Source organism: Vombatus ursinus, unplaced genomic scaffold (assembly GCF_900497805.2).
Source record: "Vombatus ursinus unplaced genomic scaffold, bare-nosed wombat genome assembly UNPS02014775.1, whole genome shotgun sequence".
NCBI classification, from domain to species: Eukaryota; Metazoa; Chordata; class Mammalia; order Diprotodontia; family Vombatidae; genus Vombatus; species Vombatus ursinus.
Genome location: NW_020954553.1, coordinates 13,869,256 through 13,939,616, shown reverse-complemented (window position 1 = coordinate 13,939,616; position 70,361 = coordinate 13,869,256). Strand labels below are relative to the sequence as shown.

The 70,361-nt window shown below is 45.2% G+C and overlaps 3 protein-coding genes across 5 annotated transcripts; 2 read left to right on the top strand and 1 right to left on the bottom strand.

Annotated features, from left to right (window-relative positions):
- The first annotated feature begins 16,591 nt into the window (after window positions 1–16,591).
- TEKT2 (tektin 2) lies at window positions 16,592–26,786 on the top strand. 2 transcript variants are annotated; one of them, XM_027864700.1, is made up of 10 exons: window positions 16,592–16,686; window positions 17,481–17,696; window positions 18,000–18,125; window positions 18,325–18,530; window positions 24,205–24,348; window positions 24,595–24,709; window positions 24,959–25,066; window positions 25,229–25,372; window positions 25,634–25,713; window positions 26,513–26,786. In XM_027864700.1, exons 2-10 carry the CDS (start codon window positions 17,541–17,543, stop codon window positions 26,724–26,726), a joined length of 1,293 nt encoding a protein of 430 aa, XP_027720501.1. In that variant the 5' UTR covers window positions 16,592–16,686; window positions 17,481–17,540; the 3' UTR covers window positions 26,727–26,786. The 2 variants fall into 2 exon arrangements, with proteins under 2 accessions (XP_027720501.1, XP_027720500.1); XM_027864699.1 differs by having other exon boundaries at window positions 16,610–16,686; window positions 17,484–17,696.
- A 5,043-nt stretch (window positions 26,787–31,829) lies between these two features.
- On the top strand, window positions 31,830–36,819 carry ADPRHL2 (ADP-ribosylhydrolase like 2). The gene is made up of 6 exons (XM_027864784.1): window positions 31,830–32,040; window positions 34,544–34,640; window positions 34,861–35,068; window positions 35,232–35,416; window positions 35,798–35,898; window positions 36,428–36,819. Exons 1-6 carry the CDS (start codon window positions 31,830–31,832, stop codon window positions 36,718–36,720), a joined length of 1,095 nt encoding a protein of 364 aa, XP_027720585.1. The 3' UTR covers window positions 36,721–36,819.
- Window positions 36,820–39,050: 2,231 nt separating this feature from the next.
- On the bottom strand, window positions 39,051–60,486 carry COL8A2 (collagen type VIII alpha 2 chain). Of its 2 annotated transcripts, none has more exons than XM_027864767.1 (3): window positions 59,974–60,486; window positions 44,953–45,200; window positions 39,051–43,470 (listed from the first exon to the last, which is right to left on the bottom strand). In XM_027864767.1, exons 2-3 carry the CDS (start codon window positions 45,131–45,133, stop codon window positions 41,546–41,548), a joined length of 2,106 nt encoding a protein of 701 aa, XP_027720568.1. In that variant the 5' UTR covers window positions 45,134–45,200; window positions 59,974–60,486; the 3' UTR covers window positions 39,051–41,545. The 2 variants fall into 2 exon arrangements, with proteins under 2 accessions (XP_027720568.1, XP_027720569.1); XM_027864768.1 differs by having other exon boundaries at window positions 44,953–45,197.
- Window positions 60,487–70,361: the final 9,875 nt, after the last annotated feature.

Here is a 70,361-nt window from a genome sequence, read left to right as displayed (position 1 = left end):
ATATTTTATATATGTGTATATATATATATATATATATTTATATAAATATATATGTGAGGGGGTGTATAAGTATCTACACACACACACACACACACACACACACACACACACAGCTCCTTTTAATACAAGCAGTTGGGGTTTTCCAACAGATACTAATCTGAAGTAGGTGGCATTTGTCCTTGTTATATTAGGGTACTTAAGACTTACAGTTCTGAACAGTAAAAGGTAAATTATGCCTGAAGAGGGAGAACAAAATAACTTTACATGATTTCTGTTGATAAAGAGCAATGTCTTTACCGTATAACAAATATTTGTTTAAAGGATTTTCATTGTAACAGAGCTTTAACATATTTCTTTATTCAGTTATGCACCCATAAAAGTATTATTGTGCTGTGTGAGCTTGCTACTAAAAGACTCCTCCAGATCATAGGCTTTGAAAAGCAGCAATTTGTATATGTGTGTGCATATAAATAAAGTACACGTATAATGTAACACTTTGTATCAGAAAAACCTGTAGAAAGAAAATGTGCTCATTGCTTTTTAGAATTAAATTATAAACAAACCACTCCAGTGGACCAAGAGAACATTTATATCATCTGCGCGCACACACACACACACACACTCCATTAGCATTACTGACCCATTCACTGCTACTTTGGGCAAGTAATGGCAAATTCTGCTCACAATGGTAGAAATGTATCCTCTTAAGAGGGCCTTTCTTAGGTGCAAGTATAAAGGTGGACCTTGTAAAAGTGGGATGGGGCAGGAGGGGGAGCTTGCACCAAGGAATAGCAGGTTAGTCTGCAAAGCTTTTTAATGTTACAACCATCTTGACCCTGTGTGCCTATCTATGTTGCTGGTATAAACTAGTATTGGGGGTTTGGGGAAGGGTGTGTGTGTGTGTGTAATCATTATGTTTGAAAACTGAATTACTGTCTGAATCAGTCTCTTTAGTCTCCTTTCTTACACTAACTACATTTGCCAAAAATTTTTATCAATAACCAAATTTCAGCTTTCAGCATGGTAAAATGGTGGGACCCTGAAACAGTCTTCCCCATTATCACTGCTTTCAGTCTTACCACCAGGCCTGTCTTTCTTTCTTGTTTCTTTCTTTTTTGTGTGAGTATGTTGACTCTTCTGAAAAATGATTAAGTGGTCCATGTTAGCTTCACTGTAGTCATTTAGAGACTTCGTGATTTTGAAATGCTTCTCTTAAGTCTTTTTAGTTAATGTATATGTGGAATAAGACCTGGATGTAAACAAATGAGATCTTGGATAACAAACAAACAGAATAGCCAGATTTTTATAAGAGGAATTAGAACTTTTCAAGAATGGTTCATTTACAATTAGAGAGATAACAATGGGGCAGAAACAAGTGTTAAGATGAAATAGTTGAATTCTTGAATTAGCTCTAATGAATGTTTAAAAGCATGGGGTTTATAGATTGCATCTTATAGGGCATTCAATGTCTTTTGTACCAATGTCTTTGAGAACAGTCACTTTCCTTGAGACCACCAGGTGACATGTGATTATCTGTTTTGACCTCCTGAGAATGAATATGAGCACAGAATAAAAAGTGTGTTCAAGGTAATTAAATTTGATGGTCAGTGTTCGTCTTTAAATTATCTTGATGATAAGATGTATTCCAAAGAACCCATAGTTTCAAATGAGAAATCTGAGGAAGGTATTTTAGGTGGGTTTTTAGTTTCTTAATGTCACAAGAAGTACTTGAAAGAACTTGTCATGTTAATTTCTTTCTGAGCCAAAGTGTCACCAAAATTATCTGTGATAGAGCCTTTCTTCCCTCTCTGCATCAGTGCTATATACTGGAAGGATTCTATATTGTGTCTGTTTTTACAATTTTTTTAATCTTTTGGTTTGTGTTGCTTTGCTTCAGTTTGAAGTGTAACTTTCACTACTGCAATAAAAAAAAAAAAAGCTTTTCTCTTTACTCTGTGTCATCATTACAAAAAGACCAAAATTTCATTTGAAAGCATGTAGAGACTTCATGTGGACAACAATTATGAGCATCTAGTGTCACTCCGGTTGCCTGCTGACAGACTTTAAGCATTTTAGAACAAAAAGGCTTATGAAGAGGCGGAAAGCAAAGAATACGGATATGAATTTAGAGGATTTCAGACATAAAGGAGGAAAAATAAACCAGGCCTTGTTCAATTCTTTTTTTTTTTTTTAAGGCAATTGGGGTTAAGTGACTTGCCCAGGGTCACACAGCTAGTAAGTGTCAAGTGTTTGGTCTGAGGCCGGATTTGAACTCGGGTCCTCGTGACTTCAGGGCCAGTGTTCTATCCACTGTGCCACCTAGCTGCCCTGTCCTTGTTCAATTCAACAGACCTTAATTATCTGTCTCTACTATGTGCCCTAACATATATGCACAAAAACAAAAATGAAACAGTCCTTGTCCCCAGACAACTTACATGATGGTCCCAGGTACCCAGATAAGTAATTTGAGGAAGAAAGCACTAAGAGTTGCGGAGAGGAGTGAAGGGAGCAGCACCTGAAAGAAGCTAAAGATTTTAAGAGGTGGGGATGTACATTCCCCGAATAGGAGACAAACTATACAAAGACATGGAGAATCCAGTTCAGGGACAACTAGAGCAGTTTGAAGGGTGCAAAGAGCATTATGAAGTAACTAGAAAGGTTAGTGGGACTTTGATTTAAGTGTCAGGTTGAGGAGATTGTATTTTATACTTGAGGCAGTAATTCCTATTGAAAGAAATCTATACCTGGTACTCAACCCACCAAAATATGAAGACAACTATTGTACAGAACACTACAAAAGTGAAGGAAAATTAATCAGAAAGCCCCTGGCTGGGCTGCATCACCTGAATTTACAGTAGTGGTTCTCAAAGGGTATACCATCAATTATATGGAACTTATGCATTTACAGTACATGGAGGAGTTTCCAACTCTTACACAGTGTGCCTTAATTCCTCAAAGCAAATACTAATATAGTACCATGAACAAAATATTTGAAAACCATTGATTTGGTATCATACCAAACCACTAAGAGGCTATTTTTTAATACTAGACAAAATTCAGCTGGAAGGAAGTGGTTCCTGTAGGAACATAGTATTTGCAGACTTCAAACCACTCTAGAAAGCAGTAATTGAAATTATTTGGTATTGGTTTAAAAAAAACAGAAAATTTGAGCAATGGAAGACTAGAGTAAGCAAGACTCGGAAGCAATTGCATATAGTGTCTGGTAAACCCAAGGACATCAACAGCTGAAATAAGGACTCTGAAAAAATGGATAAAACTGGAACAGAGTTTGGCAGACATGAAGCTTAGACTATCATCCAATCAGTCATTCGGTCATTTATTAAGCTGCTATTGTGTGCCATTGTGTGACCAGGCCAGAAAACAGTACAGATTTTTTTTTATCTTGATTTTCATACAATAGATTTTAAAATGCTTCATTGCAACTTGTGTTTCTTAGGCTCACAAAACACATAGTTGGTCAATTACCTCTGAATGTTGAAAGGGCTACTTCCTTTACTACATTTAGCCATTTTTTTGCTTGGTACCACCCTCATTTTAATGATCAATTTTCATTTCTCTAGCAGAGAAGGAAAAAGCCCCATGGATTTTTCATTTGTGGATACAAGTACAAAGAATGAAACTTTCCCTACTCAAAAAAACTTAACATTCTAAGGAAAACAAGTACATTTATAAGTATAGACATTATGAAAACAAGTGAATAAAGTAGTTAAATTTAAGGTAGTATAAGAGGAAGGGCAGTAGCAGTTGGGATTAAAAAAAAAAAAGGCTTCATACAGAAGATGATTTTTGAGCTGCATTTTAAAGGAAAAGGATCCCCATGAGGCAGAGCGGAGGAGGGAGAATGGGCCAGGCAAATAAGATGACCAGAGCAAAGGCGTGTAGATGAGAAATGGAGTATCTCATGGGAGGAACAGAGGCCAGTTTGGCTGGATTGCAGCATGGAAGGGAAAGTAATATCCAGTGAAGCTGGGAAGATAGATTGGGGCCAGGTTATAAAGTGCTTTTAATAGCTAAATGGAATTTATATTTTATTCTAAAAACAATAAATACCAAATGAATGTATGGTCCAAATATAAAAGATCACTTTTTTTTTTAAATTAGAGAATGGAAAGAAGTACCTTCTACATCTATGGCTTAGAGACAAATTCTCAAATGAGAAGTTCGTTCATTCATGGAAGTTCAAATGATCATTTCATTACATAACATTGAAATGTTCATACAAAATCAATGCAGCCAGAATCAGAAGAGAAGCATCAAGTGCATACTATGTTTTAGGCACTGTTAAGTGCTGGGGGTGTGTGTGTGTGTGTGTGTGTGTGTGTGTGTGTGTGTGTGTGTGTGTGTGTGTGTGTGTGTGTGTGTGTGTGTGTGTGTGTGTGTGTGTGTGAGAGAGAGAGAGAGAGAGAGAGAGAAAGAGAGAGAGAAAAAAAGCCATTCCCCAAAGTACACTCTGGAATGAGGGTTGTAGGCTATGTTTTATTTTGTTCTAGAGAGCATGACATTACTGTAAAAGAGTATTAGTAGGCTAGGCACTGCTACTCATACTGAGGAAAATTTTCCCATAAAACAAATATTGCTATAGCTTGGCAAAACAATAGGAAAACATTTGTTCAACCTGTTATATCAATAATCTATTAGTATGTTAACTTTCTCAGAATATTCACAAACCCCACTAATTCTCACATTATGTATTCTCATCAGTTTCCTAGTTCCATAACTCCCTTAGCAGCTAAATTTGTACCACCCTCTCAATATTTCTATATTCTCAAAAAATTATATATTTTATGTATCAAATGAAATTGATCAAATGAAAAGCCTGGCTATGGCACCCGACTGTGCTCTTCCTTTGTGCATGAAATAAAAATGTCTTGAATGACCTGAAATCATAGTGCTCTGTCTTAATTTTTTGACAGGACAAAGAATATGAGGGAGGATGAAGAGGGAAAGATTTTCAGTCATGGAGACAACCAGTAAAAATGGCCAGTCAGGAGATGGGGCGTCATGTGCAAGGAATGGCAAGGAGGCCAGTGTCACTATTTCCTAGAACATGGTGGGCTGTAGAGTGTAAGAAAACTAGAAAGATAGGGTGTGAAAGACCATATTATGAATGCCAAATAGAGGGTTTTATATTTGATCTTGTAGGTGATTGTTGAAATAGTGGAGTTTATTGAGTGGGGTAGGGGGTGACATGGTCAGACCTGTGCTTTAAGAAGGTCACTTTGGCAGCTGACTGGAGGATGGATCGGAGTCAGAAGAGACTTAATGGTATGAAAACTAACCAACAAGTTACTGCACATAGTCTAGGTGTGAGGTGATGAAGCTCTGCTCCAGGGTGATAGCAGTGTCAGAGAAGGGGGTATGTGCAAAAAATGTTATTAAGGTAAAAATGTCAGAACTTGGCAACAGGTTGGATATGTGAAGTTATAAGAACTGAAGTTGAAACCTACCTTGCAAACCTAGGTAACTGGGAGAATTGTGGTACCTTTAGGAGTCATAGGTACGTTAGGAATAGAGGCAGATTTGGGGGGAAATAGAATGAGTTCCGTTTTGGACGTGTTAAGTTTAAAGGGTCTACAGGACTTGTAGTTTAAGGTGTAAATAGGCAGTTGGAGTTACTAGACTAGACTAGGTCAGCTGAGAGGTGGGAGCTAGATAGCAGTCATATAAATAGAGATGATAATTGAATCTATAGGAACTGATGAAATCACCAAATAGTATAGAGCAGGTCAGGGAACTTCACTCTTTGGATTCAGTCAAAGGGCTGCACTAGAGGGCCACACATGTGGCCTCAAGGCTGAAGGTTCCCCAGCCCTGGAATAGAGGGAAAACAGAAGAGGATCCAGTACAGAGCTCTATGGGACACCTATGATTAGTAGGCATGACTTGGATAAAGATCTAGCAAAGCAGAGTGAAAAGGAGCAGACAGGTAGGAGGGGAACCAGGAGAAAGTAGTAGGAGGAAAGGCTAGAGAAACGAGCATCAAGGAGAAGAGAGTGATCGCCAGTGTCAAAAAGCTACAGAAAGGTCAAGAAGGACAAGAATTGAGAAAAGGCCACTGGAGTTAGTAGCTTTGGAAAGGTCAGTTTGGGCTAAATGATGAGATTGGAAGCTAGACTAGAGAATTTAGAGGGAGAAAAGGAAGAGGAGGCACCTACTGTAGCTGGTTTTCTCAAGTTTAGCCACAAAAGGGAGGAGAAATGTGGCATAATAGTAGGAATGGATGGATCCAGTGAAGGTTTTTGAGGATGGGGGAGATGTAAACATGGACATATTTATAGGCAATAATGAAGCAAATTGTAGTCAGGGAGATGTTGAAAATAAGCGAGAGGGTGGAGGTGATAAAGGTGCAGTCTGCTAAAGAAGATGGGACAGAATGGAAAGCATCCTAGGGAAGGTAGAAGATAGAGCTCTCTGTGAGTGGCCTCAATTTTTATTCATGGAAATTTAAGACTATTCTCAGCTGAGAAGTAAAGAGAGAAGTTTCATGGGGAGTTTGAAGAAGGATGAAAAGGTTTGGAAAAGCTGCTGTGCTGAATGGATACATCAATTAAGAGATAAAAGAAATTTGTCTTACTGCAGTGAAGGCCCAGTTGAGATTCCATAACACAAATTTATAGTGGACCCACAATTTTCTCTCCTTGTTCATCAACACATAAATAGGAGCTAAGACGAGAAGATAGGAATGATCCAAGATTGAAGCCTGACAAGGCATTATCAGCAATAGGATAAGGGTGCAAAGAATTGAACTGGTTCAGGAAGGGGTTGAGATAGGGGAGGTAGAAGACTATAGACAGTGCAAGGGTGATGGCCTGGGAAAGAACTGGGGAGTGGAGGGATTGGAGGTCACAGTGAGGCTGCAGAACAGGGTTAGTGGTCAGAAGGTAGAGGGAGAGATGGAACAATTAAAGATTATAATCAGACAAACGAATTTGAGAGTTCATGAACGTGACACGTAGCTGAAGCAAAGTGGAGGAGTAGGTCAGGAAATTCAGAAACTAGGAATTTAAGGTATTTGAGGAGATATCAATGTGTATGTTGAAGTCTCCCAATATGAGGGCAGGAGTTGGGTAAGAGAGAGACCCTGAACCAAGCACTGAACTCACAGAGGCAGGTGGCAGAGTGACCTGGAGGGAGGGAGGTGGCTACCAGAATCTTGATTGGATGATAAATACTGAACAAAACTCGATGAAGGAAAGGCTATTGAGTGATGGGGTTAAGGGAGAGTCTGGGAGTGGGAATGGGGAGCAAGGAGTATTCCAAATCCCCCAATCTGGCCAGTGAGTCATGGATATGAAAGTTCAATAAAAGAAAGGTCCCATATAAGCAAAATATTTGTAATAACACTTTTTATAATAGCAGAGAACTGAAAGTGGATGCCCATCAACCGCATGATAGCTGAAAAAAAAGTAGTAATTTAATGAAATACTGTTGTGGCCTATGGAATTATGTGAGGCTTCTGGTTAAGATGGTGACATAAAAGAAATTCATAGAGAATCCCAGCTTTCCCATATAAACCCCAGAAAACATCTGAAAAGGCACCAGAAAGATTAATGTTAAAATAATTTTTAAAAGAAACATATGCTTCTCTATCCAGGCCAGAACTATACAAAAAGATAAGCAGAAACTGATTGAGGTAGGGAGAAGAGCTATACCAGGAAAGTCAGCCTGAGCTCCTTCCAAGAGACCTGAAGCCAGCCAGCCAGCCAGCCAACCCTGTGAAAGGGGATCTGAAGCCAATACCAGTTTCAGGAATCAGGGACCTGAGGCCAGTTCCCCTCCCTGGCCTCTCAGAACAAAAACAAGAGATAGACAGAACCAACCCCCATAGGTCACTGGACAGATTTACAGGTCCTAGTGGTAGACACTCAGAGGGCTGGGGGCCATCACAGGAGATAGGACCATCTTGGCACCAAGGCTCTCGTGGGGGCCATGCAACAGGCCTGAAGGTAGAGCGATCTCCAGTATTCCACTTGGCCCTGACAGGGTCACAGCAGAGGACAAAACCGAATTCTGATTACAGATCATGAAAGGAGACGACTTGCAGCAGACCACTAGGAAACGAAGACAGAAGCTAGGAATTTAGACAAAGAGCAAAGCCTAATGCCAGCCTCCAGATCAGAAGGGCAGCTACAGTAGCATTAAGAACCAACATCCAAGAGTGCCCAAGGGGACTGACTGAGGCACACAATCCCAGATTCAAGAACTGAGGCTAAAAATATGAGTAAACAGAAGAAAATGCTGACTACAATTATAAAAAAAAAAACAAAACAGACTATGGGTTAAGAGAAACAAAAGGGATAATCCAGAAGATAAAAGTAACCCCAGAGCCTCAGAAAGAAAAAATGGCTTGACCACAAATTCTGCAAAAGTGGCTGAAAGAAATGAAGCAAGATATTTTTTAAATGAAATTTAAAATGACATGAGTTAGGTGGGAAAGAGTTAAGAGAATGAATAGCTTAGAACAGAAGATGGAAAATTTTACCTAATGAAAAACAGAATTAGGGCAAACAAAACCCAATGTCTCCATGAGGCAAGAAATGCAAATATTACCAGGCTTTGTACCTGCCCAGACCCCTTAAAAGAGGCACCCCTATGGGAGAGTCCAGGGACCACCTTGTGGAAAAAGACATTCTGCACTTCCCTACCACACAGATGGACACAACCTCTTTGGATCGGCTGTATGGGTCACATCTTTATAGTGACTAGTCTATGACATCTAGTTCTCTTTTTCTGGCTGTGTCCTGAGAGGGTGAAGGTCCTGTTTGCCCACAGCACAGGCCACATGAACTGAACAGTGGGAGGAGAAGGACTTTTAAGTCCTGTGACCCCAAGAATCAGACCTGTGATTTTGTCCTATTCGGTTTGTCCTTTTCAGTTCTGGGTATAGACAGTAGAAACCCCAGACAATCAACACTCCGGCCACGGTGATCTTGGAGGAAGGATCCCAGGCTAGATGTTGCAGCTAGCCTATCAAGGAAACTTTTGAGAAGCCAGAGTACCTAAGACATGAAACATTGTGGGACTATGCTATGTAGGAACTTGACTAAGCTGGGAACCTAATCTCCTTCCCCTCCCCAGAGACTGAGGTGCCTACCACATTGTAGGCACTTGATAAATGTTTACTGAATTGAATTTGGGAGAATTATGCCCCTTGTTGTTTGGTGGTGGTGATGGGGGTGGGGGTGCTGTTTGCATACTAGTTCTTGCTATACCTTTGAAGTAAATATTCCTTTGTAAAAGTTAATCCAATTGTTGAGTGGTTAAATGGAATTAGGGTGCAAGGGACCCCTAAAATTGGAGGAATACCATGATTAGGGGTAAGAGCCAATAACAGAGACACACCCAAATGGACACACCCAAAGGGGTGGAGCCAACCCTTTTAACGGTTTAACTCCTGAGGAAGGGGTAAAAAGTAACAAACCTGGTCTTCACTTCCCACCTGGCTGCTCTACTGGACTTCTCCATCACCTCCAGAAACTCATCTTTCTGCAAGATCACATCAGTTCTGAAACTCACATCTCCTCAGTACCCCCTTGCCCCTTAAGAGGGTGGAGGGTGGATATCAGAGAGCTCATCCCAGATCCTTTTTTAAGGAAGGGACCCAAGGCAGACACCTCATCATTTCCTATTTGAGTGCAGGATTTCACTATGTTCCTCCCCCATTAGGTACTCTTCCTTCTCTACCCTTTTCAGCTTCTTTTTATGTGTTGTCTCCCCCGTTAGGTTGAGAGCTCCTTGAGGGCAGGGACTGTCTTTTGCCTTTCTTTGTATCTCCAGTGCTTAGCACAGTACCTGGCACGTAGTAGGTGCTTAATGTCTATTAACTGGCTGACTAATTGGCCTCATAGGTAGTGGGGCCAGGCTAGTCACTATTATACTTTGAACAAAGTCAAAAGTTGGAAAAAAATAGACAAAATGTAAAGTACCTACCACCAAAAACAAATGACCTGGTCAAAGAGAGATAATCTAAGAACTATCAGACTCCCTGAAAACCATGACAAAAAAAGCCTGGATACCATATTTGAAGAAATAATTAAAGAAAATTTTCCAAAGTAATTAGAATCAAATGGCAAAGTGAACATAGAAAGAATCCCCTTTACATCCCCAGTACTTCACACAGGGCCTGGAACATAGTAAGTGCTTAATAAATGCTTGTGGACTGACTGAGTCACAGAATCTACCAATCACTTTCTAAAAGAAACTCCAAAAAGGAAAACACGTTGGAAGAAGAGTGCTAAAATACAAAACTTCCACGTTAAAAAAAAATACTGCCAATAGACAAAAAGAATTCAAGCACTAAGGAAACAGTCAGAATCACACAAGATTTAGCAGCTACTATAAAACAACAACTAGCATTTATATAGTTCTAGAAAGAAAATCTTCGGTACAATAATTTTTCTAAAAAACCAACAGAAGATAAAGGCTTACAACCAAGAATAACTTGCCCTACAAAACTGAATATAATCCTATTGGGAGAAAGTGGACCTATAATAAAGAACTTTCAAACATTCCTTATGAAAATACCAAAGCTGGGGGTGGCTAGGTGGTGAAGTGGATAGAGCACCGGCCCTGAAGTCAAGAAGACCCGAGTTCAAATCCAGCCTCAGACCAAACACTTGACACCTTACTAGCTGTGTGACCTTGGGCAAGTCACTTAACCCCAATTGCCTAAAAAAAAAAAAAATACCAAAGCTGAGTATACCTTTTAAAATACACATGAGTCTAAAGAAACCTAGAATTTTTTTTGAGCCATTGGAAGGGGCTAAATAATAAACAAGTTTGCATTCTAATGAGGGAAAAGAGACAAGTTCTTCTGAACCTTACTATCTTCAAGGGTCACAGAGAATGTAAAATAAGACAAAGAAGGCTTGGATGTGGTTTTGATTTGTATTGTTGGATTTAAGAATGGAAAGCAAAGGGAGGGAAAAAGTAACACTTGACAGAAGACATGAGGACTAGGGAGAGAAATTACTATTTCACACAAATGTGATTCACAAGAAAAAAATTATATAAACATGAAGGAAGCAGACATGAGATCTCACTGTTACCTAAAACAGATAAAGGTGAGTTTAATACACACACACACACACATATTCAAAGAGCGCTTGATGTCAAAATACATTGAATTCCAGACTTTGGTCACATGACCAAGATGGAGGGCAAGACATTTTCTCTGATTCTCTTGACCTTGGCAAAAGAAATGAGAGCTATGGAAGAAAGCTATGGAAAGAATCAGAATTAGAATTAACAGCTTGGTATAAAACCTTACTCAAGAAAATAACTTCTTTGGCACAATGGATAGAGCACCGGCCCTGAAGTCAGGAGGACCTCAGTTCAAATCCATCCTCAGACCAAACACTTGACACATACTAGCTGTGTGACCTTGGGCAAGTCACTTAACCCAATTGCCTCACTAAAAAAAAAAAAAAGAAAGAAAAAGAAAATAACTTCTTGAAAAGTTAGAATTTACCAGAAGTTAGTGTCTCTATGAAACAACATGAAATATTAAAGTCAAAAGACTGAAAAAAAAAATAGAAGAAAATGTCAGATATCTCATAGCAAAAAAAAGCAAAAACAAAAACAAAACCTGATCTGGAAAACAGTCACAACAAAAAAAGGGCCTAGACATCATGTTTCAAATAATCATAAACTAAAACTGTCTACATCTCTTAGAACCAACAGGTGAAATAGAAATTGAAAGAATCCACTGGTCATCTCCTGAAGGTAACCCACAAATGAAAACTCCCAAGAATATTATAAACAAAATCCCAACTCCCAGATCAAAGAAAAATGCTGCAAGCAGTCAGAGAGAAAGAATTTCAATAACAAGGTGCCACAGTCAAGATTTAGCCACCACTCTAAAGGAGTGAAGACCCAAAGGTCTAGGCTTACAACCAAGAAAAACCTACCCAGCAAAACTGAGTGTAATACTGTGGGGGAAAATGAATCTTTAATGAAATAAAGGACTTCCACGGGCATTTCTGATGAAAAGACCAGAGCTAAGCAGAATACAGGAGTCAAGAGAAGTATTCCAAGGTGATCAAAAAGTTGTCCTGAGATTTGTCCAGTCTTGAGAATCTGACTAGTGAAAAGAGAGTTTCTGCATTAAAGAGGATGACCATTAACGGGGGAAAGATCTTCATCCCTCCCTAGCCTGACTTGTCAGAAGACTGGAAATGAAGGACTGGAATAGAGTCTACTGTGCTTCAGCTGAAGTGAAGCAGGCAGGGATGCCAATCACGATCTCAGACACTGCAAAAGCAAAATTAGACCTAATTGGAAGAGATAATCAGGGAAATTTTGCTAGAAGGTACCATAGACAATCACAGGACAAAGGCCTCATTTCTTAAATATATAGGGAACTGAGTCAAATTTATAAAAATAAGCAATTCCTCAATTGACAAATGGTCAAAGAATATGAACAAGTCAATTTCAGCTCTCTGTAGTAATATGAAAAAAATGCTCTAAATCACTATTGATTAAAGAAAAGTAAATTAAAATAACACCTCACACTTATCAGAAATGACAAATGATGGAGGGAAAACAGGTACATTAATGAACTATTAGTAGAGTAATGAAGTTGTCTACCCATTCTGAAGAACAATCTAGAACTATTCTGAAAGGCCTATAAAATTATGCATATCCTTTGATCCAGCAATACCACTACAGGTCTGTACCCCAAAGAGATCAAAAAAAAATGTACAAAAATAGTGATAGCAGCTCTTTTTGTGGTAGCAAAGAACTGGAAATTGAGAGGATGCTGCCATCAACTGGCGAATGGCTAAACAAGTTATGGTATGTGATGATGATGGAGTACTATTGTCCTTTAAAAAATGACAATGGAGTAGTTTCAGGAGAAAAAAAACAACCTTGGCAAGATCTATATGAATTGATACATAGTGAAGTGAGACGAACCAGGAGATCACTGGGCACAGTAACAGCAATGTTGTAACGATGATCAACTGTGAAAGAGTTGGCTGCTGTGATTAATACAGTGACCCAAGACAGTTCCAAAGGACTCATGATGAAAAAATGCTATCCACCTCCAGAGACAGAAATGAACTCAGTGCAAACTGGAGTATCATATTCTTACTTTCATCTTTTTTTTTGCTTTTTTGTGACATGGCTAATATGGAAATATGTTTTGTGTGATTTCAACATGTATAATAGATATATTGTTTGCCTTCTCAATGGGTGTGGGAGGGAAAGAATCTGGAACTTAAAATTTAAAAAAAAGAATGTTAAAAATTAAAAATAATTTTAAAAAAAGAAATAATGAGGGCATGAACTAGGATTGTGGTTGTGTGAATAGAGAGAAGGGGTAGTGTAATGAGAAATATTTTAAATGTAAGGTGACAAGATTTAGCAACAGATTGGAGTATTGAGTGAGTAAAAGTGAGGAGTTGAGGATGACGTGAGCCTGAATGACTGAGGGAATTACTTCAAAAGTAATCAGGAAGATGGGAAAAGGGGGAGGGTTTGGGAGGAAAGAGAATGAGTCCTACTTTGGGCATATTGGGTTTGATTCAAGATGTCTAGAATGCTTAGTAATGCAGAATTAAGGCTCTGGAGAGAAACTTAGCTTGGATATATAGACCTGGAAATCATCTACACAGAGATGTTCATTAATGGGAGCTGTTGAGATCACCAAGCAAGATACTATAGAGGGAGAAGAGAAAGGGGCCTAGCATCCTTAGGGATCCTCATGATGAGTGAGCACGAAATGGATTGAGGTCATCAAAGGAAGGTAGCAAACATTAAGTGCTTAGTGTTTACTAAGTGTCAGGCCCCTTTCTAACTTTAAACTTTTTTTAACTTTTTCTTTTTTCTAGAAAAAAAGTCTAGAAGAAAGAAGAAAAGAAAGAAGAAAAAGAAAAAAGAAGAAGTCTTCTAGAAAAAAGTCTAGAAGAAAAGTCTTTTTTAAGACTTTTTAAGACTTTAAGACTTTAAACTTTTTTTCTAACTTCTTTTTAACTTTTTTCTCTCTCTCTGAATTTTTTAAGCAATGGAGAGATAAATACAAGTAAAAAGACAGTCCCTTCCCTCAGGGAGGGGTTGGTGAGAAAGTTAGGAGAGGAGTAAGAGGCAGTAGTGATGATATTAAAAAAAAAAAAAGAATCAAATAACATGAATGTATAGTTAAAAAAAATAAACAAAAGAGAAAAGGAAGTTTCTAAGGGGATAAACCAGCAGGGCAATGTTGGAACTACTATGATAAATTAGAAGTAGACAAAAATGAAAACAAAAAAAAAATCCTGTACATAGATGAGATTAATGGTTTTTAATGCATTTTTAAGTTCACAATAATGAAAAAGAAATTTTAACTAAAAGAAAGAAAAATTATGGATATGATTAAAAAAAAACATGGGAAGACATATGAATTAGTACAGTGAAGTAAGCCAAACAAGGAGCACATTCTACACAAGGACCTCAATTATATCAAGAAAAACAAGACTGCAAGACTTCAGAACTCGGATGGGTGCTGTAATCCAATAATGAAGCATCCTCCTGCTTATTTTATTGGCTATGCTTATTTACCAGGAAGAGTTCTCTTAGGTGGGATGAGGGGAATCATTAGGACATGATAGCCATGTTAAATGTGTTTTGAATCATTAAAACATTTTGAAGGGAGATTGGTAACTCTGGTTACAGTAGAGGGAAGAAGTCTTCAGAAACGAGATTGCAAAGCTCTGGGGCAGGTTGGTGGAGAGGAAGGGGAGACATTGAACATAAGCAACTCTATAAAAGCTGAGCAGTTAAAAAGAGAAGAGATAAAAGAGAGAGAGAGAGAGAGAGAGAGAGAGAAGAGATGTAACAATAATTGACTGGCAGAGTCAAATGAAGGTTTTTCCTGCGTAGGAATCAGGAAACTTGGTACTGACACTGCTTGTAGCCATTTGGTGTTGAATATGGCATGTCCCAAGTCCCTTCTGTTGGCTTCCTTTTCCCCATCCCTGATATGATGGGGTCAGCTCTAAAATTCTTAAGGTCTGAGGTCATTTAGCCCAGCTTCCCAACTAGTACAAAAATCTTGTCTACAATATGTGTGAAATAGAAATCAGTCTTGACTTGAATACTCAGTGATGGAAAGCTCAGGGCTTCAAGAAGCAGACAATTCCCTTGTTGAGTTTACTTTGATTGCAGCATTGACCCCAAATCCCTACAACAATCACCCATTAAGTCTAGTTAGGCTCTCAGGAGCAATAGTAAACAAATTCATTCCCTTCATATCTTCTACAAATTTGAAGATGGTGATCCTAACTGTTCTACATTCCCCCTTCTCCTTCAACCAATAATTCTGTTCTCCACAGCAAATACATTCCAGGTTCCTTCAGCCCTTCTTCATATATGATATGATTTCAAGTCCCCTCATGATCCTGGTTGTCCTCCTCTGGGTGGGCATTAATTGGTCAATTCTTTCAAAATGCAGGTTTCTGTTAATTTTTTTTTAATCTATTGCACATTAAGCTCCTGTTGTATCAGTCTTGATAAAGTGTGACTAGGGCAAGTGGTAAAAGGTCAAGTCCTCCAATGGACTACTCAAGATAGAAGGGGAAAGCAAGTAAGGCTTCTAATACTTAGGTGGACCTCGGTGGAAAATTTGTGAGATAATGTGGTTAAGACTCACAGGATGGGCAAGCATGGATGGGTTTCAATCTGCATTGCTGGAGGGAACTCCAGAAGATTGAAACTGCAGATCCCTTTGAGTATCAACTTTGGAAATAGATTAATGCTACTTTGAAGTATGTTTGTGTGCACATGCCAGTAATAAGGAAGCTAGGTGCAATGAATAGACCACTGGAACTGGAATCAGGAAGACTTGAATTCAGCTTAATATACTAGTTTTGTGACCCTTGAAAAATCACTTAACCTTTGTCTGCCTCGGTTTCCTCATCTGTAAAATGGGGATAATACTAGCACCTACCTCCCAGGATTGTTGTGAAGATCAAATGAGATAATATTTGTAAAATGCTTATCATGGTGCCTGGCATACAGTAGGTGCTTAATAAATACTTGTTTCCTTCCATATATATGTATGTGTGCATGCATATTTGTGCCTATGTATATGTACACACGCACACACATTTTTTCTTAGTTTTCTCTCACCCTTTATTTCCCCTTTCTCACATTTATCTTGGTCTTAAGCAAACTAATACTTTCATTCACTCTGGTCACAAATCCCTCTGCATACATTATCTCATTTGATACTCACATCAGTCCCGAGAAGTTAGATATCCCAGGCATTACTACCCCCATTTTACAAATATGGAAACTGGAACCCAAAGAGCTTGTGCCTTTCCCCTGGCCGGCCATACAACTAGCATTCCGTCACTGGTGGACAGGACGGGCTGTTTTCCCATTTTCCAACAGCGATCTGAACCGACAGAATCCTGGCTATTTCTTCCCCTATCAGACACTTTGAAGCTGACGTCATAATTTACCACTTAGGCCCCGCCCCACCAAAGAATCCCTCCCTTAGACCCCCAGATCCCCCGCCCCCTCCAGCTTGTGTTTGCTCCTCACTTGCGTTGCCAAGTTAAACAAGAGAGGGTTGGTTCTCATTGGCTTTCGGGGGAGAGTCGTTGCCTAGCTACTCGCGGGGCGTGCTTAACACCCGCGGGGTGGCTTAAGTGCCCGAAGAGAATAGTTTTGGACGAAGAAGAGGTAAGAACCCTAAGAAGTTAGTGAGGAGAAGGGCAGGGAGTGGAAAACTCAGACCTGGGGCACCCTTTCACCCACAGGGAATCTCCCCTTGTCACTAGAGCGCCAGCTGGGCTCCCACTTTGTCCTCATTCTACCAAGCCTGACCACGCCCCTCCATCCTCTCCTGGAAGGCAAGGAAGACTGGGCAGCCCTCCAAGATTGAGGCGCTGAGTGAGGCCCTGCTCAGGAGCTTTCAACCAGACTGAGATCCCCAGGGCTTCATCTTACTTACACTTCCCTAGTCTCCCACATAACCTCCAGCCCAGAGCTTTATGTAGGGTTTGAAGGGAGGAGACTTGACTGAGACAATGAAAACTGGCTGATTGAGACTGGCGGCACTTGGGGTAGTGGGATGAGGTGATACTAACGTTCTTGTCCACCAGGCCATCTTCTGCCAATACATGGTGGCTCCCCGAATCAGCTCAGCTCAGCTCAGCTCAACTAGGTGTATTCAACACCATCAGCTAACTACACCTAGTTCAGATCCTTTCTTAGGGGCATGCTGATTATTTGATAGTGCTGGGACTTGGAAAAAAAAGGGGACTTGCCCCCTTTTTCCTTCTCTGTACATAGGTGCATAGACACTGTAAAAAGAGAAGCAAGCTTACCAGAGAAAAGCTTACCTTTTAAGTTCGTTCTGGAAGGGGAGAAGGGTAGATGGGCAGGGAGGAAAATAACTGGCAGTGAATGGGGAGTGGAAAGGGAAAAGAAGCTGTTAGATGGTTTTATCTAGGCTGACTTTTTTTTCTGTCCAGCAGATAGTGGGCTTGAGGCATCCAGAGTCACGGTGTGAGTGCCCCTGCCAGCCTTGAGCCATGGCCACACTGAGTATCAAGCCTGGCCAGCGTTTCCGGCTCCCTGATTGGCACATTAACAGCTACTTGCTTTCCTCTAATGCTGAGCGGCAGAGGGATGCCTCACACCAGATCAGACAAGAGGGCCGCGTCCTCCGTAATGAGACCAACAACCAGGTAAGGAGAAAGAATCACAGGAAACGAAGGCAGGGACACACACCCTCTTCATTCCTTGTCCTTTCAATCCTGAACTGCCAACAACTCCCCTGGCTGTAATGGTGCTTCAAGCTTTCCAAAGTACTTACCTTCCCACAGCTACGCTGCAAGGTGAATTACTCAATTAACCACATCTTACTGATGCAGAAACAGACTCAGAGAGCTTAGGTATTTTGCCCAATGTCACACAGCTTTTAAGTGTCAGAGTCTAGTCTTTTTTCTGCTATATCACGCTCCCTCTCACATAACTCTTCTCTCTTCCAGACCATATGGGATGAACATGACAACCGGACCCGCCTATCAGAGCGCATAGATTCTGTTGACCAATGGAAGGAGATACTAGACAAATGTCTGACTGACATAGATGCTGAGATCGATGCCATGACACAGGCAAGGGAGCTAAAGGCAGGGTGTAAAGTTGGGTACTAGGGCATCCCGGGACAGCATCCCTCTTGGGCAGGGAGGTATTGCTGGCCTCAGCTGGCATTTCACCCTGGACATCCACTCTAGTACCAAGAGGTTTGACAGGGCAGCAATCCAACCTGGGAGAATCCTTTTGGACTTCTCTCCCCCTGTCCCTTACCCCTAGATGAAGGAGGCAGCAGAGAGGGCCCTGCAGGCCAAGAACCTCGCTCTGGATGTGGCGATTGAGTGCCTAACGCTGCGGGAGAGCCGGCGGGACGCTGATGTGGTGAAGGATTCTGCAGAGGATGAGCTGCACAAAGAAGTGGAGGTGATTGATTGTGCCAGGGAGGCCCTGCAGCAGAAGATCAGGGATATCTTTGAGCAGCTTTGGTAAGGACTGGAGGGAAAATGGTACCCGTGCTCATAAGCAAACGGGCATAAGTCAGCCGGGCTTTGCCTGTGCATTCTTTCTTTTACGCACACACATACATGTGTTTTACATGGGTGTGCATACGCTCAACGTCTGCCCATGGTATGTTAGATATGCTTGCATATGCATGCCCCATATGAGATACGTGTACAAGCATGCTTGCTAACATGCCCACTGATGTGCAGCATATATTAAAGTGTCAATGTTCTTGTGGCCACACATCATAAATTAGAGGCATTCATTCCTGGAGTATTTATTGAACACATATGGAATATCATGCTTCTGGTTGGGAGGGATTGTGAACGATCTGGAATTATCTGAAAAAATAGGGGGTGATTTATGACCTGCTTCCTAGAGGAGCTTGGAGGTAGATGGTACACACTGGTCTTTCCTACATGTGGAGCTCAGTGGTGATAGTGGTCATATCCCCTCTCAGAATTCAGTTCACCTCTGTGCACAAAGTGACTGCCAGATGCAAGACACTGCATTAAATGCCAGGGATACAAAGAGAAGAAATGACCCGTTTCTGCCTTCAATGAGCTAACATTTTACTCAGGGTGGTATGTGGATAATCCATCTACAAATGAAGGGGATACAAAATAAAGTGTGACCAGGTCAAAGGAGAGATCCAGGCAACATTTTCTAAGAAAATCTGAAGCAACACAGAACACCTGTAGTGGGCATATGTGTATAAGAGAGAAAGCTTCCTGGAGGTGACGGGCCTCTGAGCCTCAGCTTGCCTTCTAGGGAGATCATAGAGATTTTGGAAGGTGAGGCAGACTGGTGCATTTCAGGCCAGGGGGCAACCTGGGCAAATTCAGAGAGGTGGGAGATGAGATGCTAGGTTTGGGGAAAAGCTAGAATTCCAGTTCAGCTGCAGCACAGAATGTGTGGTGAGTCAAAGGCAAATGAGATTAAAAAAAAGTGAATTTGGAGCCAGATTGTGGAGGTCCTCCAATGCTAAGAAATGTATATTTTTTCCTAGAACCAATAAGAAGATCACTGAAGGTTTTTTAAAGAAGAGAGTGGGCTTAGATTCTTAAAATCTTGCCACTGCTCAGATTCTTAGAATCTAGCCAATACTCAGACTCTCAGATTCCTCAAGGGTCTGGCTAATATGGGGCAGCTAGGTGGCGCAGTGCATAGAACCCTGGCCCTGAAGTCAGGAGTTTAAGTTTGAGTTTAAATCTGAGTTTAAATCTGGTCTCAGACCAAACACTTGACACTTACTAGCTGTGTGACCCTGGGCAAGTCACTTAACCCCAACTGCAAAAAAAAAGAGAGAGTGACATGATGGGACCTATGCCTTAGGAAGATTATTTTGGCAACCATGTGAAGGATTGGTTGGTGAGGGAAGAACCTGGAGGCAGGGAGACCAGTTTAGAAAGCTAGACAAAGTGAGAAGTGATGAGGACCCTCAATTAGAATGGTGCGTGGAAGAAATGAGTTAAGAGATAGAGTGGAGACTGAACTGACAAGACTTGGTAACTGATTAGATGGAGGCGGGGTAGTACAAGGGAAGGGTAAGGAAAAACAGGGAGTCAAAGATGATTCCAAAGGTTTGGGTCCAGGAATCTAAGTTCCATCAACCAAACCAGGGAAGTTGAGATGAGGAAAAGGTTTGGAGGGATGGGGGAGATGTTGCTGTTGAGTTCACTTTTGGACATGTTGAGTTGGAGGTCCCAGCAGGATATGCACATAAAGATACTCGGTAAGGAGTTGGAAATGCAGGACTCTGGAGTACAAGGGAGATATTGTGGCTAGAAATAGGGAGGTTTGGGAATCATCTGTGTCACAGAATTCAACCTTTAGGTATGGATGAGATGACCATAGGATAATGTGTAGTCTGAGAAGAGAAGAGGTTCCAATACAGAGTCATGAGGGATGACTCAGGCTTAGTCAGGGTGGGGGTGTAGTGGCAAGAAAGAGATGATGAGCTAGAAAAGTGGACTAAGAAGGCTTGGCCCAACAGGTAGGAGAACGTGTATAAAGCAGTGTTATTTAGAGCAATGTCTTCAATACCAAAAGGAGGAGTGTTGGGGGTGGGGGGAGAGAGAGGAGTAATCAGTGATAACAGCTGTTGATCTGAGGTTCACAAAGAACTTTGCTTACATTATAATCTCATCTGAACCTCCTAACAATTCTGTAAAGCACAGGAACTACAGGCATAATTTATTCACAACAGATGAGGTTTAGAGGTTTAGAAAGACTCTATGGTCACACAGCTGGTCTCAGAGGCATGATTCAAACCTGAGACCACCTGACTCCAACACCCTAATCTCTATACCACACTACCTCAGCAGTGTCAGCACTGTTCAGGGGGGTCAAGAAGGATGAGAATTAATAAAGGACATCAGATTTATCAATTGAGAGATTACTGAGACAGAGATATTGTTGGTATCCTTTGAGAGAGTACTTTCAGTATAAAGGGTGGGAATAGAAGCCAATGTGAAAAGGTTGGAGGAGTCGGGAAAGGGAGTGCTAAGGAAATGGAGACAAATGTAGATGACTCTCTCTAGGAATTGGGCAACCGCAAAGTCAAACCACTCAGAAAATGTCGTGTGATTCCCTCTAGACTTAGACCTTTAAAAAGTCACCATTAATTGTCTTCCCTGATGCACCTAAATTCTCCCCCTACCTTGATAAACTGCTATTGTTGGATTCTGCCAAAGGATCACATAGAATCCCAGACCCTCAGAGCCAGAAGAGAGCACAGAGGCCAGCTAGTACAAGGCCACCCCTGGTCAAGAATCCCTGAGAGGCCACTGCCTTCAGCCCTGGCATATTCCACTATTTCCTTTTTGAATAGTTCTATTAGCAATCAGTTTTTCTTCCCATTAGGCTTACTTTACAACTTCCATTCACTGCTTCAAGTTCTGCCCTTGGGGCCAATCTGTCTTCTATATATCAGGCCTTGAAATGCTTAAAGATGGTTGTCCTACTCATCTTCGCCCAAATTCTCTCCACCATGCTTTCCAAGCTCTGCCCCCTCCTTGCTTCCTGGATCGCCTCACATCTAATCATTTACAATTCTATTCTGCCCAGTCCCTTTTCCCTGTCCTTTCACAGCCATATGCCAGCCATGGGTCTCATCCCACCAAGTCTCAGTGCTACCTCCAAGGTCAAATCTATGTTCCTTGTATTAGAATCTCTAGTTGCTTGTTACCTATACTTCGTGCAGTCACATATGGACATTGGCTCACCCAGGAACAAGCCTTGACACCTTTTTATATTCCCCTCAAATCTCAGTGTTAAATAAATGTCAATCAACTTAGGGTTGGACAATGGCATCACACTATCTGACCATCATAGACTGTGTCCTGGAGCAATTCTTTTCCTTTTTTTGATCCCATCTTCCTCATACATAAATGAAGGATCTCCAAGATCCCTTCCATCCCTGACATTCTATATTCTTTTGTATGTGTGTGTTGCAAGCTCTCTAAGGGCAAGGAATATGTTTTTCATTTGTATCCTCAGTGCTTAGGACAATGTCTGGTTTACATTCATTCATTACTTCAATCCACAGATAATAAGCTGGTACCATAGGCTTGTAAGAGGAAGAGATCAGACAGGATTGCCTCTTGGGAATTCTGGTATTTCAATGATTCCAAACTGTCTGCTAACATGGAAACCTATTCTAATGCCGCCATATGACTGGGAATCATGTAGTACAATAATTTCAAAATAACTAAAATTAAAGCCAGTATAAAGGCATGTGGTTGACATAAGGAGACTATGGTATGTTACCAATAACTATATAAATACGATTTATTATTTTAATTATATGAATTTAAAATAACTATCAAATGCATAAAATATCTGAGTCAAACTGCAAGCACAATCAAGACATATAAATAAAATCACAAAATTGTCATTACAAAAGTAAAAAATACTTAATTGTTAAGGTATTCATTGTCTTGGTGGGGTCATGCCTATATGATTAAAATTACCATTCTACTTCTTACAGTAATTTATAAATATAATATACCAATCAAACTGCCAAAAGCTAATTTTAATGAGCTATACAAAATAATAACACAATTCATTTAAAGGAACAAAAGGTCTAGAATCTCAAGGGAACTAATGAAAAAATGTTGGCACAGAGAGGGAAAAGGATCTCTAGACTTCAAAATATATTTTTAAGACTAGTAAAGTTATTTAGTAATGATTTTTTATTAATTAATTTTTAGTTTTCAACATTCACTTCCATAAGATTTTGAGTTCCAAATTTTCTCCCCATCTCTCCCCTCCCCCTGATATTCTATATTCTATAACTGACAATTTATGTCATTACCAAATCTCATTCTAGATGGCCTAATTAGGATATGACTGCACAGGACTTCCTCATCTCGATCCACTCTTTCTTCAGACAACTTAGCTAAGCATACAGTACATTGGGGCAATGCTGAAATGAAGTTTCGTTTGCCTCCATATTACTTATCACCCACTGCCTTCCAGACTGTTGCCTCCACCCGCTCAAACTAAGCTTTCTCTGGAACCTACATTTTCATAGAGCCCCTTTCACTCTGGGCCCATTACTGATCGATTCCCAACCTTTGACACCTTCCCTTCCTAACCTGAGCGGCTAGGTGGCACAGTTGATAGAACACTGTGCTTGGAATCAGGAACTCTTCTTCATGAGTTCAAATCTGGCCTTAGACATTTACTAGCTGTGTGACTCTGGGCAAGTCACTTAACCCTGTTTGCCTCAGTTCCTCATCTGTCAAATGAGCTGGAGAAGGAAATGGCAAACCACTCCAGTATCTTTGGCAAGAAAACCCCAAATGGGGTCATGGAGAGTTGGACACAACTGAACAACAAATTTCTAGCCTGACCTATGAGGCACCTCAACACTTGCCTACTTTGCAGGGCTGCTGTGAGGATAAAGTAAGATAACACATGGGAAAATGCCATGAAAACTGGCATTCAGTCAGAGCATGTGAATCTTAATCTCAAGGTCACGGAATCAAAATTACCCATTGTAGTGTTGGTACCTCTAATACCAGGCAGACTAATGCTGCAGAAAAAGCCAGGGCTGGGAGTCAGGAGACCTGGGTTCTAGTTGTGATTCCACTGTATGATGCTGGGGGCAAATCACTCTCACTTTCTGGACTCTGGTTTCCTCCTCTGGACAATGAGGGAGATTATAGATTTGTAGAATGCCAGAGGTAGAAGAAATCTTACAGATCCAGTATAACTCTTCCCTCCCACCCCCACCTCATCTTTAGAAGGAGGAAAACTGATGCTCAAAGAGGAGACGGCCTCACCCAAGGCAGTGGTAGAACCAGGTCTAGAACCCAGACCTCTTAGCTCCAAAGTTGGAGGTCTTTGTGCTGCCCACACAGCCTCAGATTGGAGTTATTCTTTGGCGGATGTGGTGTCTAGCAGATAGGAAGCTCAGGGCTTTGAAGCTGGTATTAGGATATCTGGGTATCTCATTACCCTACAATGAATGAGAGGTAAAGGCCAGGGAAGAGGCTCTCTTCCTCACTCAGCTTCCACCTGAGAGAGACCTGTCCTAACCAGGCCCTAGCCTGGGCTGAAGACTATATCTATCTGTCCAGGGAAGGGCTTTTCTAGGCTGGTTAGTAACTATGGAAGACACCTGAGCCGTTACGTCCTTGCCCTCCACAGTCTTCTTCAAGAGGCAAGGCAGCACCTGAACTCTGACCATCGAGGCAAGATGGAAGCACTTGAGATTGACCGTGTCTGCCTCTCACTCAACGTTCACTCTCCCAACATCTCCCTGAAGGTCAACCCTACCCGCATTCCCAGTGGGTAAGTCTGGGCCTTTGGTCCTGACACTCCTCCTTCCCTTGTCTTCTCTGTCTTCCTCCTTGGCTGTGGACCCTCCCTACCCATGGGGCCTGACCCAACGACTCATTCACCCATCCTCTCCACCAGACAGCCCTTATAGGATTCACATCTGATCCTTGTTCAATGCATGTGTGGCCTGTGTCTGACTCCTTTGGGGCCCATGCCTAACCCTTGTGGGGCTGGCCTGTGCCCTTCTGGCTGCCCCAGCTCCTGCACGATACAGCAGTGGGATGAGTACAGTCACTACAACAAGGACCAAGCAGAGGCGGAGAGGAAGGCTTCTGCAGATCTGCGTGAAGCTACAGCCCTCACCATTGCTGAGGTGAGCCCAGCCCCCCAGGCTCCCTCCCTGCTCAGGGAGCTAGTCACCATCCTTGCCAAACATAAAGAAACTCATCTGTCTATGTAGAGACATACATATGCCCATCTTCCCTTCCCCCTTGATGGACCATCTCTTTAGCAGGATATCACCTTCTCCCCTGATTCCTGTCATATTCCCACACCCCATTCACACTTCATTATTTCCCTGGCCTTGTTCTCACCTCCTTTATCCCCTGACCCTTAACCCCAGACCAACAATGAATTGGAAGCCCAGCGTGTGGCCACTGAGTTTGCCTTCAGAAAGAGGATTCGAGAACTAGAGAGGGCCCTGAATGAACTCAGGTGGCAGGAGAAAAATGTAAGGAGTCCACTGGCCTCCAGGGCCTCCTGAGGGAGCTGGGGGGGGGGGGGGGGGAAGATGGTGGGCAAGGACTCAAATCGATGTGGAGGGGGTTGTTAGTCAGCAGAGTGGAGTGGGCAGGAAAGCCTGTCCCCCCCACCCTCTGGCCTCTTCCCTAAGACCTTGGAAGAAATCGCAGAGCTGGAGGAGGACATCCGACGGCTGGAGGAAGATCTACGAGTAAAGATGAGGAATCTGAAGTTAGCACACACCCGGCTAGAAACCCGAACATACAGGCCCAATATGGAGATGTGCAGGGACCAGGTGTGTGCGTGCGTTTGCATATGTCTGTGTCTACCCAGGGGTAACGGAGTTCCTCAGCTAGATCCCCAAGCCAGTGACAGAGAAGTCCTGAAGAAATGCAGATCTAGAAGGGGGGGGGGGAAGTAACCTAGGCAGGGACAAACAGTAACAGAGCATCTCAGAAGAATCTCAGGATCCTTCCCTCTCAGCTCCATAGAGATGAGCTCTGTGGGAGGTCTGCAGGAGGGCAATTCCCCTGATCCCCATCCCCATCTTAACCAGGTACAATATGGGCTCACTGATGAAGTACACCAGCTGGAAGCTACCATCACCGCCCTGAAGCAGAAACTGGCCCAGTCACAGTAGGTTTGGGGCCCCAGAAGCCACCCCATGGGCTGACATGGGCCCTGACCAAAGATATCCAAGCCTCCAGGTCATAGGATTTGTTCATTCAACAAACATGAAGTACCTATTGTGCATGCAAAGAACTGCATACTTGGAGCTGAGGGAGATAAAATGATTAGACAAGACACCTTTCCCATCTGGAGCTCCCAAGACATACAAAGTGAACCACAGATACATGATATGAAATGATCAGTGCGTGGGAGGAGTACAGACAGAATGCTATGTGAAGTCCTAGGGGAAATGTTCTTATGGAGCCTGGGGATCAAGAAAGGCTTCCTGGAGGAGATGGCATGTGAATTAGGCTTTAAAGGAGGTGGGGAGGGTTTGAAACAGGAAGGGGAAAGGATGTTCCAAGTACAGGAGGCCAGATGAGCAAAAGCACAGAAGTGGAAGAATACAAAGCACATTTCCTGGGCAAAGAGTGGGGCAATATTTGGGAGTACGAGGGCATCCCCAAGGATCATCGTCTAACTCCCTCATTTTATGGGTCAGGAAACTGAGGTCCAGGGAGGGTAAGGGACTTTCCCAGACATACAATGAGCTAATGCCAGAGCTAGACAAGAAGAGTCTTGGGTCCAGGGCCAGGGCTCGTGGGGCCTTGGCTACTTTCTGTCTTTGCTGTGGCTAAGTGCATGGTAATTCAGCCATGCTGAGGTTCAGGCCCCTTTCCCCTTCCTCATTTTGTGGGACTTTGCCTGGGCCACAAGGAGACAGGGCAGGAGCAGCCTGGCCCTAAGTGTTCCTCAACGCCCCCAGGGATGCCCTAGATGCCCTTTACAAGCACCTGGCCCGGATCCAGGCTGACATCGCCTGCAAGTCCAACTCTTTGCTGCTGGACAACAAATGCATGGACACCCGACACAAGCTGACGGTACCAGCTGAGAAGTTCGTGCCAGAGGTGGATACCTTTAACCGGACCACCAACCGCACTCTGCCCCACCTCAAGGGCCAGCAGCTAGAGCTGGTGTAGTGGCTCCACAGGGGAAATGGGAATGTGACCGGGAACGGGAGAGTCTAAGTCCAATAAAGCACCAGGTATAATGATGATGGTGATATCAGTAATCATGGTGGCTTGACATTTGTGGGGGCTTGGGGAAAGGCCTTGCCTAGAGTCAAGAGCAAATAGCAGTCTCAAAATGACCGCATTTCAGAGTTGGGAGGGATCTAAGAGTGATCTAGTCTAACCTGACCCTCTACTGCAACATCACTGACATCTTAGACCAGGAGTGGGGAACCTGCGGCCTTGAGGCCACATTTGACCACTTAAGTGAAGTTTGGATTCAGTCAAAGGGCCGAATTTGAGGACCTAAAGGCCTCGAGGCCGCAGGTTCCCCATCCCTGTTTTAGACCCTCTGAACACTTTCAGCAAGGGAAAATTTACAATTTTCTGAGAAGGCCCAGTTCACCTGGGGACAGCTGCAATGGGTAGGAAGCTCTTCCTTACATCAAATCTAAACTTGCCTCTCTACTTTCAGTTCCCTGCTCCTAATTCTGCTCACTGGGGCCAAGCAGACCAAGGCTAACCTTACTTCCATATGACAGCCCTTCCAATATGCGAAGGTAGTGATTGATCACCTCCCTCAGAGGTCTTTTTCACTCCAGGCTAAACACCCCCAGATCCTATATAATAGCAGACTCCAGTATTCTCACTGTCTTCATCTTTGTCTTCTGGACATCAATGTCTTTTCTAACATAGAGTGCCCAGAATGGCAAACAGTTGTTCAAATGTAGTCTGACCAAGGTAGAGAATAGCAAAGCTATCACATATCTCATTCTAGACACATAATACAATATAGAGTAGCTTGTAGTACCCGAAAAATCCCCAGATCTTATTCACACAAGCCACATCTCCCCCATCCTGTACGCGTTCTGTTTTTAAACCAAGTGTAGAACTTTGTCTCTATTTGGTTTCATCTTAATTGCTTTGGCTCATTATTCTAGCCTATCCAGATATTTTTGGATCCTGATGCTGTCATTCACCAACTTGCTATCCCTTCCAACACTGTCCTCTCTAGACTTAATAAGACTGCTTTAGATGGCTTTATCCAAATCACTATACAAATATTAAGCAGCCTAGGCCCAAGGACAGATTGTTAGGGTACTCCACTACAGTCCCCCCCCCCCAAGAAGACATCAAGCCATTGATGATTGTTAATTTGGTCTGGTCTTTCAACTAGTCTCCAGTCTACCTCAGCAACCTATTATTCAGCCCACATCTCTCACCGTGTCCAGTTTTACAAATGTTTATGAAATGCCTACTGGATGGAAGACCTCTTCATCTGACACTTTTCCCATCTGGTGGCACTCATGGAAACCTAGCTTCCTCTGGAAGACATTGCATCTGTGGCTCCCCTCTCCGGTACTAGATACTCCTTCCTCAGTGCTCCCCCAACAGAGGAGGCTAGAGGGAGGCGTAGGCATACTCCTCTGCTCTTCACTGTCACTCCCAGACTATCACTTTGCCACCATAAGCAACCTCTCCTTTGAGATTTATTTCCCCTATGTCACCTGGCCAGATCCTTGTCACAGTCATTTATCTTGCACATAGTAGGTGCTTAGTGAAAGCTGCATGGAATTGCCAGGCATCATATTCAGCACTGTAGAAAGATGAAAAGGGAAAAAGGTCTGCCTACAAGGAGCAGGGCATTACTATGATGTGTGTTAATAAATATGAAGTGACTTGAGTTGGGAGAGCTCTAATTTCTCTTAGGTATTTGGAATGCTTCTGGCCCAGAGACTTGCCTCAGAAGAGGTCCATTAATAGATATGATGCATTGGGTTTCTGGGCTTCCAAAGAAATTTAGTTGCTGCCTCCAAGCAGCCCTGAATGTGGAAGCAGCATGGTATAATGGAAAGAAGACTAGATTTGGAGTCAGAGGGCCTGGGTTTGAATCCCAACTCTACTACTTACTATATACTGTGTGACCTTGAACAAATCACTTACTTTCTCTGGGCCTCAGTTTCCTCATTGGTAAGATGAACAAGTTAATGTCTAGTTCTGTGAGCTGATGAAAACCAGTTTCAACTTATATGGCCCCAGCCCCAGGGACACATGTAGGCTAAGTCTTAATCAATACAGATAGCAGGCATAATGCCTTTCCCCAGATGCCTGCTTGCTGTGGTAGAGGTAGAATTATTTCCTGAGTCTCTGCCCTTCGTTTTTCATCCCTTATTAGGCAATTCTAAGAATATCCTGATTTCAGTGGTCTGAACTGGCCCACTACCTTGCCTCACAGGTGATACAAACTGTCGAAAACCCTAGATGTTTGAGGGGCCTTGGATCAAGGTACTCATCTTACTGCACACCTGAGCAGTGCACCGATCTACCCATGGAGCTGGGAATGGCGGGAGCACCCGCTTATGTTCTTCCCCATAGGCATCTGCTCTAGTGCCTTTGTTGCCATCTCGGTATGGCAATGTCTCTCTTGAATAATAGCTCCCTCCCCCTTTTCCCTGCAAGTGCCTTCATTTCCAGTTTGAAACTCAGTGAACTACTTATTCCTGGTGGGATCAGGAATATCTGTGTATGGGAGGTGGTAGTGCCTGAATAGAACCTTGAAGCTAAGGAATGCAAGAGGAAGAGGCTAGGGCTGCATTTTAGACTCTGGGAACAGCTTGTCTGAAGGCCCAAAGGACAGCATAAAACTCTGTCAAGTGCTTTCCTGAAATGTTCTATCTATAACATTAATCAGGGAGAGGCCTACCAGGTCTGAAGGGGCCCAAGAGAAATTTCTCTTCTTAAGTTTCACTCAGGAGAGATTCATGCCTTCAGGAAACCATCATTTGGGAAACAAGCAAACATTTATTCAAATTCAACATTTATAAGGCACCTACTGTGCACACAATACTTCAATGACAGCTGCCTCTGCATGATATGAAGGTAATTCTGACAAAACTGAAAGGTCCCACTAAGCTGGAAAGAGTTTGAGTACAGGCCTATTGTTGCTATTGTATGGGTATCATACAAGGACTAAGGTTCAGCCTAGATGAATGTGGAAAAAGCTCATCATCAAATGCTTACTTTGGGCAAGGCTTTTCTCCCTTTCCAGGCCTCAATTTCCTTAGCTGGAAAATCTGGGAATTGAACCAAATTATAAGCTCTAGAGCTAGAAAGGCCCTTCGAAGTCATCTAGTTCAACTTCCTTATTTTACTGATGAGGAAACTGAGGTCCAAAGAGACTAAATGACTAATTTCTAAGGACTCTTCCACTGCTGAAATTCTACAATTTTGGCCATGAATGGATGAGTTTCTTAAACATAACTTAAGAAACCACCTACTAAAAGTACAGAGGTAAGACTGGGATCTGTGCAGGTAAATATACTACAGATCTCTGAAGTATTAAAACTATGCTTGCAGTGCCCTGGGTCAAGTAGGGCCACAAGCAGAAATGAAGATGTTTAAAGCTTTGTCCCCATCCTCAGGAAATTCTGAGCCCATCACAGAAAATCAGTAGTTAAGGGAGCTTAGTTGGAAAGAGAAACTAGAAGAATCACAGAATGTCCACAGTTAGGAGGAGCTTTAGTTGGCCTCTAATTCAGACCTTTTTTGGTGTGATTGATCACTTAGGCCATGGCCTAAGGATCCCTTCTGAAAATCATATTTTTATAAAATTGAAGCGAATGCTAAATTTCAGTTAGAAGTTAGTGAAAATAAAGATGTCATTTTTCCCCCATCCAAGCTCATGGACTTCCTGAAATCTGTCTTAACCACAGGTTAAGAACCCCTACTCCAGTCCTATTCTCTTTGGTTAAGGCTGCAAGAAGTGACTTCTGCCCTTTGAAGCTCCCTTCCCCAACTCCCACTAAGAGGTAGAGCTAAGATTAGAACTCAGATCAGTTTGACTCCAAATCCTGGATTCCTTATACCACACTTGACTGGGATTTGAATTCTCTTCTGCTGCTTACTTGGAAAGGCCCCTTGCTCTAAGCTTCACTTTCTCCATCTGTAAAATAAAGAGGGTGGGGTGAGATGCCTAGATTGGATACCTCTAAGGTTCTTGCTAGGAGGCAGCCACATGCCATAATGGGTAGAGGGCTGGCCTTAATAACAGTTATTAACAATGTAACTGTTAATAAATGTAGGTTAATTACTTCATTTGATCCTCATGGGAAATTCATGAGATCGGAGATATTATCCTCATTTTACAGATGAGGAAACTGAAGCTCAGGGTGAAAAGCCTTGCCCAGGGTTAAATGCTAAGTGCCTGAGGCAGGATTCGACCTCGTGTTCTCATTCCAAGTCCAAGGCACTTACCGACTACACTAGTATACCTTGGTTCAAGTCTTAACCATGACAAGGTTCCTTTTACGTTGTTGTGGCCATCGTATTGATGGTTTTCCTGGCTCCGACGACTTCATTCGGCATCACTTCATCTAAGTCCTCTCCAGGCTTCTTTGTATTCATCACCTTCCTCGTTTGTACACAGCTCCATCAAATAACTAGCATTTATAAAGCGCTTTAAGGTCTGCAGAGCGCTTTAGAAACATCACCTCGTGTTCTATGACGGTCCTAGCCCTTCCCCTGTGGACCGACAATTGTCTCGGGCTCCTCCGAAGCCGCCGCCTGGCTGCGTCAGCCTGGGCGAATGACCCGAGCGAGGCTACGAAGCACGGAGGGCTTGCAGCCGAGCCAGACCAAGAAGGGTCTCTCCCAGCCCGTCCATTCTAAAGGCCAGAGAAGTTCGAGCTGTCGGGATGAAAGCGTGTGAAAGGAGAACGGGTGGGAGCAAATGCCCAGGAGGGGCGGGGCCTCACGAGGGAGAGCCGGGGTCGGAGCGGAGGAAGGGGCGGGGCAAAGGAGGGGGGGCCTATGCCCTATATGGGGGTGGGACCTTGCAGGGCAGAGGCGGGGCCTGCTCGGGGGAAAGGAGTGGGGCCTCCTAGACCCCAGTATGGGGAGTAGGGCCTTCCAGGGCAGAGTCGGGCTCTTGCTGGGCAGGGGCGGGGCCTTCGCAGGGCCACGGCTTCTTGGGTAGCTCGGCCCGACGCTTTTCTGCCGGGCGGGGGGGTGAGGGCGGTGGAGGGAGGTGGGCGTGCCGGCGCCCCCGGAAGTGGCGGTAGATTGTGGCGGTTGATGGCGGCTGCGATGGCGGCCGGGGCGGGCGGCGCGGCGGTCGGGGCGGCGCGTTCTCTATCGCGGTTCCGGGGCTGCCTGGCCGGGGCGCTCCTCGGGGATTGTTTGGGGGCTATCTACGAGGCGTACGAGAACGTTACCATGGCGTCACTGCTGAGTCACGTGGGCAGCCTGGAGCCCGAGCCTGGAGCTAAGGGAAGCGCGCGCACAGGTGGGAGGAGCGCGCGCACACAGGTGGAGGAGAGGCGAGGGGCGCGTGCGCCGGGGGGGCGGGGCCTAGACAGGCATAAAGAGGATAGGCTTGGAGGGTCAGTTCAGGAGCTCGCGGGGCGGGGCGGGGCGGGGCGGGCCGGGCCGGGCCTACCCTGGCCTACCCTGGCCGGACCTGGCCGGACCTGGTGTACCCTACCCGTTCTGTGCGGAACCTGCTCTCCTTTCGGTTTCCCCTGGAGCTGAGACAGCCCTCAACTAGGAATCAGAAAGTCTAGGTTTTGTTGAAGCTGGAAAAGCACTTCAGAAACCATGGAGACCCCCCTCCCAGGAGTCAGGCCCGAAACCCGCCTTGGCTTGAAGACCTTCAGTGCCGTGGAGCCCGCTCCTTCCCAAGGCAGCCCTCTGCCCCTTTTGGATCTCTCTGACTGCTATCCGCCCTAAATCTGCCTCCTTGTAACCTTCCCCCACTACTCACAGCCCTTTTATCAGAGACCAGCCCTTCCCATGGCCGCCTTTCCTCAACTGGAAGAGAGTTGCCATGCGTCCTCTAAGTCGCCTCTTAGTCATTCTCAAAATTACCATTTCCTTCAGCCGCACCTCATATGCTAGAACTGGAGACCATGGAGGTTGCTTTGATTTAGACCCATTCTACCTCATCACAGACTTATCGCCTAAAACATATCCAAAACCAGGCCCAGCAATCCAGATTGGGCTAGATGACCTCTAAGGTTCCTTCTGAGGTTGAAATTGTGATCCTGTGCCTATCACCCACGTATTCCTGGAAACTGTGACTCTTAATAGAGTTTAGGATTGCATTAGCTTTCTTGTTGCCTCACACTGAAATTAGAGCCCACTGATACCCCTAGAACTGGAACCAGAGGCCTGGGGGCCACGTGTGGCCCTCTAGGTCCTCAAGTATGACCCTTTGACTGAATCCAAACTTCACACAACAAATCCCCTTAATAAAATGATTTGTTCTGTAAAACTTGGACTCAATCAGAAGGCTGCACCCGAGGACCTAGAAGGCCATTTGCGGCCTCAAGGCCTCAGGTTCCCCACCGTTGCCCTAGATCTTTCCTAGACAATTTGTTGTCTAGTTTTGCCTCTACTATTACAATTGAGTGGTTGATTTTCTGAACCCACCATTGAATTTCATCTCATTTGATTCTGCCCAGTGTGCAGCCTGTTAAAATCTTTTTGGATCCTGACTTTGTCATCCAATATGTTAGCTCTCTCTCCCATCTTTGTGTTATGTGGAGATGTAAAAAGTATGTCTTCTATGCCTTTAACCATGTCATTAATGAAAATGTTAAATTGTCAAACAGAGTAGAGGGTCAAGGCAAGGAAGTCAAGGAAGGAAATCTCCTTGACCTTCCGTTTTCTTTGCCTCAGTTTCTCCTACTATAAAAATGAGATTACATTAGGTAGTTTTTAAGCTTCTCTTCTAGATCTGATTTTTTTGTGATCTGTGTCCTAAGTAGCTTCCCTCTCCTTTTCCTGCATTTTACCTATCCCCTCTTCATCTGTATCAGCAGGCACTGGAAATTCAAGATGCCATAAGAAGGTCCATGATGAGACGTGCAGGGCAAGATAATAACAATACTAGGACATGTGCTTCGTAGCATAATGTGGAATATAGGCAATTAAGACTGCTGGGGTTCAGAGGAAGGACAACACTGGGGTCAGAGAATGTCTTATGGAGGAATTAGGATTTGATTGGATCTAAAGGGATGACCAGGAATTAGGCAGAGGGGGAAAGGTACATCTGCTTTGGTGAAGTCAGATCTCATTGACTTGAGTGAAGGGGCTTATGCTAGGAAATGGTGACAGAGAAGGTTGGAGAGATAAGTATGGGCTAGATTGTGGAGGGCCATCAATGCCAGGATAAATTATATCCTGTAGGCACTGGAGAGTCATGGAAAGTTTAGAGGCTAGGGGCTGATATGTGCAGAGAAGTGTTTTAGTAAGGTAATTTTTTTGGGGGGGGGGTAAGGCAATTGGGGTTAAGTGACTTGCCCAAGGTCACACAGCTAGTACATATCAAGTGTTTGGTCTGAGGCCGCATTTGAACTCAGGTCCTCCTGACTTCAGGGCCAGTGCTCTATCCACTGCACCACCTAGCTGCCCCTAGTAAGGTAATTTTGCAGAGACAATGTAGGTTGGCTTAGAGAAACAAAATCCTAGAGGTTAAGAAAGATGAAGAGGTTTGGACTTAAGGTGAATGCCTCAACCAGAGTGTTGGCAGGATCCATGGAAAGTTGGGGGGGGTTGAAGTCAAGATTTACCAAGACTCACAGTGCCTGGATGTGGAGGGCCAAAGAGAGAAAAGAATCAAAAAGGACTCTCAGGTTCCAAATTGGGAGAATGACAGAAATACAGAATTGTTTGGGGAAAAAGATGATCTCACATTTATCCCTGTTGAGTTGGAGAGGGATGACTGCCCCTTGACTGCATTCTCAGCCTCCCCCCAACTCCACCCTACCTCGGCCCTCTCCCTGCAGAGGTCCTGTACTACACAGATGACACTGCTATGACCAGAGCCCTGGTGCAGTCCCTGCTGGCCAAGGAGGCCTTCGATGAGGTGGACATGGCCAAGAGGTGAGGTGGGGGTGGGTGAACAAGGCAATTCCCTGATGTGGCTAATGGTTGTCTAAGGTTTCTGAGCCTCCTGCCCAGAAAGACTAAGACAATGACCCCTGCTGCTTATCCCTAGACCGTTTCTTCTGCTCATCCCCCTTCCCTCTCCCTGGGCTATTTCCTTTTCTTGGCTTTGGGATCTCTTGAGGCCCAGCCAGGGTCCTTGCCTTTTCTTCTCCAGGTTCGCTCAGGAGTACAAGAAAGATCCAGATCGAGGCTATGGTGCCGCGGTGATTACTGTGTTCAAAAAGCTGCTGAACCCCAAATGCATAGATGTCTTTGAGCCAGCTCGGGCTCAGTTCAATGGGAAGGGTTCCTATGGCAATGGGGGTGCCATGAGGGTAGCTGGCATCTCCTTGGCCTACAGTCATGCCCAAGATGTTCAGAAGGTGTGTGAGCTAAGCTGACCACTGGGGTGGTTTTTCCTTCTCTTCCCTCTTCTCCGTGGCATGGTGCCAATGATAGCATTCCGTTCTGCCTCCATCCTGTTCCCTGGCACAGCTCTGATGACAATTATTCTTTCTCTGTCCTTTCCCACCTCGCTTTCTGCAGTTTGCCCGGCTCTCAGCCCAGTTGACCCATGCCTCCTCGCTGGGCTTCAATGGTGCCATCCTGCAGGCTTTGGCCGTGCACCTGGCCCTACAAGGGGAATCGTCTCAGGAGCAGTTTCTCCAGCAGCTCTTGGACCACATGGAGGAAGTGGAGAGTGATGACCGGTCTCTGTCGGAAGCAAGGGAGTAAGTAGGGATGGACACTTGAACGCTGTTGGCTGAGTGTGGGCTGAGCCATGAAGGTCTGGGCATGAACTAGGCCAGTGCTAGCAATGGACTAGGATCTGATCATTTTCCTTTTCCTTTTTTTCTTGGAAAGCACTGAGTAAAAGTTGAAAGAAGTCCATACTTTTTCAGAGGAAGAGGTGCCCTGTTGGGACTCCTTGGATCTCAGGGAACAGATGCATGCTGAACCAGATTTTACACTGTCTGGGCCCCCCCCCCCATTGAAAGGGTCTTCCCCTAGATGCTTCTCAGCATTCTGAGACCTAAGACCTACTCCATTCTCCCAAGTGTGGCCTCTGTGCCCATGAGCTGTGACCTCCCTGGCCTCTCTTTGATTCTCAGGCTGGGCATGGGGGACCGTCCATACTCGAACAAACTGAAGAAGATCTCGGAGTTCTTGGAGCAGGGCTTCATGACCAAGGAGGAAGTCTTGTCTGAACTCGGTGGGTTGGCTGCAGGCTGTACTTTCCTCTCCTCCCACCCCCTCCCTCAGCCCCAGATGGCTAGGCCTGCCTCCATCCTTCAGGGCCCAGAGAGGAGAAGATGCTATAATTCCCTACCCTGACTTGTCCTTGCCGCCCCTGGGTCAAGGGCAGGGATGAGGACGTGCATCTCTGCCACTGAGCTCTTCTCCCAGGGGAGAAACTTGGCTCTTGTGGAGGTTGAAGTGGAGAAGCTGGGGTGGGGGCTCAGGTTCCTTTACCTTCTTTTCAGCTTTGAAAGCAAAAAAGTGCCATCTTACCAGTGCCCAGAAACGACGCACCAGTTTAACTTATCTACCATAAAACACAGGAGTACTTTAGCCAAACTAAGTGTCTTGACTACTCATTTGGCCTCATCTATTTCTCTTCCTTGAGCCAGCTTACTAGGCTTAAGAACCTTCCCAATCATGTGACCCAGTCGCACCCTTGAAAGAGAGAAATCTCTGTGCTGGGGTGATCTCAGACTGCCTACACCTCGTGTCCTCCACAGGGAATGGCATCGCAGCTTTTGAATCGGTCCCCACCGCCATCTACTGCTTCCTGCGCTGCATGGCTCCTGACCCTGCAATCCCAGCCACCTTCAACGGCCTCCAGCGGACGCTCATCTACTCCATCTCCTTGGGGGGGGACACCGACACCATTGCCACCATGGCTGGGGCCATTGCTGGGGCCTACTATGGGTTGGAGCAGGTTCCAGAGAGCTGGCAGCAGAGCTGTGAGGGTTATGAAGAGACTGATGTGCTGGCCCGCAATCTGCATCAGCTCTTCAGTAAGGACCTGTGAGCATTGTTGCCAGCGCACATTCAGGCAGCAGCCCCTCACCAAAAGCGGCAGACCTCAGGGCCTCCTATGCTTTTCTGTCCTGCCCCTCCTGCAGCCTGGGTCCGAGTGTGGTGATTGGGAGCTGGGGCATGGGAAGAGGGGCCCTTCGTTTCATTGGTGGTGAGTGAGTGGTATAGGTGTGGTCCTCTGCTGGCCGGGCCCATTGTTTGACCACATCTGTGACCCCCCCAAATCCCCAGAGCTTGATTCTGGGGCTTGAGTCAGGACTACGTGACTAAAGCAGGAAAAGGTTTGAACTGAAGGGAGATATTTCTGACTCTTGGCAGTAATGAAAGATAATTGAAACCATGGGTCTGGGGAGGTAGATGTGGCCTCCAGAGTCCCACTCCTTGCAGGCTTGATCTCAGGAGTTTTGCTTTCCTGGACTGACCAAGCCTGGCCCACTGGCCTGGGGACTTCGAGAGTCTTGAAGTTGTTAGTTTGAGGGACCTCTTGGTTGAGGTGCCGCTGGACATAAGCTCTGTTGGGCTGAGTACCCTCTACAGCTTCCACTGGAAATCATGCAGCCTCCCAATAAAGTTACTGGCAGACCCTGCTGGTCTCTTCCAAGCTCCGTGGTCTTTGGCTCTGGATACTTTGTCTCTTCTGCCTGTGGGACTTCTTTGTTCCATCCTGGTAGTGTGTCCCAGCAGGAATGGTGTTGGGGGGTAGAGCTGGGAACCCAAGGAGACAGGGAGGCAGGTTCCTCTGAAAGAGCCTGAGACAGCCTGTGGGATCTGTGGGGAAGGTCAGAGTAGTGGCCATTCTGAGAGCTTTTCTTGCAGGGTGTCACAGCGGGGCTTAAATGATTGGGCCAATTCTACCACAAGAATGTTTTCCTCAAGGATTTGAAAGCTACTTAGCCTTGGATATCAAGAAGGGTGAGGGAGTCGGGGACAAGTATGGGTCCAAAAAGTTTCTCCTGCCCAGTGGGAGCCAGACTTGGCCCCTCAGGCTCACCAGATCAAGGACAGAAGCCTGCTTTGGGGCAGCTGCAGTGGAAAGCGAAACGGCACCTGATGAGAGTCAGGGCCAGGCAAGATCGTTATCTGTGTGACTGATGGCCACAGGATTGTTCCATGTGGAGCAGCAAGAACCCTGTTACATCTGTTTTGTCGAAAGCACTCTTCTGCAGTCTATCTTATGGAATGTTTCCCCTTGCAAGGGTCTTGTTTGCTTGCCCTAGCTGGCTTCCAAGAGGAAGTCGGTTTGCCCCAGAGCAGGGATGGATGCACTTGGGAGTTTACACAAAGAGTCTCATTCCTGGATAGGGAAGAGTGCGTCAGGCAGCCTCTCTGGGATGCTGCTGCCTTGCTGGAATCTCTCCTGCCCCCTCAGAGCTGTGGGAATGTGAGGTCTGAGCCCCCTGCCTACCGTGGGGAGGTCTAGCCTGGGGAGCAATTTGCCCCTCACTGAGAACAAAATGTGGTGGTGGTGGGGGGGGGGGGGATTGTCAATGACAGCTATTTCTAGGCTCAGTTGGGCCTCCTTAGAGACCAAATTGGATTTTCCAAAGAGTCAAAGGATAGGTAAGAGTGTCCCAAGTTGGCTGTCCCCAAATCTGCCTAGCCCAAAGAATAGAGAGCTCTCCTTGAGGAAGTTAGTACCCCTGGTTGCCCCAGACCAAGGCTGTCAAACACACGCTTTCATAGGGAACTTTATAAGGCATCTGGTCCAAACCCCTGCCTGAAGACAAAATCCTATCACACAAATGGTCCCTAGGGCTCAGTTTAAAAACTTCTAATAATGGGGAGTTCACTATGTCCTCATCGTGAGGGAGGTCAGTTCCAGACAGCTGGCTCACCTTGAACCCCATCCTCCACACTTGAGAACTGGTGCCTGACTACAGCTCTGCCTTCCCTTGGGAATGAGGATTAGTGATTTCATTCATAATTTGCATCAGATGTTGAAATAACTTGTGTTAGGGTCACTGAGCCAGCTGTCACGCTCCACTGCTAGGGAGCTCCATGGAATGCTCTGGAGAGGTTTGGTGTCTGCCCCAGATTAGCCATTGGCAGGCCAGCAGCTGCCTTTCTGGGCTTGGCCAGAATTGCCCTAAGAATAGATTGGTTTTGTGTGTGTGTGTGAACCCCTCCCACCTTGGAACCATCCTGAGTATAGCTAAGGACAGTCCTTGAGCCTGGAGTAGGGGCTGTGTACCCATGTGGGCTGCAGACAAGTTTGCTTAGAGCTTCAGGGAGACAAGAAAAGGCAAGAGAACTGGGCTAAGACCCTGGGTCTAGCCAGTGCCTTCATGAGCTCATGTTTAGTACAAGAGGACAGCTCAACGCTGTGTTTTAATAGATTTTATTGATGTGTCAATACAGTCAAGTACTGTAGTTTTAGTTCCAAAGAGAAACCCATTTGTTTATCACAAGTGTTGGTTTTGTTTTTTTTTTTAACCGAATTTGCTCTGACACAGTTCATGGAATAGGTATGTACAAAACTACAACCCTCTATATGTCAGGTTAGAAATGAAGATACTAGAGGCAAATATTTTAAACATTTAAAAAAAACCAGTAAGAATTAGAATATACAAATGCATAGGGGTAATGCAGTTTTCATAGTTTAAAAATTGACAGACTTGATCAAAGTCAGCCCTTAAGGAGGCACCTAAAAGTGACCAATCCAAGGTCCTGCTGGCGGGAGTCCTTGCCAAGTGGCCAGGAGCACGTGGTGGGGGACAGTCCTGGCTTGGTGGCTTCCTTCTGCCCCTGACTCCACATTTGGAGCAGATCAGTGCCTGCCTGGCCATTTCAGCCCAAGGGAGTAGTGGCTTTGGCACAGGAAAGGAAAGGGACAAGTGACACACAGCTGTGGTGCTTCCTGCAGATAGATAAGCCCAAGAAGGGTGGGAAATCGTACAAGGCCCTCAGACCTTCCTTTTCCCAAGCTTCTGCACTCAGCTTCTTCCCCAACCCTTATACCAGAGAGTGAGTTGGACTGCCTTTTGTTTGTCCCTGCCACCACGAGATGGGGACTCAGGTGGCCTAAATCGTGGAGAGGGATGTCAGGTTGCACAAAGGTTAGCAAAGGCCCCAAGCGAGCCAAAGACCTAGAGAACAAGCAGGAGCTGGCAGTAGTTTTGTTACAACAGATGCTGTGCTCTGGAGCGGATAGCACCAGCAATTTCAGAGATGATTCCAAGGTTCACATGTAGTCTAAGTAAAAGTGGTTGGGTTGGTCAGGCATAGGACCCTCGGCTTTAGGGGCCAACCCTAGCTTATAGGGCTGCTGGGCATTTAGTTTTAATTTGAAGGGAAACCCCTTCTCTCTTCACAGTGGGGTGGAGTGGCCACTGGCCTTGCTGTCTGTCCCCCGTTATGTCTCCTTCGTTTCCCCACCCCCAGAGCTAAGACAGGAACTGGTGATGAGAGTGCACTGCAGCTATCAGCCAACAGTGAACCCTCTGGCAGAGAGAACCTTCCAAAGCTTCTCTCCTGCCCCTTTGGTGAACATCCACTGGAAATCAGAAGTCGGGAAGAAGACAACCTGACTGCCCTCTGTCCTCTTTCCAGATGCGGCCGCCAAGACTAACATCTGTTACCATCCAGTCTTCCTGCTCTTTCTAGACCCTAAGATTATATGGAACATCAAAATGAAATGGGAGAGGGCCCCTGACCCTTGCTTCATGGCTCTTGTTCAGGAAAGCGAGGTGGGAGCGAAGAAACCAATAAATACCTAGACGCCAAGTCAATCTGCCACAGACTGGTGGCATGGTCCTCACCTGAGGACTATGGGAGCAGGAGCTACAGTGCCTTAGCCTTGCACAGAAGTCCTCTTGATTTGCACCTGATGGAGGCGGGTGAACTGCGGGATCCCAATACTGAACGCACTGCACCCCATCCACCCAGTGCCTTTGGAGGTGTCTTTCTCACCTTCCCCACATCTGGGTGCTCTGTCTTCCTGTCCCTTTAAGAGCCCCCTTGGGAGTGGATTTTTCTTGATTCTTGACTCTCCACATTTCCCCTCCCCTTCCTCCAGTAGGAGTTTGGGCTGTGGGAGATGAGGGAAGGCAAGGACGAGTAACCCCACGTAAGCCGGCCAGAACCAACCGCAAGCTTCATTCCTGTTCACCCATCTAGTTGGACTACTTAAGGGGAGTTGGTGACCAGTATGGGCAGTAAGCTCATTGCACTTTGTCCTAAGGGGACACTACACAGGCCATCGAAGCATCTTTGGCACGAGATTGACTAGGGGCTTGTCTTCCTCTCTCTCCCAAAATAAAACTTGTCTTGGAGCCAGAAGCCCCAGACTTTGGAGCTGGGGGCAGTTGGGATGGGAGGCTTCTTTGTAATCTCAGTGCAGTCTGAGTGTGAGAGGCCCCCACTTTTTCACCCAGAGGAGAGAGGCAGATTTCCAAGAATGGTCAGTGAGTCTCTGCCCCAAGACATGTGCATAGAAGGCCCATGAGTCCCCTAGTCCTTGAGATAGGAATGGAGCAATTCCAATTAAGGCCCAGAAGCCAGGAGCCACATGCCCTGAGTGTGAGTTAAGACTCATCATCTCTGAGGCCGCACAGTGGCCGTCTGCTTCAATTCAGCACCGTCTTCAGCCCCAGTCCCAGGAGGAATGGGGGAAGGGGAGGCGGTCCCACCTTTGCAAAGCCTCCTTGGGGATCAGTCTCTTTCGGAAGCAATTGGAAGAAGAAAGCAGATCTCCTGTAGCCACTGCCGTCTCCCAGTCTTCTCTCTCACCATCAGGTCCTTTGCTTTTAATTAAAAAATAATACTACTACTAAAAATGGGTGTGGGAGGGGGAGTTGGTGGCGTGGGTCCCTGGCCTGTTATGTGGGGCAGAGCAGGAAGCCGGAGAAGGACGAGTGGATGTACTCAGTGGAGTAGAGGCCGTTGGCTTGGTCTGAGGGCATCTGCACCCAGACCTGGTCGTTAGTACGAAGCTCAAGCACTGCCCCACCTGACGCCTGATCCAGGTAGCCTTTCTTGTACTCGTCGTAAGTATAGGTGGCGGGGACGTTGTTCTTATAGAGAGCCACCCACACACTGGTGCCCTTGACATGCACGTGGTAAGCAAAGTAATAGACACCACCAATGGGGCAGGTGAAGATGCCGGTGGCAGGGTTATAACCACTGTGGCCGTTGTACAGCGTCCGGTCAAACTTGACTGGCATCCCCGAAGCCGGGAAGGGTGAGGTGAGCACAGCGGTGAAGGCTGGGGCGACGCCGACCGACAGCTCCCCGAGACCAGACTGGGGTTTGGCCCCCCTGCCGTTGCCTAGCACTGCCCCCTCAACCCCACCATTGGGCAAGTGCAGGCCCGCGATGCCCATCTCATCTAAGCCCCCTGGGGGCCCAGGTGGACCAGGGGGCCCTGGAGGCCCTGGGGGGCCGTTAAGTCCTGGGTTGCCAGGGATGCCAGGGGGGCCTGTAGGTCCAGCTAAGCCTGGCTCACCCACCCTTCCTTCCCCAGGGGGACCTTGGAGGCCTGGCTCCCCTTTCAGGCCTGGAAGACCCTGGGGCCCGATAGGACCTGATGGGCCCTGAAGCCCAGGAATCCCTGAGGGTCCCCTCAGGCCAGGCTGGCCTGGAAGGCCTATCTCCCCTTTCTGTCCCAGCCCTCCTGCTGCACCTGGTCCCCCAGGAAGCCCAATGATACCTGGTTCTCCCTTAGGCCCACTTGGCCCTGGAGGTCCCTGTGCCCCAGGTAATCCCCTCTCTCCAACAACCCCAGGTTTTCCCACAATGCCACTTGGCCCCTGGTCTCCTCGGATCCCGGGCACCCCTGGAGGCCCACTTGGCCCTGCCTCCCCTTTGGCCCCAGGTAGCCCGTGTCTCCCTGGTAGTCCCATGGACCCAGGAAGGCCAGGAGGGCCCATAAGGCCCTGAGGTCCTGGTTCACCTGGCTCACCATCCACTCCTGGCTCACCTGTATCACCCAGACCTCCTGGGACTCCTGCTGGGCCCCTTTCCCCTTTGAGGCCTGGGATCCCTGGCTTCCCATAGCCTGTAGGGCCTGGCAGGCCAGGAAGGCCCCTGATCCCAGGTTCCCCCTTTGCACCTACAGGCCCCTGGGGCCCAGGCACACCTATTGCCCCAGGTATCCCAATGCCATCTAGTCCCGGGGGACCCCTTGGGCCCAGGGCCCCTGGCTCCCCAGTTTGTCCTGGTCCCCCAGGGGCCCCAGTGGCTCCTTTGTCTCCTGGGGCACCTGGAAGCCCATCCAGGCCAGGTTTGCCCAAGCCCATGGGACCTGGAGGTCCTGGAGGGCCAGGGGGACCTCCATTACCTGGGACACCTGGCTGGCCTGGTGTACCCACCCCATTATCACCCTTAAGGCCTCTTTCCCCCCGAGGTCCTGGCTCTCCTCTGGGGCCTGGTTCCCCCCTAAAGCCTTGTGGACCCAGAGCACCCTGTGGGCCTGGTTTGCCAGTGACAGCAATGCCTGATGGGCCTGGAAGTCCAGGGGGCCCTGGCAGTCCTCGAAGGCCCTGGTCCCCCCGAAGGCCTGGCTCACCCTTGGGACCTGGCTCACCCTTGCTGCCCACTTTACCTGGGACACCTGGGACACCTGGCTTACCCATCCTAGAGAAGCCTGGGGGGCCAGCGGGGCCTGGCTGACCATGCAGACCTGGCTTGCCTGTACCTGGCTTTCCTGGGTAACCAGGAGGTCCTGGAGGGCCCCGGGGGCCAGGCTTTCCAGGTGGTCCAGGTTCCCCTTTTAGGTCCATTGGCAGCATTGGTGGTGGCAGTTCTGAGGAAAGAAATAGACAGATAGGATGTCCATGGTCAAAGGCTTTGGGAATGAGATCGCTTCCAGCACTTCTTCCCTTCCTACTTAGCCTAAAATAAAGAACCTCAAGGCTTTGAGGGCAGAAATTGGGGAGAGAAAAGACTCAACAAGCAGTGAAACCTCTGGAAGCTGTGGCAGGTATGGAGAAGGCACATTTCCCTGTGGGAGACTATGGTCCAATGGGACCACTGAAGAGGCAGTAGGACCTGCTCTTGTTCTGTGGTTCCCCCCACCAGGGATTGTGGGGGAAGGGGGGCAGCTGCACACCTATAACTTGAAACAGTCTCTTTGCTGACTTTCTCCTTCAGACCCCTGGCTGGGGCTCTCTGACTAAAGCAGACGTTCTTGGGGGCTGGAGCTCCTTCAATGGGAGGGAACTGACCCAGTCACTCAAGGCTACCCACTCAGAGCCCACTCACCTAGAGGAGTGGAACCCAAGGGCTGCAGGTGTATGGGGAGAGGGGTGTGCCCAAATTATAGAAGATCTTCTCCCCTTGGCATCTGTACTAGGGAAAAGGGTAAGATGAGAAAGCCCCCCGATGACATCACTCTGCCCCCTTTGCCACTAGAATAAAACAGTCACAGATAGGAAGGATGGAAAACCAGAAAGGCAGTGACAGAGACAAAGCATTTCACAGACACAGTGGAGGTACTGACAGAGGTCAAGAGAACTAGCGAGGAGGAGGAGCTGTCCATCTCCTTCGACTGGCCCTGGACACAAGGTTAAGCTGAAGTCCCCGTAACTCCTGCATGTGCTCCTTATTTCAGTTAGGTAGGTCCTGAGTAGGGACAGGGCAGAGAATGAAGAGGAAGGAGAACAGAGGGAGAAAAGAAGCAGGGCAGGGAGAAGTGGGAGGAGCAGAATATTTGCAGATGGAGGTGTTACGTGATTGTTGTTATTTGTCCTTCCTTCTCAAAGAGGACCATACCATCAGGAAGATGATGCCATGACTTGCAAGTGAATTGGATTGAAGTGAGGGAGGGCTGTGCAAAGTCACCAGCCTCAATCCCTCCTCTAGGGCCATCTGCATTCAGTGGCCAGATATCGATCAGAATGACTAGAGATGGCTCTGGATGCAGCGGGAGACCTTAGCCTTTTTAAGCTTCCCGGTCTCGGTTTGGCTGAGGCAACGCCTCCTTCAGTGATTAAGGTTAAGTAAGAAATAAGGCAGAGAACGGCCTCTTTCACCTAGTCCAAAAAAAAAAAAAAATCAGTCTGGGAGGGGAAGACCGTCAGGGTTTAGAAGAAGCAAAGCGGAGGAGAAAGGAAAAGAGGAGGGAAAAGACGGGCGCAGGAGGGGAGAGGAGAGGCGAGGCAGAGAGAAGAGGGAAGGGAGGGGCTAACGCAGGCATGGGGCGGGCGAAGGACAGGGAGAGGATGGGCGGGGCTCAGGGAGGGGAGAGCCCAGTGACTGGGCAGGGCTGGCCAGAGGTGGTGCTTACCTAGGTATTGGCCCTTGCCCTCCCGGAAAGGGGGTCCGGCTGGTCCTTTCACCATGGGCTGCACGTACTTCACTTGCGCGTAGCCTCCCCCAACGGCCCCTCCTCCAGCTGCGGCGCACAGCCCGGTCACCAGCAGCAACAGCAGCAGCGGCAGAGAAGGGGGCGAAGGCCCCGGCGGCATGGCGGCTCCCGCTCCGTTTGGGCTCTGGCTCCGGTTCAAGCTCTGGTTCTAAAGGCGAATCTCTCTGCTGGGAGGGACAGCAGAAGTTCAACATGGTCACAGGCTCCAGGGGCCTTTACAGGGAGATGAGGCTCTAGGGGGTCCTTTGGGAGGGGGGTATTGGATGTCAGCAGGATCATTATCAGTAGATTAGCAGGGTCACTATTGAGGGATCAGCAGTTATCATTAGATCAGCAGGGCCACTATTCAGGGAATATCAGGATCACTACTGGAAATTGATAGAAGGGTCACCATTGGAGGGAAGTCAGCATGAGCACTATACTGTGAGTGGGGGTGGGGAGGCTCTTAAAGAAAGGGAGAGTAGTAGCAGGAGTAGAGAGAGGCAAAAGTTTCCATTTTCCAAAAAGAGGGCATATTCTGCAAGCTGAGACTAATGAGCCTGACTTTACTACCTGGAAGAATTCTAGAACACATTTTTTTTTTTTCCTTGCTAGGCAATGGAGTTAAATGACTTGCCCAAGGTAACACAGCTAGTAAGTGTGAAGTGTCTGAGGCCACATTTGAACTCAGGTCCTCCTGACTCCAGGGTCAGTGCTCTACCCACTGCGCCACCTAGCTGTCCCTAGAACATATATTTAAAGGGATGAAAAGGGGGAATCATAAAAGCCTTTTTTAAAAAGGAGAATCAGAAAAACCTTCATAACAGCTAGAATTTATAGAGTGCCTTAAGGATTGCAAAGCATTTAACTTGTCTTCTCATTTGATCCTCACAACAATCCTGGGAGGTAGGTGTTATTATTATAAAATATAATAAATAAATAAATATAATTTATAAAATAAAATTATAAAATAATATTATTATTTTACAGATGAGGAAACTGATACTGAAAGAGGTTAAGTTATTTGTCCAGGGTTACACAACTAGTAATAATAATACTATTAACTTGCATTTACATAACACTGCTTTACAAATAGTATTTCATTTTATACTCACAACAGCCCTGGGAGGTAGGTACTCATGATCTTCATTTTACAGATAAGGAAACTGAGGCAGAGGTTAAGTAACTAGTCCAAGATCACATAGCTAATAAGAATCTGAGACTGGATTTGAAGTCAGGTCTTCTTGAGTTTAAGTCTAGTTCTCAGTCTACTCTGCCCCAGGGGTATAAGACCATATTAGAGAAATTTGGCCCACAAGTATTTGCCTAACTTTCAGCAAAGCACATGACAAATATTCTCCTGTTTGTAAGATAGACCTGGGCTAGATGATAGTGTAGTTAGGTGAATTGGCAACAAGTCAATGTCAACTTGAAGGGCAGTCTAACCGATTGCCCCCAGGGGTCTGTTCTGGTTGCTATGCAGTTCAACATTTTTATCAATAATTTTAATGAAAGTAGAGTTGGCATGCTTATCAAATTGCCCAGATGACAAGAAGCTTGGAGGGATAGTTGACACATTAGATGACGGGAGTCTGGAGTCCCTCAAAAATCTCAGGCTAGAACAATGAACCATTTTTTTTAAATATGAGATTTGATAGGGATAATTATAAAGTCCTATCCTCCATTTCCAAAAATTAACTCCACAAAAACAGGATGGGGGAGGTTAGACAATAGTTTGTGGGAAAAGCTGAGGGGGAGGGTTGTGTATTACAAGCGCAATGTGAGTCAACAGTGTGCTAAGGGAGCCAAAAAATCAAAAGGTCCCCTGCTAGACTGTAGTTAGACAGAATCACTAATAGAATCAGTTCTATCCCACTGAGGGAGATCTAGCCCCCAGGAACATCTGCTTTAGTCAAGAGATCCCCAGCACTGGGGGTGGGGGTCTGAGGAAGAAGGTTGAGGGTGATGGGGGTGATGATCTTATTATACTTTGCCCTGGTCAACCCATATCTGGGGCATTGCATTTATTTCTGGGCATCATATTTTGGGGAAAACATGGAAAACCTGGAGCATGTCCAAAGATAGTAGCCAGAATGATACGACTGGAGTATATGCTTAATGAAGATTGACAAAAGGAATAGAGCTAAGGTCATTCACCTCACACACAGAAAATTGGTAAAGATGGGCATAGTGAATGTTGGAGGCGTGATGGTAAGATGGATACACTAGTGCAGTGGTTATCAAACTTTTTGATCTCGGGATTCCTTAATACTCAAAAATTACTGAGGACCCCAAAGAGCTTTTGTTTATTTAGTTATAGCTATCAATATTTACTGTATTTGAAAATAAAACAAATTTTAAAGTATTAATTTAAAATAACAATAATAAACCCATTAATATGAGCATAAATTACATTTTTAATGAAAAATAATTTTATTTTCCAAGCCAAAAACTTTAGTGAGAAGAGTGGTATTGTTTTACATATTTTTGCAAATCTCTTTAATGTCTGGCTTAACAGAAGACAGGTGGATTCTCCTATCTGCTTCTACATTCAATCTGTTATGATATATTGTTTTGGTTGAAGTATATGAAAAAAATCCAGCCTCACGAAGATATGTAGCTGGCAAAGAAGGGAAATATTTTAATAAGCAAATAACATCTTAGTATTATGACAAAAATAGTTTTGACTTTATGGACCACCTGAGTCTCGGGAATCAAAAAGTGTCAGAGGACCATGTTTTGAGAAGTGATGCATTAATTCATTATTGGTGGAGCTGTAAATTGGTCCAACCATTTTGAAGAGCAATTTGGAATTATGCTAAGAAAGTGTTTAAAATGCCCATACTCTTTTGCCTAGAGATCCCACTGCTAGTAACATACCCTAAAGTAATGTGACTAAAAGAAAGGCTCCAAATACACTAAAATATTTGTAGCAGTACTTCTTACAAGAAGTAACACTGATTATGGTCTATGAATGTAATTACTGGGTTGTAAGAAATGACTATGATGAATTACAGAGAAGCGGGAGATCTACAAGAACAGATGTAGAGTGAAGTAAGCAGAACTAGGGAAACAATATACACAATATCTGCAAGAATGTAAAATGGATGAACAAACACAACAAAATAATTGAAACTAAATGCTGTTAAATTATAAAAACTAAGCTTGTCCCCAAAGAAGGGAAATAAGAGGCCACCTCCTACTTCTTTGCAAAGGTAGAAGACTGGTTGTGGAACAGTACATAGGTCAGGTTTGTTTGTTTGTTTTAATATGTTGCTTAGTTTTGCTGACTGTTTTTTCTCCTTCCTTTCTGCCCTCCTAGAAGCCAAAAAGACAAGAGTTCAAGCCCTGCCTCTGACACATACTGGCTGTATGATTCAGAGCAAGCCTCTCAGTGCTCCAGGCAATTATCCGATACTGGATGCTGTAGAAATGGTGTCAGCCTCTATTGGAAAAAGGAGTTTCCTCACCTGGGCACTCCTAATACCAAGGAAAAGTCCACTCCCTATTCCTGGGAGAGGAGAGATACATTGGGAAAGCAGGTGAGGGATCCAAACAAAAGCTGTCAACAATTTTTTTTTAAGGTACCGGGGGATGTTTAGCCTGGAAGAAAGAAGACAAAGGAAACTTCATAGTTGCTGTCAAGAATTTGAAGAGTTGTCATGTGGAATTTGTTCTCCTTGGTCCTAGGGGACAGCAATGGGTGGGGCAGATTTAGGCTTTCCTAGACTAAGTTTCTTCATCTTTGGAGCTCTCCCCAAGAGTCAAAGGTGTCTTCAAGAAGGAGTGTGATCCTCTCTCCTGGGAAGTCTTCCTTTGGAGACTGGATAACCACATGTTCAGTACTTTTGTAGAAGAACTGGGTGAGGCTAGATCTTCCAGTTCAGAGACTCAGTGCATCTTGGGTCAACTAGAGAAGGGGGCAGTACTATCACTCTCACAGCATAGTTAGCTGTCATTATTACTGGGAATCAGTATGGGCCCTCTTTAGGGGGAATACAAAGAGAGACTTGATTTCAAATCCTGCCCCTGACATTACATGTGTGTTTATAATCAAGTCACTTAAGATTTCTCAGCCTTCATTTTCTCTTCTGTAAAGTGGAGACAATATTGCCTTTCTTCATAGCCCGAGCACTTAGCACAGTACTTGACACATAGGAGGTGCTTAATACTTATTTTGTGGATGACAATGATGATAACAATGATAGCGATACTTGCATCAACGTGTTTTGAGGCTCAAATGTAATAATACGTGTAAAGCGCTTTGCAAATATCAGCGGGCTCTAGTAATATCAGCTGATGTTATTATAGAGAGGGGATCTGGAGTCAGGAAGACTTTGGTTCAAGTCTTGCCTCTTACACAAGGTTTTATGACCTTGGGCAAGCGCCTTAACCTCTCAGTGCCCCAGGTACTCTGAGTTGGTGAGCAGGTGTTTATCTTCATTCCTAGACCTAGTTTTATCCCTAGGAGCTCCTTATATCAATGCAACCCATAGGCTTGTCTGAAACATTATATTGTCACTTTTAGTAGGGCTGGATTTAGAGAGAAAATTGGAGAGGAGAGGAATCAGAGAATAATGGAATATTAGAACTGGGAGGGACCTTAGAAACTCTCTTATCTAATGCCCTTAATTTTTAAGAGAAAACTGAACCCCAGGGAGGGGAAAAGACTTACCCTAGGTCACAGGGTCAGTTAGTAAAGGAACAGAAATGGGAGGTTTTGGAAGGGAAGACTGGGGAATTGGGCGAGGGGTGGGGTGGGGGTGGGGTGTCGTGGTAGGGATGACTGAGAGGACTGTGGAGGTAGTGAGAGGAGCGGTTGGGGCCTGAGCCATGACTGTGGGTTGAACCAGGTAAGACAAATACAGGAAGTGCTGATTCAGGGGGTTTGGGAGGAGTCCACTCTGTATTGTGACAGCTGTAAACCCTTAAAGGAGATTTTTTTTCCCCCTTTCACCAAATCCCTGTGAAATAGAGTTTCATCCAAGTCAGCGATTCTGCAGTAAAAGCCTGGTTGGAGTCAGAAAAGAGCCAGAATTGTCTTGGGCCAGGGCCCTCCCTGCTTTCCTGCCTATGGAGGGGCCAAATAGCAGGCCAAGATGATGGAGTTCACCCCTGTCCTTCCTGAGGGGTTCCTGTAGATTGAATGCCTCTAGGGCTATACTGTCTTTTGTTTTCCTTTGTATCCCTAGCACTTAGCACAGTCCCTGGCACATAGTAGGCATTTAATAAATGTTTATTGAATGACTGATTGGCTTACTGAAGGGTGGAGGAAATACTGATTTTCATGACATTTACACGTCCATTCCTTATCTGACTTTTTAACTGCTCAGGGGTAAGGCAAGTGGAATAGATGGGAAAGGGTTGGGTAGAGGTCTTTCCTCTCAGACACCCTCCTGACCAATAAGGTTGGAGGATTAAATCCAGGCTCAGAACCTTGAGGGACCTTGGAAACCAGGAAGCCCAATGCGTACACTCAGACTCAGAGAGGGGAAGAAACCTGCCCTAGCCCAAATAAGTAGTAACTGTTAGAAATGGAATTGAAACTCAAGCCTTCTGATGTTAAATCCTGGGCTTTAGCTGCTATACCATGAACCTTGTCCAATATCCCATAATGAGTCAGCAAGAGGGAGCCCCAACGTCCATTCTCTCCGTCACCTCTGCCTCACCCTCATTCTTTTTGTCAGGTCCCAGGATAGTAAGGGAGTATCCAGAAGTAGAGATGGTCATAGGATTAGCTAGAAAAAAGGCTACCAGACTCCTGCCCTCTCTAAGGATGCCAGGCTCCTAGAATTCACTCCTTCTAACGTGTTCTCTTCTACCTCCTTCAGAGCTTAGTGCTGCAAGCACTAGCCCTGCCAGATTTCTGGGGCCCAGCTGAAGTCCCCATGGTCCTCCTCTCTACACTTTCCTTCAGGATAACATAAGGGGAATCAATCCTCACCTTACAATGGAAATGCCCAGAAACCTCCCAGGTTCTGTGTCTCTGTCCCAACTCCCTGAGCCTCACAACCTTTTACCATTAGGTCTAGGTTAGAGAAAGAGTTGGTTAGGCTTCACCTAGGCCAGGGTATCACAAGGAGAACCCAACACCACTGGAAAGGACAAACAGGTCATGCCTCTCACTCTCCCTTACCCCAGCCTTCCTTGATCACCTGCTTAATTGAGTGTCATGCTTCTCATGTCAGAAAACTCATCTTGATATCTCACTCAATATCTTCCAGGTAGGCATTTCTAATTTCCTGATCTGACCCAAGGTGGGGGTGGGGGTGGGGGTGGTGGAGGGTATACAGTACTTGGGGTCCTAGATTCTTTCAAAGGAAGCTTTCTTCTTTGCTCACTGTTCAGCATTCCCACATCACTGTGACCCATAGTCTCTGCTCCTAGAACCCCCCCCACACACACACAACCAAGGAGCCTCCACTGAAGTACTCCCAGCTGTACTCCATACCTCCCCCTTCTCCCTCCTCCCCATCATGGCCCCAGATCTCCCAACCCAAAAGAGTGTGGGGAGCCCGGCTGCCTTCGAGGTGCATAACTCGGTCAGCCCCAGGGCCTGGCCAAACCACAGGTATTTTATGAGACATTTCCTGTTATGAAGATATTTCTGTGGGGATTCTTGCTGCTCTGTTCTGTTACTGCCCCCCACCTTCATACTTCTTGTCCCCATTGTCTCTCCTTACCTCTGCCACAGTTGATCTATGTCTAGTTCTGTATCTGTCTGTCTCTTGGGCAACTGGACTAACCACCTCCCTTGGGTTCAGTTCGAGATGGGGAGGGGAACTGAGTTTCCAGGCCTAACCCTCTGATTCCTCCCCTTTCAGTTGGGGGGAGCTAACAAGGTAGGTATGTGAGGCCAGGAAGGGGGTTGGTGGAATCAGAAATAGGACCCATGTATCCACAGACTGGGCAGCCCAGTTCTTGGTTCCCACTTCTGCAGAAAGAAAAATTTAATATCCAAGCAAGGGAGATGATAGTCCTACTTCCTCTGCCCTGTGCAGACCACATCCGATATAGGATTGTGGGCTGGGCGTCTCTGGGGTCACAATTTAGGAGGAACACTGACAAGTTGGAGCATGTCCAAGGTGGTGAGGGAATTTAAAACAACCATGCCCTATGAGGAAAAATGGAAGAAAATGAAAATATTTGACACAATTGTTGACTTCAAGTATATGAAGGTCTGCCATGTGGAAGAGGTATATTAGTCTTGTTCTGTTTGACTCCAGAGGACATAACGAGGAACACTAGAGAGGAGTGGGGTACAGTGTTAAAGAGGCTAATTTCATTTTTACATAAGGAAGAATGTACTAATGATACATTTCTTGGGGAAGGACTACTTATTTGACAGGAACTACTAGAAAAAAACTGGAAAGTAGCTTGCAAGAAATAGGTTCATACAAACATCTTACACCACACAGATTCCAAAATGATATTCAACTTAAATGTAAAAAGTCACATAATTTTTAAAAAAATCTAATAAAGTAGATGAGAGTACCTTTTGCAACTACAGCTAGAAGAAGAGTTTTAACTGAGAAAGTCACAAAAGCTAAACTAAGCAATGTCAGTTATTTGATTTTATTTTCTAAAACAAACTTGCATGAACAAAATCTGTATAGATAAAATAAGAAGGAAAAGTGTTTGACTGGTAAAAAATTTTATATTATGTAAAGTCTGGTATCCAAGATATATAGGGAATTGTCACCAATATATAAAGACCAAGAAATATTTCTCAATGAGTAAGTGGTCAAAAGACATTAATAAATAGTTCTTTAAAATTTTTATATTATGTAAAGTCTGGTATCCAAGATATATAGGGAATTGTCACCAATATATAAAGACCAAGAAATATTTCTCAATGGGTAAGTGGTCAAAAGACATTAATAAATAGTTCTTTAAAAGAACTGAATACATTAACAATCATTTGACTGACTGCTCTGAACTGCTAATAAGAGAAATGGAAAAAAAAAACACTCCATTTTTACCTTGTAACCAACAAATTGGCAAAGATGACAATGGTCAATGTTGGAGGGGCTGAGGGAAAGCAGGCACATTATACACTGTTGAAGGGGCTTGAATTGGCCTGATGATTCTGCAAAACAATTAGGGATTATAACCTCCCCCCCCCCCCCCGCAAAAAAAGTGACTACTGCTTCTCATCAATCAGAACTGTCCAACCAAGGATGTGGAGGAGTGAGCTCCTACTACTAGGCACATATCCCAAGGAAGTCAAACACTGAAAGGTCTCATATAAACAAATATATTCACAGCAGCACTATTTGCAGTGTCAAAAAAGTAGAAACAAAGAGAATGCCTGGAGGTCAACGGCTAAAGCAATTGTGGTACCTGAATAAAATGCAATATTATTGAGCCATAAGAAATAACAAATAGAAATTCAGAGAAACACAGGAAGATGTGTATGAACTGATACAGGGTAAATGTAAATAGAACCAAAAAAACCCAATATATACAATGACTACCAAAAAACTTAAACTGAATGATGTATAATTATAATGATCAAGGTTAGCCCAGAAAAGAGATGAGAAAATGCCCTTCTCTCTTTTCATTGAGGAAGTGGGAGATTGCCTGTATGAAATATTTCCTATGTTGTCAGACATCATTGATGGATCAGTTGGGTTGGTTTTTTTTTTCAACTTTTTTTTAAAATCTTTTTTTTTTAAATTTTTATTTCTTACAGGGGATAGCTCACTGGTTAAGGAAGCAGGAAAGGGGTAAGAAATAAATGTGAGCCTGCTCAGCATAGTGGATAGGGTGTTGAGAGTCAGAAAGGAGTCAGGAAGACCTGATTGCAAATCCTGCCTCAGAAACTTACTAGTTGGACAAGTGACTTAACTTCTCTCAGGCATCCTTTGCTTATCTTTAAAATGGGAATAATAACAGCACTTATCTCAGGATGAGGTAGGTATCAAATAAGATAATATGCATAAAGTGCTTTGCAAACCATAAAGGGTGACAGAATTGTTAATTAATTGTTACTATTAAGGACAGAAAATGTTAATAACAAATGTAATATGGACTGCTACTCCCTTAAATGATCCTAGTAATATCAGAATTTCAGTAAAGTCCTTACATTCCTACTCTGAAGATATTCTCTTGATTAGGTTGAGCTGAACCACACCCTAGGTCCCCCCCCTAGGAATTTTGCCTTGTGGGAGGGCTTTATTTCAGGATGTAACAAGGGTTATATAAATGTTAGCCACTATCATTATTGTGGAAAAACACTAAAAACAAAACAACTTCCTATCAATTAGAACTGCCCCACCAAGGATGTGGAGTAGTGAGCTCCCTGTCACTGAAGATATTCAAGGAAAGGTTGACTGATTCTCTGTCAGAGATGGTGTGGAGGGGTGAGGGGTTGGATTAGATGACCTCTAAAATCTCTTTCAGTTCTTCAAGTCCTCATCCCCTGGGAGCCTGGGTTCCTATCTAAGACTCTCTTCCCATTTGCAAGAAAAATAGGCTCTGGATTCCTAGAAGGGACAGCTCCACCCCCCCACCCCCCATCCTATGACTGACAGTATGTTCTTACTAGACCTCCTTTCTTCTACCCTATAAGGCAGGAGTGGGGAACCTGCAGCCTCTAGGCCACATGTGGCCTTCTAGGTCCTTCGCCGTGGCCTTTTGACTGAGTCCAAGCTTCCAGAACAAATCATTTTATTAAGGGGATTTATTCTGTGAAGTTTGGATTTAGTCAAAGGGCTGCACTTGAGGACCTAGAGGGATACATGTCTAAGGCATTGGTTGCTAATAGTTTTTGTGCTGTGGAGCCCTCAGAATGATGAATTTAAATGTATACATAAAATACATTGGATTGCAAAGGAAACCAATAATACAAGGTGTCCCAAAAGTCTTAAATAAGTTTTAAGCTTTAATAGCCTTGTAACAATTGTATTGAAATACAATTACCAGAAGTTTTTTTTTTTCCTTAAAGTTCACAGACCTCAGATTAAGAACCCGAGCTTAAAGGCCTGATCTGGGAGTCTAGATCCAGACTTGGCTACTTATTTGCTGTGTAAACTTGGGTAAACCCTTTTCCCTCTTTCTGGGCTTCAGTGTCCCCTTCTACACAATGAGGGGTCAGGGTCATTAGCTAATCTCTAAGGTCCCTTCCTGATGTAACATTCTATGATCTACTGCTGCCTATCCCCATCATCCATCAGCCCAAGGTGAGCCTCTGGGCTGAGGTGGGCAGTACTGAATCCCCTGACTCCTGTCAGAATAGCCCCAATATTATCATCCACAGCTCACAGACCTGTGGGCTGGTGCTGGCCTGAGGCCTCAGCTCTGGCTTTCTGCTATTCTTTTCTCTCTCAATAGCTTGAACTCAGCCAAAGTTCCACTGGATCCTTTGATCTCCCCTTTTCCCCAAGGTCTTTAATCAAAGGCCCATCAAATGAGGGATAAATCAGATCCAAAGTCTAATAAGGAGCTGTCAGGAGGCCCACAGGCAACCTGACCACCCCAGAACCCCATGTCTTCTCCCTAATGCAGTCAAGTCTGAGTTTCAAAGGAGATTCCTCTGACTAGCAGGGCTTTCCTGAAGTCATCTGATCCATCCTCCTGCCTCTAAGTAGGACTGCTCCCAGATTAAAGATTCTACCACCTCCCTCCCTCACCTGCCACAATATCTTGCTGTAGCTGTCTCTTATTAAGTCTCTTTCCAAAGACTAGGAAATTCTCCCTTCTGATCAATCTCATCCCTTTCAGTTGTTAGTTCATGGTCTTAGCCCTGGGCTAAGAGACAGGAGACCTAGGTTTTAGTTCCAGATGCATTGCTTTCCTAGCCTTGGGCAAATCACTTTCTCCCTTTTTGAGCTATGCTTTTTCCATATATAAAATGGGAATAATAATGCATGCTGTATGGAGAGGAGCATCTTTTTGAGGGCCAAAAGAAAGAGTGTATGTGAAAGTGTGAGAGTGAGAGCAAGGCATCTTGCATTCTAGACAAGGTTTGAAAATTGTGACTCTGTGGGTGAATGTCCCCTGGAGGTTTCTACAACCCCCTCCCTTACTCCTACAATTTGACTTCTTATAAAATAATGGGAGAAAGCTTGATATAGTAGAAATAGGGTAAGACCTCGAGTCAGAAGACCTGGGTTTGACTCCAAGCTTTGTCTCTTGACCCAACCTCACTTTCCCCTCTCTAGGCTTCAGTTGCCTTTACATTAAGATGAGATTACCAGAAGTGGTAGCCTGGAAAAAAATATCTGCATCAAATATCCCTTATAAGATATATGGGAGAACTAACACAAATATATGACCAAAACCCCAACAGATAAGTGATCAAGGAATATGAACAATTCTCTAAAAAAATTACAAACTATTAAGCACCATGTGAAAGATAGTTCAAAAAACTAATAACAAGATAGAAGAAAGAAATGAAAGTCAAAACAACTCTAAGGTTTCACCTCATACCTAGTAAATTGTCAAAGAAGACAAAAGTTGGGAATAGTCAATATTAGAGGGGGTTATAAAAGATGGGCACATTAAATTAGTGGAACTTTGAATCAGTTCAACCATTCTGGAAAGCAATTTGGAATTACGCTAAAAAGTAACTAAAAAATTTCTGCTGGAAGTCATGTCTCCCTGGAAGTCAAAGTCAGAAAGGTCCCATATACACCAAAATATTTTTAGCAACATATTTTTGTTTTTTGTAGTAGCAAAAAACTACAAAGCAGATGCCTGTCTGTAGGAAAATGGCTAAAAAAATGTTTCGGTACATAAATGTAATGAAAATTTACTGAGAAACAATGAACATGAAGAGAAGCATGGATAAACTTATATAGACTGATGCCAAGGGAAGTAAGTAGAGTCTAGAAAGGAATATATTAATAGACCACTACATTAACAACAAAACAATCAGAGCTCAATGCTGTGAAATTATAAGGACTAAGTATGGCCTCAAAGAAGAGAGATTGGGGCAGATAGAGCTCTGGCCCTAGGGTCGGGAGGACCTGAGTTCAAATCTGACTTCAGACACTTGACACTTATCAGTTGTGTGACCCTGGGCAAGTCACTTAACCCCAATTGCCTCACAAAAAAGAGGGGAAAAAAAGAGATGAGAATGTTCCTTCCTTTGCAGAGGTGGGGGACTATAGGTGCGGAACATCGCGTGTAACGTCACACTTAGTTGCTATTTTGTTGGTTTGCTTTGCTGAACTGTTTTCCCTCCTCTTTTCCTTCTTTGTTGATGGTTCAACTGGAAGGGAAAGTAGAGGGATATATTTCAAAATGAAGATGACACAAAAAATTTTTAAAATGCCAATTAACATTTTAAAAAATAAAACAAAAAGTATTAGACTCAATAAGTTGCAGATCCCTTTTAGTTCTGAAGTTAGACAAACCTATGGGGGCAACTAGGTGGTACAGTAGATAGGGTACTGGCCTTGGAGTCAGGAGGACCTAAGTTCAAATCTAGCCTTAGACACTTATTAGCTGCGTGACTTAGGGCAAGTCACTTAACCCCAATTGCCTCAAAAAAAAAAGATGAAGTTAGACAAACCTATTGAAAAACCTACAAGCAACATGCAATGGTGAACAATAGTGTAAGACTTGAAGTTTTCCAGCTCAATAACCAAATACCACTTGTAGTACCTATTATTAGATGAATTGCCCTGGCCAGGACACTTAACCCCTATGTGCTTCAAGCACCTTCCTATGTCTTTCTCCTAAGTCACAAGTGGTTCCATTTCTTTAATATGGGAGTAATCCTTTCTGCTTATATAGAGCTTTAGGATTTGCAAAGTGTTTTTCAACCACTATTTCATTTGAGCCTCACATCAGCCTTGGGAAGTAGATGCTGTTATTATTCCCATTTCACAGAGGAGGAAGATGAAGCTCTGAGGAAGTTAAACCTTTTTCCTAGGGCACCATAGCTAGCCACTACCTTAAATCCAACATTCTAGCCACTATCATCACAATGCTACAAGCCATGGAGCCTAGGATTAGCTGGTATTAAAAATACGTGAATTCATCAAAAAGTCTTATTAAAAAGTGCCTCTTCCTGCTGCTTCCTCCCAGTTTCACCCTAAGCCCCTGCCTACCTAGCCTAGCCCCAAGCTTAGGTTGGGAAAGTACTTTGTAAGCTTTTTTTACTTTGTAAAGCTCTGTACAAATATAAGGGATTATTGTTATTATTACTGTTATTCATTCCAGAAAGGTTCAGCCCAGAGGCAAGAAGGATATGGGAGGTAAATACCTAAGGTCCCTCCCAGCCCAAGCATTTCATCCTTTCTACTTTCAAAATATAGCAAAACCTGAATGCTGCCTCCTCTGAAAGGCCCACCTTGAATGCTTAGACTCATTCTAATCCCGCTCTTCTTGAATTCCCAGAACATTTAGCATATGTATTGAGGCCCCAGAAGGGTCCCTGATTGTTTCATAAGTCTTATCTCTCCAACCAAGGCAGAAATGAGGGGACCTTCTCCTCTTCTCTAGCCTGATGGCATAGCCTACTCTACCCTAGCAGTGGTTGGAGAGTTGAGGTCAGTGGGACTTCATGACTCTTTTCAGCTGGGCCTTGAGAAATGCCTTGAAGCCTCTGGCTGAACCAAACCTAGAAGTTTAGTGCATCCCACCTATAGTTAAGGATATGTGAATAAAATTATTATTTTTCAGCAATCTGCCCCTTGGAGAAGGATGCTCCTACTACCAACTCTGGAGAGACTTCAAGAAGATTCTTTCTTCTGAGTTCTTCCTTATCTCCAGCTCCATCTCTCCACTCCATGACACCCCCCCCCAAAAGTTCTCAGGCGCTCCCCTTCCTCTGAGACCATCTAATAGTTCCCAGACTTCCAGCCTAGAGTAGAATGTAACCAGCAGAGTATCTGGACAAGCAAGCAACAACGGAGAGAAATTCTTGGGCAACTATGTATCTGGACAAACTCCTAACAGCAGGCAGTATATAGATGCTGTCAGGGCTTGTAAAGTACCCACCCTTGCAAAGAAAAGAGAAAAGGGGAAAATCTGTAGATCTCTCTTTCTCCTCAGTTCTCAATCTCTGGGTTAAGCTCTCCAAGGGCAAAGATATTTATTCATGAGTTTGGGAGAGCACCCTCTCAGCCAACAAGAAAAAAAAAAAAAAAAAGCAGCAGCAACAGACAAGCAGGAGCTAGGAGAGGGAGAGAAGTAGCCTCTAGTACCAGGGTGTGCGGAGAAGCAGAAGAGGACCGCTTGTGCTGAGCCGGCCGGAAGGGGGCAGTCTAGGGCCGGAGGTGGGGAGAAACCACCTGCCAAATGCTCCTTGGGGAGGGAGAGCCCAAGCCTTTCTGCCTGCCTAGGGACCCCGCGACTTCCCAGCCTCCCCCGGAGGCAGGAGCCCCTGAGCAGGCTGGGAGGGCTCTGGTTTCCGAGATTGAGGCTGAGTCTCCAGGGTGGGCCAGTGGCTTGGGGAAGCAACTTTTTGCACTTGCAGCTCCTCCCCCCACCCCAAAAAAGCCCAAAACAAAAACAAACAAACAAAAGCAACCCGGGAACCGAGGGGTCTCGAGCCTTGGAATCCGGATTCTGGCGTTGGTCTGCAGTCGGCTTGGGACCCTAGACCCCGGAACCGGGGAGCTGGAAGCCCGGATCCTGGAGCCTAGAGGGAGGCCGGCCCCAGGCACAGCCGAGCCGAGCCGAGCCGAACAGACTCGCTGCCAAGGGGGCGGTTGGGAAATAGTTTACAAATGAGAAAAAGCTGCTTCCGAGCTGGGTTTCCATTCAAACCGCCGTCTACAGTGAGGGGGCGGGGGCGCCGCGGAGCGCCGAGCCAGCGCCTGTGTCCTGCGGCTCGCCAGCCGGTCAGCCCGCAGAGCGCGGAGTGGTCACCGGGAGACGAAGCACGCGGCGCAGTTTTCCTTGCAGCAGGAGAGAGTATGGTTACACAGCGGCGAGGACAGGCCTCGTGTACCGGATAGAGGGGAGTGACCAGGGAGAAGGGAGCCGAGACCAGCACGTACATACCTTTAAACTGGGGCACTCTTCGCAGAGACGTCACCAGTCCTGGGCCCTGAGGACAGAGGAAGGCAGAAAGTGACGACAGAGGGATTGGGGGGAGGCGAAAGGGAGCTTCTGCCTTTCAGTTCCGACACCCCAAAGGAGGGCATACTTCCCCCTTTCCCCACAGCCTCCTTCCTTCGCCATCCCAAGCAGTGGGGTTCAGTAGGAATAGCCTGAAAGTTCTGGGAGCTTCTGGAAACTCAAGGTGGGGAGAGATCACTTTCCCCTTCATTTCCAACAGTTTTAAGGTTCTTCAGAGATCTCTGAACCTTCTCTCCAGAAGAAAAGTCTTTTCCTCCCCCTCGGACCCCTCAAAAAAATCCCAGGTTGAATCCAAGACTTTGGAGGGGGTGGATGGGCCATCTTCCCCTGCAGGGATTCTCAGCCAGGACTTTGCCACTCTCTCCCCAGTCCTCCATCTGTTCACATGGAAACTCTGACGGTTCCATTCCCCTAGTCACCGACTGCCAGAAACCCTCAACAGCCTGGGCCCACAGCTCTGTGGGTTTGTTCCGGAACCTTGGGGCTGCTCCCCACCCGTCCCCAGAATCTTTCTTCTACTCCACCTTCCACTCTTCCCTTCCTCTCCCCTCCCTGAAGCCTATGGTACAACCAACACCTCCCCTCCCCCCATCCTGTCTGTTCCCTAAACCAGAAATGCCCTTCCCACTCCTTTCAATTCAAATTCGCATACATTTACTAAGCAGCCACCGAATCCTGGGCTATAAAGACTAAAAGGAAACAGTTCCCAGCCCTTACAGTCTTCATTCTGCTGGACTATTGTCATTTTATCCATTCTTTAAAAGCCCAATTCAGATGCCACTTCTTCCAGGAAGCCTTTCCGTGCTTGGACCTCACACAATACTTTCCTTTGAAACTTTCTAATTCCCCTGTCAGGCAATACTGGGTTTCCCCTACTGGACTGCGAACTCCATGAGGGCAGGGATGATGGCTTACCTAAACTTTGTATTTCTCCTAGTACCAAGAACAAGCACAGTGCCATTCACACAATAATAATTTAGTGATGATGATGATGACAAAGACTAACCCATGGTGGGGTACAGTGGAAGAGTGGATAGAGCCTCAGAATCAGAAAGACCTAGGGTAAGCCCTGCCCCTCTCAGAATCCTCCCAGTGTCTCAAGGCAGACATGAATCTGCTTCAGAAAAGAGATTTTTACCCACTGGGTACTCCCTACACTAATGAAATTGTAAGTCCAGTTAAAAAAAATTTTAAAAAACAGCATCTGAAATTTAAATAGCCAAAGTTTGCAGAATGCTTATCTCATCTGGACCTCACTGCATCCCTATAAAATAGATATTATTATCACCATTCTACAGATGAAGAAACTGAGGCTCAGAAAGGTTTAAGTGACTTGGTCACAGAGGTAGTGTCAGACTCAGGATTTGAACCCAGGTCTTTCTGATTCTAAATCTAGTATACTACCTAGTGTTTGTTAATGCTTGGTGAATGGAATTCAATTGACTCCACTCCATTTCCTATCCCTTACCAACCTTCCCAGTCCCCTTGAGCCCCAGTACCATAGGCTGCTGACAAATACTTTTGCTGGAGCAATCATAGGGCTAAGTTGAAGGACAGAGGAGAGGTGGAAGGAAAAGAGAAAGGAAGGGAGGAGAGAGAGCACAGCCCACAGAATTCTGTCTCAGAACTTTTATGAGAATTCTGATTCTACTAAAGAATTCTCCCCCTCTCCTCCCAGCCTAAATCGCAAGCAGGAGGCTCACTTACGGGTCTCAAGCCCAGGTGGGCATTAATGGCAGACTTTCCTCTCTTTGGGGCATGAGGAGAATACGGGAAGCCTGAGAATATTGAGGATGGTGGTTCTCAGAGGCCTGTGTCTTGAGAAAGGAATGTATAATTTTCGTATAATTTGATATTATATGTATAATGAATATACCAATAATTTAGTTTTCTCAAGAGCTGCCTTTTCCAGCTTGTGAGTCAGACTCACAACACAGCTTGAACTGATCAATCAAACCTTGACAAGGCTCACAATCACTGGTATCCTTCTGCCTGTGTACCTGAAGTGAAGCGAAGCAAAGAAAAGACTGCAGAACCTGTTCCTGTCACAGAACTCTGGTCCTGTGACTCACCAAGATGACCCCCAAGGACTTGAGCAGCATTGCTCCCACAGGACTCCAGAATTGTTGTACTGTCTTCGCTTTGTGGGTTTGATGTCCCAGCCCTGGGAACAGTTGTTTGTAATCCACATTCCCCCATCCCTTCCCATTTGTGATTTATGTATATAATCTCTCTTCACTTCAGCAAGGTGGAATTCTGATGAGAATTCCCAATTTGCAAATCTGTTCTTCATAATGAAACCAATTAATGCAATGGCTACCTGATTACTAGCACTTTGTCTCTGGCCTGCTGTTTTGCCATTCTCAGGTTAGAGACTGGCTCAGGGAAAATCCTGTTAACTGTCTCCAGTGAGCTCTTCCTGAAGTCCAAGGGCCCCTTTGACACTGGTATCGTCTTTTATTATGGGAACCACGCAGATTGGCAACCCAACACAGAGTGGACCAAGAAAACGAGGAGGGAATTATAAACTTACATGGAGCCAGTCAAGTCTAACCTTTCTCCCAGTGCTTCCCTGACCCAGATTATCCCAGAATTTCAGATTAAATATCTTTCCAGTGAAAGCCACAGAGACAAGGAGCCCAAGGAGCCCCCATCCAGGGTCTGGGGTGGGGGAGTCCTGGGGGCAACAATTTACAGGAGGACCAGCAGCGGAGTAGCCCTGGGTAAGTTATTTAATCTCTCTTGCAGATGGGTTTCCACATATGTGAAATGGAGTGTGGGTGTTGGGGGGGTGGGGAGGCATTGAACTTAATCCACAAGGTAACTACATGGCACAATGGACCTGGAATCGGGAAGACTCATCTTCCTGAGTTCAAATCTGGCCTCAGACACTTACTAGTTGTGTGACCCTGGGCAAGTCACAACCCTGTTTGCCTTGGTTTCTTCCTCTATAAAATGAGCTGGAGAAGGAATGGGCAAACCAATATCTTTGCCAAGAAAACCTCAAGTGGTATCACAAAGAGTCAGACATGACTGAAAAACAACTGAACAACAACAGTGACATTTGCAAATGGGTTAATATCTGTAAAACTCTTTGCAATTCTTTAAGTGCTAGGCAAAGGCTAGCTATTATTATGATTCCAGGCAACTAAGTGGTGCTGTGGGTAGTGTTGGATTTGGAGTTAGGAAACCTTGAATTTGAATCTTACATAAAAGCTATTATTGTTGTTGTGGGCCTTACATGGCCTGGTAGCTGGGTTGTGTTACCTGGGTGTGTGCATCTCTGTGCAGGTGTTTTTGCCTGTGCCTCAAGGTTTGTGAATATTTTTGAGCAGAGGCAGTTAGAGAGCTGGCCTTGAAGAAGTCTGGTGAGTGCAAGTCTACCTCGTCCACAGCTAGCTGTGGAAACCTGTATATGTCAGTTTACCTCTTAGGGCCCCAGGACCTCTCTAAGACTAGAAGTAGCAAAGCTGGGGCTGACCCAAACTGATAAATGGACTTCTTCCCTGGGAGCTCACTCCCAGTTGAAATTACAGATTTGGCAAAATCGTCATCACTGTCAGGCTATATCTGTATGTGTTGGTCTGACTTTCCCTCTGTTTGAATGTTCTCAGCATGTGGCTCCTTTCTGGGCAGTGGAAAGGGGTTCCAGAGGCTGTGGTGGGGAGGGGAGGGCTTAGTCTCTCTCCTCCAGTTCCAGTGAGCATACTCGCTGCCTGCCCTTGATGACCTCCCAGAGGACCTGGCTTTACCCTGGTCTAGGTAGAATGGGGCTGGGCTGCAGCAGAATTGAGGAGCATCAGGGGCTCTGGTCCCCTTCCCATCTCTGAGCCCCTATTCCAGATCTCAGTAGTTGCTTCAGTCCCAAGACCACAAGCATTTCCTGCACTAGCATTTCCTGTTCTGGGCTACAAGGGTCCCAGTGGGACTCCCATTTTCTCTCAGGAGACCCAGGTTACTGATTGAGATACCTCACTAGCACCCTCCCCCATGCTGAGCAGGCAGCAGGCACCTCCTTAGCTCCAGGCTGGCCACAACGGGTGGCATTGTTCTCAGCTTGGGTCCTCTAACCTGGGCTGGGGGAGGGGCAGGGGTAGGGAGGGGCAGGACAAGTTTCTTCTTTCCTTCATTCCTAGTCTACCCCTGGGTCAGGAGGGTACCATACCCATTGTCCCCTGGTCATCACACAAGTCCCAATTGAACAGAAGTCTTCTGGTGGCCAAATTCTCTCTGTCCCCTAAAGCACTCCCAGGTTTCCCCTCCCCATAAGCTCCCTCTGAACAATCCACCAATGTGTTTGAGGATGTGAGGATGAATAGCTGTCAGGTAGCCAGCAAAAGTTAGAGAGCATTGGCCATGAGGTCAGGAAAGCTCTGGGATCAAATCCTGCCTTAGACACTGATCTGTAACCCTTGCAAGGCAAGCCAGATCATTTGAGGTCTAAAGCTGGAAGGGATCTCAGAGGCCATCCCCCATTTTATAAAGGAGGAAACTGAAGCCCAGGGAAGTGACTTGCCTAAGGTCACACAGGTAGTAATATTGAACTTGGACCTAGATCCTCAGTGAATCAACATGTATTAAGCACCTACTGCATACAGGCTACTGTGTTCCTCAGCTGAAACACAAACTTGAGGTTCAATGTGGTCCCTGACCTCAAGCAGCTTATATTCTACATGTTTCCTTTCCTTCTAGTTAACATGCTCCCCCAAACTCATTTGTCCCCTCCTCATACTCCCTTTTCCAGGATCACGTCTTCTCATAAGCTCGTCTGTACAGAAGTCCCCACTCCCTGATGGAGCATTGTCTCCATGCTCGGTGGGTGAGTTTGGGAGTGTGATAAGGGAAGGAGAAGAGATAGTACTGAGATTCCTTTTCCCCTCTGATCTCGGGGCTCCATCCTTACCATTATTCTACCTCCCCTTCTTAGCTCCCTCCCCTCTCTACCCCCAACTCAGGCTCAGGAGGCCACTTGGGGACATTCCCGCTGCATTCCCGCAGTAAGTCGCATGGATTTGCTGTGCTCCAGGAAATATGAAAAGAATGTTTTACATGAGCCCAAGTCTCCTGAACTGGCCTTGGTCCAAGTGCCCACGCGAGGCTGTTTAGCCTGGGGCCTCCCCTCCACTCAAGCCAATGCAAATCCATGAGTTGGTGAGGAAGCCCTCCCCACAGCCAGGGCCAGCTTCACCTGCTCAGACACCTTAGGGGGAGGGATGGAGGCTGGATGGCTTGAAGAAATGAGGAGCTGCTAGAATGGCCAGGGAGGCAAGAGGAAGCAGGGCAGGGAGACTGAGGGAGGCTGAAAAGTCTTCCCAGGAAATCTTTCTAGATGGAAGGGACCTCCATGTCCTTACTGGGGCAGGATCCCCTTGCCGCAGGAGCTGAGCAGTCTCCATACATTGTCACCCAGAGGGAAAAAGGGCCCTATAGAAAGAGGTCAGTGAACGACCTCATCCAGACCAGGGCAGGGGCTGTCTCTACTGTCTCGGGAGTTCTCTCAGGAAGCTGTAAGCTATTTCACCTCAGCATATTCTGTTAAAGGAAAGAAATACTGATTTTCTTCTCTGCCTATGCTTCGTCCCCTGGAGATCCCTGGTCTGAGGTTGGGTAGTTAGTTGGGAGTATCCCTTTACTTAGTGATTCTTTGTATGAGAGGACAAAAGTGCCCCCCCCCATCTCAACTGCCTCACACTGGCAACTCTGAGCCTAGGGTCGACACTGCTACTTCAAATGGATCATAGGACTGACCTAAAAAGGTCATCTCTCCCATCTCCTTGGCCTTAGACTAAACACAATCCCTCCATCACCCCATCCCTGCCCCACCCTGCTTCAGCTGAATGGATAGAGTGCTGGACTTGGGTCAGAAAAATCTGAGTTCAAATCTTGTCTCTAATATTTACTGTCTGGGTGATCCTGGGCAAGTTATTTAACCCCTGTGAACCTCAGTTTCCTCATCTGTTAAATTCATATAATAATAGAACCTGAGCACTGTATAAATATTATTATTATTCAAACATTCCCAAACACACTGGGATGTTTTTCCGTTTTTACTGTCACGTCCTCTCTCCCCTTCCAAGAAAAAGAGCCCCCAGCCTCCTTCCACCTGACTGTGGCTCCTTTTCCTAAAGTCCAGTCCTGGATCGTTCCCTAAGTCTCCGAGCTCCCTTAGAGCTGAGGTATTTGAGACCTCAGCCCCTCCTTCCTCCTAGAATCCCATAATCTTAAAAGATGTAGAAGGGATTCTTGGCCAGATGTGGGTTGAACTAGAGAGCCTGTGAGGTTCTTTCTAGCTCTGAACCTTTTGTTAGTCTGGAAAGGAACTCATTCAAACCTAGTCAAGCTCCTACCTGAGGCCGAATCCTTTTGATAATCTACAGGACAAATGGTTCTTTAGCCTCTTACTGCAGATCTGCAGCATTGGGAGGTTCATTGCTCTCCTAAAGCAACCCCTTGCATGTTAGCAGGAATTCTGAGAAAGTTTTCCCCTTACATTGAACTAAAATATACTGCCGGGGCACAATTCCCCTTTGGTCCAGCTCTGTCCTGTTCTGGGTGGGATAGAAAAAGCTTACTCCCTCTTCCACATGACAGCAGGATACTTGAAGACTGCTGTCATGTTCCATTATGTCTCCCTACATTCCGTTTGGACGTGTAGTCCTGAGCTCTAATCACTGGAAGAAGGAACACAGGAATCATTGATTTAGAGCTGAAAGGGCCTTAGAGGCCATTTTTGTCCAAATTCTGATTTTACAGATGGGGAAACTGAGGCCCAGAGAGATTAAGTCAGTTTCCCATAGGTAGTAAGTGGCAGAGGGATTTGAACCCGGGTCTGCTGATGCCAAATCATTGGACTATAATGCCTCCACAGGAGAAGGGGATGAGTCCAGTAGGTAGTAGGGGGTATGCATGGGAGATAGGGAGAACAGCTGAGAAGAGTGCAAGGACGTCTTGATTCTATTTGCTTCATCAGGGTGTTTGAGATCATTCCTTCCCCTCTCTGTTTCCTCAGGAGTGACTTCCACCTTTCAGCATCATTGGATCAGATGACCTCTAAGGGCCCTCCCAACCTAGCTATAGACTGGCAACCCTATGATCTTATCCTCTTCCTTCTCCTCCCCATCATCTGTTCCTCACCATCATAACTCCCTTCTCTCTTTCCTCTACTCTGATTTCCTTTCTCTTCTTCTGATGGGCCCCCATCAAATGACCTCATCAAGTGAGCCAGTTATTGGCTAGGGCAAGAAGCTGTGGACCTGAGAGCAGAAACAAGAGTAGTGGTGGTGGTGGTGGTGGTGATGGTGTGTGTGTGTGTGTGTGTGTGTGTACATACACATATATACATATATATTATGATACATACATGTATAATACAAGCACACGTGCACACACACACACATATACCAGTCATTTGCAGAGCTAGAGATAAAGTAATCTTGAGGGATTGAGAGAAAGAGGTAGGAACGAAGCTTGAAGTAGGGAGGGAGCATTGGAATAAGGTCCAGAGACAACAGCTAGATGCTAATCGGATACTTAACAGAATATTTTCTGTCATAGAATCATACATTTAGGTCTGGAAGGTACCTTAGTGGCTATCTAGCCCAAGTCTCTCATTTTACAAATGAGAAAACTGAGACCCAAAGGTTAAGTAACTTGCCAAGGGTCACAGAGCTGAGTATAGATGGAGATGGGTGCCATGAGCATGTTAATGGAGCCATGATCTCGAGGCTATGAGCACTTCCCCCATCAAATACAACCCATCCCATCCCCCTCAGTCCTAGGGGGTCCTTGTCTATCCATGCAATTCACCACATGGGATCTGACCAATGTGCCCAAGGCCTTCCCTGGAGTCTTTCCCATATTCTGTGGGTGCCCCTGCAGCACTTAGGCTGCAAGCCTGTTATGCTTTGATCTTACTCCATGGCCCACCCACATCCCTTTTCAGCTCTATGGGGCCTCCATATCTTTCATTCCACTCCTTGTGTCAGTAAAGGAGCCGCAGTTTAATCACAACCACCATGCAATTAGACTCAGCCATTTATTATAGCATAGGCACTACCTGTTCTCCCTTCCATTATTATTGCATTATCTCCCCACATAAGTAAGAGCTGGGCTACATTGTTACAGCAAACACATTGCTACTCTCAAATCATAGTTAGCCCCCTCAGGTATAAGGTAATTACTGTATCTAGGTCTCCTCTCAAATTGTATTTCTCTAGACAGATTGTTACTCTATATAGCCACTATCTATACTCTATACACTATATACTATGTTCTATATAGCCACATTGTTACTCTATACATAGTTACTATTAACTACATTATTACATTGTATGTAGTTATTACCTAACTATATCTTATTACTATATAAATACATTGTTGCTCCTCTCAGCAACATGGCAGCCTTATTGTGCTACATTATTATCCTATACCTCTCTCCTACTTCCAATATGTGATTTCATCAGGGTACAGAAGTTCCCTGTGAGAAAATTCCCTCTTCTAACCTAGACAGGCAGTTGGTGGCACAGTGAATAAAGGGCTGGGCCTAGAATCAGGATGTCCTGAATTTAAATCTGGCCTCAGACACTTACTAACAGTGTGACCTTTGGTAAGTCATTTCACCCTGTTTGCCTCAGTTTCTTCATCTGTCAAATGAGTCAGTAAAGAAAATGGCAAACCACTCCAGTGTCTTTGCCAAGAAAATCCTAAATGGGGTCACAAAGACATGGCTAAAATGGACCACAAAGCAACAACAAATGTAGTTGGACAACTGTCATAATTTACAGTCTTCAAGAGCTGCCTGAAAGGTTGTTGAAAGGTTAAATGATGTTCTCAGTGTTACAGAGATGCCAGACTTGAACTGAGGTCTGCCTGACCACCGGGTTGGCCCTCTATCCATTCTGCCATGCTGTCGACCTATCAAGTTGAATTGTCTTTTGGAGGGGAGGAAAGGATTGGGATCCAAACTTGCAGAGAGCCCTTGGTAGAGAAGTTTCCTCTACAAAGCACTCACACTGCAATTTGCAGAGTTGCCAGGGGGTGACTAAGAGGTGACTTGCTCTGAGTCACATAGTCCATGTGTATCAAAGGCAGGATTCAAACCCAGCTCTTCCTGACTCTAACGCTGGCTTTCCATCTAATAAGACATGATCCCCTTTGAGGGATACAAAGCCAGAAATGAATCAGTCTCTGCCTCAGGAAGCTTACCTAGTGTGTGGTTACTACCAGAATGCATTATTACCTCTGACATCATTACTACCTGAGTGCATTATTCCTCTTCCCACTTTGAATTCCACTATTACTGATTACATTCATTGGAATCTGGTTCAGGTAAATGAGAGATTATAGGTATGTAGTCCTAGATATCTTTTATATCTGCTCCCTCCTCTCTGCTCACAAAGCCACTGCAGGAGTTCAGGCCTTTGTATGAAATGGCCTCCTAATTGGTTTCTCTGCCTCCAGCTTCTCCTCTCTCTAATCTATTCTCCAAACACTGAGTGAATAAATGAGTGAATAAGTGAACACAGATGCCAAAGTAAACTTCCTAATTACTATAAGTCTAACCATGTTATTCTCCCACTCAAAAAAATGTCAGTGACTTCCCATTGTCAACAGGATAAAACAGACACTCATGATCCTGGCATTCAAAGCCATTTCACAATATGGCACCAATATACTTCTTGTACTTTATTTCATAATATCCCCTTCTTGCCTGGCCTTGAGTACTTCATACTGGGACCAACCTAGATGAATAGCTGCTCCCAGATCATATCCAGTGTTCTACTTTTTCTACACTTTTGTACATGCTGGATTCCAAAACTTGCAAAATGCTAACTCCCTATGTTTACCTATTAATATCTCCTTCCTTTATGGAACAACACACCTTCTCCATAGAACCTGCTGTAGTTTTCCAGCTAGAAGTTATCTTTTCTTTAGAGTTTGAAGGGAACCCAGCATCCACACAATTCAACATGTAATTGAATCTGCAATATCTACAAGAAGGGGTCTGACAGCCTCCACCTGAACACCTCCAGACACAGCACAATTCACTTTGTGATAGCTCTGATTACTCTAGCAAGCCTCTCCAGCTCTCTGGACCTTTGTGATTATCATATTCTAACTTTTATTACAGTCATTTGTGTTTGTGCCCTATCTTCCTACTGTATTATGAGCACCTTGAGGACAGAGACTGGAGATATATATATGATTTTGTTTTCACTTTTTAATAACCCCAATAGGCATATAGGAGGAGCTTAATAAGTTTTTTGAGGTGAATTGAATGGAGTTGAAAAGTCTGTTCTAACTCTAAATCT

Excerpts from the sequence above, each read along its gene's own strand:
- ADPRHL2 (XM_027864784.1), top strand. The coding sequence starts at position 31,830 with ATGGCGGCTGCGATGGCGGCCGGGGCGGGCGGCGCGGCGGTCGGGGCG. Across the intron at positions 34,641-34,860 it reads GAGGTGGACATGGCCAAGAG|GTTCGCTCAGGAGTACAAGA; the intron begins GTGAGGTGGGGG and ends TTTCTTCTCCAG. Across the intron at positions 35,069-35,231 it reads ATGCCCAAGATGTTCAGAAG|TTTGCCCGGCTCTCAGCCCA; the intron begins GTGTGTGAGCTA and ends CGCTTTCTGCAG.
- COL8A2 (XM_027864767.1), bottom strand. The coding sequence starts at position 45,133 with ATGCCGCCGGGGCCTTCGCCCCCTTCTCTGCCGCTGCTGCTGTTGCTG. Across the intron at positions 43,471-44,952 it reads GGGCAAGGGCCAATACCTAG|AACTGCCACCACCAATGCTG; the intron begins GTAAGCACCACC and ends TTCTTTCCTCAG.
- TEKT2 (XM_027864700.1), top strand. The coding sequence starts at position 17,541 with ATGGCCACACTGAGTATCAAGCCTGGCCAGCGTTTCCGGCTCCCTGAT. Across the intron at positions 18,531-24,204 it reads GATATCTTTGAGCAGCTTTG|TCTTCTTCAAGAGGCAAGGC; the intron begins GTAAGGACTGGA and ends TGCCCTCCACAG. Across the intron at positions 24,349-24,594 it reads CCTACCCGCATTCCCAGTGG|CTCCTGCACGATACAGCAGT; the intron begins GTAAGTCTGGGC and ends TGGCTGCCCCAG.